This window comes from Micromys minutus (assembly GCF_963924665.1).
Source record: "Micromys minutus genome assembly, chromosome: 26".
In the NCBI taxonomy this organism is placed as follows: Eukaryota; Metazoa; Chordata; class Mammalia; order Rodentia; family Muridae; genus Micromys; species Micromys minutus.
Window position 1 is genome coordinate 6,046,897 of NC_137961.1, and position 71,882 is coordinate 6,118,778.

At 45.0% G+C, this 71,882-nt stretch overlaps 2 protein-coding genes across 4 annotated transcripts; both read right to left on the bottom strand.

Annotated features, from left to right (window-relative positions):
* Nucleotides 1-13,693: 13,693 nt before the first annotated feature.
* Nucleotides 13,694-37,412, bottom strand: ADHFE1 (alcohol dehydrogenase iron containing 1). Of its 3 annotated transcripts, none has more exons than XR_013975561.1 (15): nt 37,308-37,412; nt 35,560-35,597; nt 33,080-33,126; nt 31,861-31,914; nt 31,356-31,510; nt 30,985-31,181; nt 29,310-29,387; nt 27,614-27,719; nt 26,475-26,627; nt 24,495-24,593; nt 21,529-21,607; nt 21,261-21,357; nt 18,666-18,823; nt 15,879-16,051; nt 13,694-14,218 (listed from the first exon to the last, which is right to left on the bottom strand). XR_013975561.1 is itself a non-coding variant. In XM_080938610.1 (14 exons), the coding sequence occupies exons 1-14, from the start codon at nt 37,364-37,366 to the stop codon at nt 14,135-14,137; spliced, it is 1,404 nt and encodes a 467-aa protein (XP_080794736.1). In that variant the 5' UTR covers nt 37,367-37,412; the 3' UTR covers nt 13,694-14,134. The 3 variants fall into 3 exon arrangements, 1 of the variants encoding a protein (XP_080794736.1); XR_013975562.1 differs by lacking the exon at nt 37,308-37,412 and adding an exon at nt 36,937-36,982; XM_080938610.1 differs by lacking the exon at nt 15,879-16,051.
* A 598-nt stretch (nt 37,413-38,010) lies between these two features.
* On the bottom strand, nt 38,011-40,059 carry RRS1 (ribosome biogenesis regulator 1 homolog). The gene has a single exon (XM_080938550.1). The coding sequence runs from the start codon at nt 39,986-39,988 to the stop codon at nt 38,930-38,932; it is 1,059 nt and encodes a 352-aa protein (XP_080794676.1). The 5' UTR covers nt 39,989-40,059; the 3' UTR covers nt 38,011-38,929.
* Between the last annotated feature and the right edge of the window lie 31,823 nt (nt 40,060-71,882).

The window sequence follows — 71,882 nt, forward strand, 5'->3', positions numbered from 1 at the left end:
TTTCCAACAAATATTTATTGAGCATGTGTTATGAATCAGGCCTTGGGGATAATGGGGTGTAAGCTTGTAGACTGTGTGTGCTATTGGGGATAATGGGGTGTAAGCTTGTGAACTGTGTGTGCTATTGGGGATAATGGGGTGTAAGCTTGTGGACTGTGTGTGCTATTGGGGATAATGGGGTGTAAGCTTGTGGACTGTGTGCTATGGAGTCAGACAAAGGGTAAGATAAGCAGCCTGTGAGGCACATTAGATAGTGACAGGCAGACAAAGAGAAAAACAGGGAAGAGAGGATGAAAAATTGAGATTTTAAACAGAAGCTAGGAGAAAACCGTATCAAAAAAGTGATCTCCTTGGGTTGGAGAGAAGGCTCAGTGGGTCAGAGTGCATGCCATACAAGCATGTGAAACTGAGCTGGAGCCATACCCCCACATAAAAACCAGGCATGACCGCATGTGTCTCCAGTCTCAGCACTGGAGGCAGAGAAAGGTAGACCGTAGGACTTCACTGGTTAGTCAGTGTAGCAGGGCTGATGGGCTTCAGGTTCAGTGAGAGACTGCCTCAAAGGATCCTTTACTGATTTTTATATGTACACGCTTACACATGGACATACACATCTGCACACACACCTGAACACAGACATGCACACATACATAGTGACACAGAGACAGACATATACATACATGCAGACAGACACACACATATACATACACAGACACACAGAGGCAAAGACAGAGAGACATACAGACAGACAAATAGACACAGAAACACACACACACACACACACACACACACACACACACACACATCTACATGGTCTGGGCAGTGTAGCATGGCCTCAATCTAAACATCAAAGCCAAGCATAAAACGAGCACAGAAAAAGATCTTGACAGACAGCTGAAGCAAATGAGGGAAGCTGCAAACATCTGGGGAAGAGCATCTGCTCGGACAGGGGAAATCCAATGCTAAACACACACCCGACTTCAGATGTTGTAGTGAAGGCTTGTTTTCCCAGTGTAGGGGAATGACAGGGTGCTGAGGTGGGAGAGGGAGGTTGGGAGTGGGAGCACCTTTATGGAGGCAATGGGAGAGGGAGGGGAGATGGGATGAGGGAGGAAGGGGATAACAGTTGAAATGTAAATACATACAATATGCAATAAAAATGATAAAAAACATGAGAATGCAAAAATGTAGTTAAGAGAAACAGGTAGCGTGAACTTTAATATTTGTATGTGATTTATTATGTGGGTGTGTGCATAACTTTAATAATATTTTATGCCATCCAGTGTGTATCTCTTTTATATTTAAACCAGTTTGTGTTGGATTTTCTATACTTGCAACTTAAGGGCTCTTCCATGAATGCAGTACAAGTAAATCTACCTTGTTTTGATCTTTTTACAATTTGAGATGAAAGGTCTTACTGTTTCACCAGCAGCTAGGGTGGGTAGCAGACATTTGGAGTCACACCCAGCTTCTAACTCACTCTCTTCAGGGGCTTTAGTTTGACCAAATCATAATATATTTAATGGAAGTTGAGATATTACTCTGGTCATTTCTAGTACTAACACACATTCAGCCTACCAGTACGATAAATTCTTGGAAATCAAATTGGAAATCTTTGGATGATATCTAGGGATGTATTTCTAATTATGAAGCTAAAAATGGTTGCCTCTAGGACAGGAAGATTGGTGAATTAAGAATGAATGTTCTCCATATATTAAAAAAAAAACCGAATGTATAAATTTTAATTGAAGAGGGAAAAGATAAAAATAGAAATATATGTGGAACATAGACTTCAAAGCTAAAAATATTATGTGTAGCTTTTTTTCTAAGTGTACAAAGTGGGCTGGGAAGTACTTCACTGGTAGAACTCTTGTCTAGATTAATTGGCATTCGGTTGGCGTCTTGCACTGTCAGAAGTTATCCAAACTCAGTAGTAAGGCAAGCTAGCTAAGTATGAACCAGAAAGCTATGAATTCTTGAGGCGAGGGTATAGTTTAGTGTTCGAAGACTTGGTTAGTATGTCTAAGGTACTAAGTTAGCTGCCTAGCATTGAGAAAAAGCCACAAAGAGGGAAAAAGGAAAAATTTAAAAAGCCACAAGTTCAGAGAAGGAAGAGCAGCAAAAAAAAAAAAAAAAAAAAAAAAAAAAAAAAAAAAAAAAAAAGTTATATTTAATTAAAAACACCAAGATATCATTAACCAGGTAGCCATTATTAAAAAAAATTAACCATTAATGAGGTAGTTGAATGACTTTACATCTCAATAAGGGAAAAGTTAGTTTTGATGCGCTGTGTATTTTTCATGCTGTCTTTGGAATCTGGTATGTATTTCTTATGGACAGCCTAGTTCCATAGCTCATGTAGCAGTTGGCCACCATATTGGACAAGGCTGATCCCTATTACCTCCTAGACTTTGTTCTTTCTTCAATTTTGTACTCTTTTTGATACACTCTTGGAGCCAGCATCAATCCTCAAGGCAGGCTGAGTGTTCTGCCCTAGTTCCTGTTGCTCTGATCAAACACCAGCTAAAAGCAACGTGGGGAGGAAGGCGTTTGTTTTTATTGGGCTTACAGGTTGCAGTCCGCCTCAAGGAAAGCCACGGCAGGCACTGGCTCACTGGCTTGTTCCTCTGGCGTGCTCACCTGTTTCCTTCCTGGTTGTTTTCCGTCCCTATTGTCAGTTGTACCCAGTCATGGGCCCCACCGCAACCTTCCATACATTAGACTTCGATCATCTCCAACACCCGATTCTCATTTCCTGCGGTTCACTCACTGTTCCCGCCCCCACCTCTACACCCTCCTGTTACTTTCACTTGTTATCTCCATTTCTTTTTCCTTTCATTGTTCTCGTTACATGTTTTCCTTTTTATTAAAAACAACTATATGAATACTAAACAATAGAAACTGGTGCTTTCCAGGGATCACCATTGTTTACATACTTTATTTTCCTTATACTAATTCAAAATATATGCAAGGAGGAGACTGCAGTATTATGAGCCCCCAGGACCTGTCATTCAGGTTTTTTTTTCTTAATTTTAAGTGATTTATTTATTTATGTATATCCATCACTCGGGTTTTAATGATGATCGTTTTGCTTTGTTTTAATTTATACTGCTACCTTTTCTCTCACAATAATTTTTATTGTGAAGCCACTTTTAAGTCAAGTATCTTTGTTAACAGCAATCCTGCCAGGGTGAAGCCAGGCAACTGCTCCACCGGTCTGCGAAACTTCTACAAATATTTGGATGTGTTATCAGAAAAACAGTCCTTTTCTGTTTCCTAGAGTTTCTTTTCTTTTTCTTTCTTTCTTTTTTTCTTTTTTCTTTTCTTTTTTTCTTTTTAAGTGAGATCAGGTCACCAGTCCCAATGTCAAGGTAAATGCTTAGGCATTTAATCTGATGGCTTGTCCATGACATGGGCAGCCAGTATGACCATTAGTCCTTGATTTATGAAGCCACATGTTCAGCTGTATGACGGATGTCATTAACATCGGCGTGGTAGGTTCATTCATCCGTCTCTGCCCAGAACCCTTCAGTCATGAACGCACTCAACAGATGGGGGAATTCACGGCCACAAATGGAACTGTTTTCCGTCTCATTGTTCCCCTGTCAGCAATCAGACAAAATCCATTACCCACCAATAAAAAGATCAGCCTGCTGCCAGTTCAGCTGTGGAAGCATCGAAGCCCTGTGTTGAAGGGATTTAGAGTTTTAGAAGAGATAAAAGATGCAATGAGAAGCCACATAAAAATTAAGACCCCAGAGAAAACTTTGAGTCTCTCATTCTAAACCCGAAGGATTAGGGGATTTGAAAGAGAAGACCCGGTACGTCTTCATCTTCCTTACCATGGGTACTCTAGAGCCCCCTTTAGATAGGAACACTACACAGCCTCCACTGTGCTTTGCTATGTCATTGTAAATCCATTGTTGTTGCTTTGGTTGGTTGACTTGGTCTTTCGAAGGCTGTCTCTGTGTGGCCCTGGCTGTTCTGTGTCCTGGGAAAGACAGAGTTTGCTTTTCTTTGGTGTGTCTGCTGCCAGCAAATGGCTTTAGGAACTGAGGTGCCAATGCCAATCCCCAGACACCAGAAGAAAATTCCAAGGTAAAGCTACAGGGTCAGCAAGCTATCTGCCCTTGGTAAGAATGGCAGGCAGCCATCTGATCTGGCCTTGCGGGAACCTTGTAGAGCCAAGAGGAATGTGAGATTCCTACTCAGACACCTGGTGACTCATGGCTGGACATTCTCAAGGGTCTGCATGGTTAGTGGTGAACAAGGGTATTGAGCAAAGGAAATCCTGAAAATATCCAAACAGAAGGCTGTCGCTGCCTCTGCTGTTGCCTCCTCCTCCTCCTCCTCCTCCTCCTCCTCCTCCTCCTCCTCCACCTCCTCCTCCTCCTCCTCCTCCACCTCCTCCTCCTCCTCCTTCTTCTTCTCCCTCCTCCTCCTCCTCCACCTCCTCCTCCTCCTCCTTCTTCTTCTCCCTCCTCCTCCTCCTCTTCCTCTTCCTCCTTCTTCTCTTCTTCTTCTAAAAGGTTTATTTATTTATTGTGGGATGCCACTGCATTCGCCATTTCAAGATGGTGCCCAGCCCAAAGGGAGGATGGCCAGTTTTGAGATAAACAACCTAAGTGTGCATGCACATGTGCCTGTTTTGCTGACTCATGCTGACTCATTCTCTAGTCCCGAGTATGCTAATTAGGGCGCACAGAATGCACCAATCAGGTAGCGATACAGTCCTCCTAAGCATATATTAGGAGGGTTGATTTCTGGGCTCGGGGTCTTTCGCAACTGCAATCAAACCCGCAATAAACGCCTGTAGAAGGATCCTGTTGTGGCGCGTCTTTCTTGCTGGCAAGATAGGTGATCGCTACAATTTATTTTTGTCAGTACACTGTTACTGTCTTCAGACACACCAGAAGAGGGCATCAGATGTCATTACAGATGGTTGTGAGCCATCATGTGGTTGCTGGGAATTGAACTCAGGACCTCTGGAAGAACGGTCAGTGCTCTTAACCACTGAGTCATCTCTCCAGCCCCCAGGAGGCTTCTTATAATGGAATAATCAACATGTCAGATATTATATAGAGTCTACCCAGCATTAAATTTAATATCTAATGCACTGCTATCAACTAATACTCCACTATGGATTACTTGGTCTACTGTATTTCCCCATTTTATCTGTGGTTAGAATGACAAGATGCTTGTGTTTCTGTCAAGGAAAGTAAGCATGCTTTATCAGTCAGGTTCAGCGAGGGAGAAACCCTCTATTATGTTAGCTTCTGGGTCTCAGGAACCACCCATGACTTTTCCTCCGTATAGGTACCAGCAATGTAAATATATCCAAACCTATACATATGATATATACTTCAATTCACTTAGAGAGAAATTAGCATAAATAAAGCACCATAAAAATGCTTAAATAAATAAACACTTAAACTTGGCTCTGAAGACAGATGAGGAGGAGGAGGGAAGGTCACTTTTGTAGCAGGAGGCCTGCTGAGATGGGCACTTATCAGCACTGTTGGGAGGCTTTATGTCAATCACTGCTCTTTACACAGTTCTTATCCTGGCTTTGCTTGCAGGCTCTGGGCACATCTGTCTGCACATTTGTCTGGTTCTCTGGATCCTCCTGGCTGACCTCCTAGCACCTGAAGTGGACTATGGAGCCCTGTTTCCAAGGATGTGAATTCTACACTTCTTACTGTCTGTTCTGATACGGTGTTAGAGGACAGAGGTATTGCTTCCAGCACCCATCGCAGCAGCTGAGGATCTGGGCATGAAGCCTTTCTCACTCCGGATGTGAGACTGCTCCACAAAAAATAGTCTGAGAAAATAGTCCGTTTCATTCTATACTATATCTCTTCTTCAAATACATATTGCCAGCTCACTGCTATGGTTGCTGGCTATGACGGAAGAGAATGGATATCTTTGATAAAGACAAGGTCTTTTGCCCCTAATTAATGTATTAGAAGGAGAAATAGAGCAGATAATAAATGACAGACAGATACACAGACAGGTACACAGACAGATACACAGACAGGTACACAGACAGATACACAGACAGGTACACAGACAGATACACAGACAGGTACACAGACAGATACACAGACAGGTACACAGACAGATGCATATACAGGTACACAGACAGATGCATATACAGGTACACAGACAGATACACAGACAGATGCATAGACAGATACACAGACAGGTACACAGACAGATGCACAGACAGGTACACAGACAGGTACACAGACAGATGCATAGACAGATACACAGACAGGTACACAGACAGATGCACAGACAGGTACACAGACAGATGCACAGACAGGTACACAGACAGGTACACAGACAGATGCATAGACAGATACACAGACAGGTACACAGACAGATGCACAGACAGATACACAGACAGGTACACAGACAGATGCATAGACAGGTACACAGACAGATACACAGACAGGTACACAGACAGATGCATAGACAGGTACACAGACAGATACACAGACAGGTACACAGACAGTTCAGAGGGCATTTCAAATCAATGTTCCTTGATTTCTCTAGGGAGAAAGCTAGCCAATGAGATTTGATTTTTCTTCTTCCTTCCTTCCTTCTTTCCTTCCTTCCTTCTTTCCTTCCTTCCTTCTTTCCTTCCTTCCTTCCTTTCTTCCTTCTTCTCTTCCTTCCTTCCTTCCTTTCTTCCGTCCCTTGTTCTTTCCTTCCTTCCTTTTTCTTTTCTCTTCTTCCTTCTTTTTGCTGTTGGCACAAACCCAGGGGCTCACATCTGTGCTCAGATTCTCTGTCACTGGGCAATGTTCCCATTCTCTACGGAGAGATTTAGATGAATATGTATTTTATGAAGACCATTCTGGGCACAGGAAAGGGAATGGCTTATAAGATGTAGAGATAGTGGCAGTTAGAATAGTGCTTGTGTAAAGCAGCCTTAATGCACACTCATATATTTCTCGTTGGGAATGCCTTTTCCAGCATAAACTACATCTCTATAGCCTGAGGCCAAACATCCATTTCTTATGGCTCCGGAGGCTGGGAAAGCCAACATGCATTTTCTACCTGGAGTCATTTCTGGTGAGAGGCGTCTTCTTGAATGGAAGGTGTCCTGCTTCTTACTGTGTGTTCATGTGTAGTGACCGAGAGCTCTGCCCTGTTCCTATTATCTTAAGGAGACCACACCCTGGTGATTTCAATTAAACTTAATCGTTACCCAAAGATCTCGAAACACTTAGAGTCCTAGATTCAGCATTGAGAGCTGGGAAAATACGTATAGAAAGTCCACAGGAAATCCTGGTGGACACAGCAGACGAGAATGGAAAACCAGGGATAATGAAAGGAGGTGGATTGTTATGAACATCTCTAGGAGTCTGCTCTGACCTGTCCTTGCTGTTGGAGGCCTAATGAGATGGTAGGAATATAGGATAGAGAGGTCACAGATGCTGGAGAGAAAAATCTCTCTGTTTACTGTCTGGCCCTGAGCCTAGATATTGTGTGGAAGTAAAAGTTTGCTCCTCTTTATGGGTGACAGGGCTCTCCATCATCTCTTTTGTCTTGATAACAGTCTTTCTTCACCTTTGTCAGCAGTTTAACCTTCTCAGGGGGCTAATCTTATCATTCATAAGATGGAGATAATTGTAAGCATTTCTTTATCATTTATTATTCTCTATTGTTTTAATCAGCAAACGATATAATACATATAATGTATGGCCAGTGCCCAATGTGTAGAAACGCAAGCATATGACCAGCATTAGGTTTACAGTTAACATTACTGAGCTAATATCCTGGGGCCTGGGCTGACAAAGCTGATTTAGGGGTGAAATTTGGCATTTTATCTTTAGGAACCTCTCTTTTCTTTTCTTTTCCTTTCCTTTCTTTCCTTCTCTTCTCTTCTCTTTTTTAAAATTACCATCTTCATTTATCAAGCCAGGAAGAGGTATTCGTCTCTAAGAGTTTTAACTCCCAAGGCTGTCTTTTGGTCACTGGCCCTGCATAGCTTGTTAGGAATTCACAAGGGGGAATATTTCAAGAGACTCTTCACCCAGAAGGACAGCGAGATAGTCAATCAACACGTGACAGGATGCTCACTATCATAACATGAATCAAATCCATGGACTCCTTACTTAGCAGAGGGCTCCTAAAATGCCCGGTGTTAAATAAATAGATAGAGAGGGATTTTCTTTTTGTTTGTTTGTGAGCTTTAGAGTAGCTACTGGTGTTCTGCAGCAGAAAGTCAAATTAAATTGGCCCAAGAGGGTCTCAGACTCTCCCTCCCTTCCTCCCTCCCTTCCTCCCTTCTTTCCTTCCTCCCTCCTTTTCTCCCTCCCTCCTTCCCTCTCCCCCACCCCTACTTACACAGAGACACCTGTATTGGACACATATAGACTTTCCTCATTCTTGACTTTCCCTAAGCAGCGCAAAGCAACTTTTTATACTCTGTCAGACAATAAATAGGTCATCCCCAGGTGATTTCAATTATATGGAGCTATAAGTAATGTCTATATAATTTTATACAAAAGACCTGGACATCTTAAGAAGTTTGGTATCCAAGGAATGTCCTCGAAGCTCCATGGATTCCAAGGTTAGACTGTACTGATGAAAGAAAAATCTCAGATTTGTGTGTGTGTGTGTGTGTGTGTGTGTGTGTGTGTGTGTTCATCCATGTGAATGAACTGGGCCGAATTTATTATGGTGCTAGGGTTTGTTCTGAAGAGAGAAACAAGGAAAGAGGTGAGAAAGTATTGCTAAGGTGAGGTGTACATTTCAAAAGGTCACGCTTAAAATGTAAAAATTCAATGTGTAAAAATTCCGTTGCTCAAGAAAAGTAACTGAGCACGTGAGAACTCCACACACGCCCATCCTCTGTGTCCTGCTGCCTCCCTAGTGACAGTGAAAACTTGAAGTCATCCCAGTTGCCCGTCTTCTGGATGAATTGCTAAAATCCCACTCTGAACTCTTGTGTGCCACTCAAAGAAGTGGCCATGAAGATTATGTTGAGTGTTCTTTTGTGACTGGGTTACCTCACTTAGGATGAGCACACATGGTATGCACTCACTGAAAAGCGGATACTAGCCTCAAAAGCTCGGAATACCCAAGAAACAATTCACAGAAATTATGAAGCTCAAAGAGAAGAAAGGTCAGGAGGTGGATGCCTCCATCCTTCTCAGAAGGAAGAACAAAACATTTACGGGAGGAAATAAAGGGACAAATAGAAGAGCAGAAATTGGATAAAAGATCATCCAGAGACTGCCTCACCTGGGAATCCACCCCATATGCAGCCACTAAACCCACACACTGTTGCTGAAGTAGTGTTTACTGGCAGGAAACTAATATCAATTGATTCCTCCTTAGAGACTCTGCCAGAGCCACACTGATATGTGGAGGATGCTTGTAGCTAACCATCGGAGTGAACACAGGGATCTCAATGCTAGAGAAAGGGCTGAAGGAGCTGACAGGGTCTGCAACCCCATGAGAAGAGCAAAATTATCAACTAACCAAACCCACCACAGCTCCCAGGAACTAAAACACCAACCAATGAGTTTTCATGAAGAGACCCATGGCTCCAGGTGCATATGCAGCAGAGGATAGCATTGTCTGCCATCAATGAGATCAGAGGCCTTTGGTCCAGTGAAGGACTTTCCCAGTGTAGGGGAATGCCAGATCACTGAGGTGGGAGAGGATGGTTGGGAGAGGGAGCACCTTCATGGAGGCACGGGGGGGGGGGGAGATAGGATTGGGGGAAAGGGGATAACATCTGAAATGTAAATACAGAGAATGTCCCAAAAAAAAAAAAAAAAAAAGATTATGTTGAAACATGAGAAAGGTTGAAGCATCATATCTCCTGAGAAAAGAGATGAAGAATATACCTTCTATATGGGGAAAGCTATGGAAAGAGATCACATGACTATGGCCACTCTTGGGTAATGGGATTCTAGGCCGTTTTTCTTTTCTTTTCTCTTGAGTATTTCAATAGGTTTTCAAACAAAACAAAACAAACAAACAAAACAAAACAAACAAACAAAAAAACCCCAAACCAAACCAAACAAAACCCCCAAACTCTACAGATTGGAAAGTGATTAAAGTCACCCAGTTAAAAACCCAATATTTAAAGCCATAAAGACTAGAGGATTAAAGTCAGTTGTCCTTGGTGTAGCCTCATGAGGGTCTCTGAAAGGGCCATCTCAAGCACTGATTGCTGTTTGAAGGGCTGTTGCCTTTAATCTGAGAGTGAGTCCAGCTGAAAAGCAGAGGGATAATAGCAGAGGAAACCAGGTCCTCGCAAAGCAGCTGCCGTCAGTTCAGCTGGGGCTTCAAGAACGAATTGCCATCCATTCACTGTGGCCGTGCATAGAGATCTACTGCCCCGGGCCATTTCAATGGGAATGGCCTTGTGTGCCAATGGCTCCCAGAGGACCAGGCGTTTAATGGCAGCTGTCTGGGTTGGGGTGCAAGCATCAGGAACCACAGCTTATGCCGTGCTGACCTGGAGGTGAACAGTTCTCCTACCCAGACCCCTTCCCCAGGGCTGACAGGCCTCATTAGTGTACAGCGTCTAATCCAAACAACCATTAATCTTTTTTATTTTCGGGGTTAAAGGGGCCAGGAAAGCAGTTTTTGTGCACACGCTTTCTGTTTTGATACTGTACTTGTCTGAGTTTTTTAAGAGAAGAATCACTTCATTGAACGAATAAAAACACCCTGCAGCTGTGTCCGGAGCTATACAAACAATGTCCACCTCAGCACAGACCTTCCCGGAGAGGTCGAGGGAGCGAAACCGGCTTGTTGTGGCGTGTGTCAATAAGCCACGGTGACACGGCTTAGCTTAGAATGAATTAGTGTTTACCTCATGAGTGACTTAAGGGAAAACATTGTCATATCTGATGACTCTATGAACAGGACATCATACAGACTCTTGGATGTCATCCTTTTTATTTTCCCTCTCTTGCCAGGAAAACCAAGTCTATGAACCCATAACTCTATAAATAGTTTTAAAAAGAAAACCAATAGAAAAAAATTAAAATCTGAAATGAGGAAGACGTACTTGCTGCCTCTAATGTGAAAGTGTTTGATTTACAGGCACTGGCCTTGTTCTCTCTCTCATATTTAAAATAGCGGGCAATTTATGGAACACTTCTCTTCCCGTGCTTTCAAATCATAAAGAGCAAAATGGTGAGTTTCAAGATTAAAAAAAAAAAAAAAAAAGGCTTCCAAAATCTGTTTCCTAATGCATGGCCTTTACATTCTTCCTTTGCAGAGTCATTGTCAAGACGAATGCCAGAAATGTCTGGTGAGTCACATCTAGACATCTGTCTACTGTTAGGAAAACCATCAAATACTTGAAGGATAAAAAATTCATTTATTTTATATCTCAAATTGTTCTTCATTAAATTTCTTGAATTACAAAGAATCTCAACATCCACGATCCAATAACGTATAAAACATAACATTTTCAAGCTAAAGAGGCTTTGACTAAATAAAGATTCAGATGACAGGAGCTAAGACCCAGCACCCCAGCATCTCTGGGTAACACCATGGAGCAGGAGGGAAAAGACATTACTCGTGGGCTCCATATCTGCAAGTCTACCAATTCCAAAGTGAAAACATTGAAGGAAAAGTTTTCACAAATTTCCAGCGAGCAACCCCGAAGTTCACAAGTCAGCCCAATGTATGCAATAATGGAGAAGAAGACACCCAAGATTGTCCTCTGATCTCAGACAGACAGACAGACAGACAGACAGACACACACACACACACACACACACACACGCACACACACGCACACACACACATTTGTATCACATTCTTCCTCTCAAGGTTCTGAAATCTATGTAGATGGAGCACGAAGATTGTAAGAGCCAGAGGCTGTGGGGAACTTAGTGTTTTCCAGACACTGGGCACATACACACTGTGCACTGATGACCGTGCAGGAAGGAAGTGTGTGGCCACAGCTGGAGCCTCTCCTGCCCTCCCCAGCTCTCCCACACTCACTTTGTTCGCCTTGAGTCTTGTGAAGTAAGACCTGCAGTAACACATTCAGGTTGCCTTCCCCTCCACTCCCCACATGGCTCAGCAAGCAATTGCATGGTGTTACTTTGTGTTAGATAGAAGGATACAGTTTAAGGAACTAGAGGGCTGTTCATAGGTTACATGGAGATATGGCTCACACGCCAGTGGGATTGGGGACGGCACACACACGGAGTGGTACTGAGGGTCACACCATTTTACCATTTTGTGTGTAGGAAGGAATTGGGTACTCTCAGATTTCAGTATCTGCATGAAGTCCCGGAACCTTCCATCTAAGAACACAGACGAACCAGTGTGTCATGAGAGCTTAATTTGAACGTTGATTTTAGAGAGATGTTGGCAGTGAGAGAGTCCCCATCTTTTGCTACGCTGAATGTATTTGCATTGGTTGGCATATTTTACAGAATGTTGGATTAGCAGAGCTGATCCATTCTCTGCCTCATTCACATTAGCGTCTACTATGTATTATTTACAGAAAGCAGAAAGGGACTTTGACTAGACACGGTCACTTCAGCTAGCATACTGTTAGTGTCATCTGATGCTTGTCGTTGGGTGCTGAGTATAATGAAGAAGAGTGCTTTGTAGGAATTATCTTTGTGTGTGCGCACACACGCATTTGTGCATATGAGTGTGTGTGATGTGCTAAGCATGCATTCTATCACTTAATTATATCCTCAGCCCTTGCTATGGGCGTGGTGCATGTGTGTGCATTTGTGCATGTGTACTTGGAAGACAAATGTCAACAATGGGTATCTTCATTTCGGACTCCACCTTATTTTTGGGAAAAGGGTCTCTCAGTAAACCTGGAGCTCAACAATTAGCTAGGTGGCTGGCCAGGGAGCTGCTGTTGCTTGTGTGTGTGTACATGTGTGTGTGGTGTTGTGTGTGCGTGTGTAGAGGTCAGAGGTAGGCATTAGGTGTCTTCCTGTTACTTTCTACCTTATATTCTGAGACCGAGTCTCTTGATGAATCTGGACTGGCGACCAGTGAGTCCTGAGGTTCTGTGTGTCTGTCTGCCACCACAGTGCCAAGTTTACAGATGTATGAAGCTGTGGCTGGCATTTACATGGACGTGAGGGGAGGATCTGAACTCAGGTCTTCATGTATGGATGGGACACACTTTACCTACTAAGCCGCCTTCCCAGCCCTGCCTTCCCTCTTAAGACTAGAAAACCGCTTTCCTTAACAAACCCAGACAATAAGTATGTATAAAACATGAAATGAGAGAACAGGCCAGGTATGGGGCACATTTATAATCCCAGCGCTAAGAAGACAGGCAGAAGGACCCCAGATTCAAGACCAGCTTTGACTTTGTGAAGAGCTTAAGGCCAGCCTTATACTGAAGATATATAGTGTGACTCCACATTAAAACCTAAGAGCAGAGGATGTGACTCAATGACAGACCAGTTGCCTAATGTGTGCAAGATCCTGGGTTCTAATTTCAGCACCTTAAACTAACCTGGAAGTATAAAATATTCGGTGCACATTTCCCCTTAATTATCCCTGATTTCACTTCTGCAGTATCTTTTAATATTTTGATGTGCACCTTTTTCTCTTTAAAGACACACTGGATATAGTTGAAAAGTTAAGTCAGACTCTTCTTTCTATGACATTCCTGCCACATGTTTCCTGGCATCATCTTTTATAAAACAGACACATTTTCAAGAGTTTAACTTCATCTTTATTGATAACACCACAGTATTCGATCATTTACTATATTAGAATTCATTTAGTGATGGATAGATTGTTTCTGTTTTTACCACCCAGAACATACAGTCAGAAACCCCCTTGTGTTTTTTTTTTTTTTGCACACTAATGCTAGAGTATTTCTTCAGGGTAAATTTCTAGACATGCATTGTCTGGACATAGGCATATTTATGTATTTGATGGAGGTGGTTGCAGAAACACTGACCCCTGGGGTATGGCCCCTGGGTTTTTCATAATGAACACCAAGGAATCCCCCAAAGGATAAAATCACATCACACTCAAGCCAGTAACAGGTGATTTAAGTGTGGAAACGAGATGACAAAGGCCAGCCCCGATCAACTTCTGGGTCTGTAACGTCCGTTGTCAGGGCCAATGGCGACTCTTTTCGCTAACATGTTAATCAGTACAGTTTCATGGATGCTTCAAACAAGGCAGACAAATCCTCTTCTGACTGGGCACGGGGTGCCAGCTTTGTGACCCTTTCCTGAAACAGTAAATAAAAGGAGTTACCCGTGAGTTTGTCAACGCTACGTGGTTATATGAATTAGTATCGGTGACTAGATATCTAGATATCCTATAGAAATAGCTCGGTGTCTTGGCACATCCTTATCAGCACTTGAGAGGCAGGGTGATGGGAATCACGAACTCAAGGCCAGCCTGGGATGTATAGAAAGATTCTGGCTCAAAAAACCAGACGAGCAGGGGAACTCTCCACCCCAGGTCCCAAGCAATATTCCTTGAGTGGTTTGGCCTAACTCCCAATTCAGGTTTATCAAGAACTACTTATTTCTGGTAAGGCTTTAGAAAGACATCAGCTCTGGCTTTCTGCCCAAATGTATAGACACAAACCAGCCCATACATTTATCAAGCTGGGCCAGTCCACAGCCTCTGCTAACTGTCCCTGTACAGAGTCTTGTACCCGGTCAGGACACCGCAGTGCTACTAAGAAAAATGACTCAAAACTCCATTCTTCACAGCTTGGTCTTCGGACCCATCCAAAACGACTTTCTGTGGGACATAACTGTCCAGGCCATATGCAACAAGGACTCTGTTTTCCCGGTTTAATTTCTCCAGCGATCTCTATGGGCGGCCATATGTTCGATCAGCGGCTCCATGAGCCTTCTGGGACAAGGGACTAAAGGACGATGGTTATCTGCCACCCAGATGAAAGGAAGAAACGTGACATCTTGTGGGTTCCATTTTCATGGGTCATTTGGTCTAGTTTCTTGTGATAAACAGGCTCTTGGCGTCTACCCCATTAGCAGGCGAGCACGTGTGGCGAGGGGCCCTGCTGTGTCTAGGGCTCTGGAGAGGTTCATCGCAGTGTTTAACGTACGGTAAATGCATTGTCAACAGTTGGCTGTTGAGTTAATGAAGGTGGTGGGGAGAGCGGACAACAGCGCCTGAGAAGTCACAAATACAGGACGGACTGCTGACTGCCCAGCGTTTCCAGTTTCTTCATTTCGGAAATGACACCCAGTAGTTCTGACAAAACACATCTCAAGGATCTTTGCGTAAGAGGTTCCTTTGATCTCCAGTTCCGTCTATCAGCCTTCGGACCCACCTTCAAGACGATTTACAACCCTTTGCTGCAATGAGCTGTTTCCATTTTTGCTCCACTATCGCCCCCTAGTGGTTATTCTCTTGAATAACTCTTTGCGATAAGTTGGCAGAGCGCTTCCCGGGTATGCAAGAAGCCCCAGCTTCTGTCTCCAGTACAACAGAAACTAGGTGTGGTGGCTCCCATAGCACGGGAGACAGAGGCAATTGGGTCATCAATTCATGACCAGCCTCAGTTACATATGACATCTGAAGCCATCTTTGGCATACATGAGATTCAGTCCTCCCTGCTCCCCCAAATATCATGACATCAGATGTCTTCCCCATTTGGCTGTTTCTCAGCACCCCATCTCCCACTGGTTCACATTCCCTATTAGTTCTATAGAGAAGGCGTCTGTGTAGTCCTGACTGGCTTCGAACGCACCGTTCAGCACAGGCTCATACGACTGATGTTTCTGTCCCTACTTCCTAAGTGCTGAGGTTCACACTACCACACCCAGAGGCACCATCCCTTTTAAATTTTAGCCAATCTCTTCATCCTTGTCTAGCTGGCCTGTCTGGGTTGGGAATGTCACACACACCACCTGTCTATTGTCACTGGAGTTCCCTCCACAGCATCCCCACAGGATTTCTCTCCGTCTCCTCAGGCTTCCCATTCCACCAGTGGTCACAGATAAACTTCTTGTGTCTTCCTTGCAGATGCCTGTTGTCTGCCTGTCCTCAAAGACGTCAAGTTCCAGGCATAAGCCCCCAAGCCCTTGGAGGAACATGCAAACAGTGTCTGTGATAATGTCCAAAATATATAAACTATTCTTTGAGCACAACAGCAAAATACCAAACGATCAACCCCGAATCAGCCAAAGACTTGGAAAAAACATTTCTCTAAAGAAAAATACATAAATGGCCAATAAGCACAGGACAAGATGGTCAGTATTCTTAGCCTTTGGTGTGTGTGTGTGTGTGTGTGTGTGTGTGTGTGCAAATCTAATCCACTCCACACCACTGGGATGGCCATTATAAAAATGACGAAGACTAACAAGTGTTGGAGAAGATAAGAGGATAGGAGGGTTGGAACCCTCTGAGTTGTTAATAGAAACATAAACCATGAGGGCACTGTGGAAAAGTTTACCAGTGCACTAGGAAGTTAAACACTGGGCTGGAAATCCCAGCACCTGAGGAGTCAAAGTGGGGCTCATCAAGGCAAGCCTGGGCTACACAGTGAGATCCTGTCTCAGACACATCCAGAGGAACAAAACCATCACCGTGCAAATGAACCGTTCTAAGCCCACCTCCTCCAGAAACTGAATGAACGGAGGGGCACAAGCACAAACTCGCACACCGGTGCTCAGAGCAGCCAGAGGGGGAAACAACCCGACACGTGCATGAAATGGGTAAATAAAATGTGGTCTGTTCATGTGAAGAAATGTTACTTATCCTTAGGCAGGAACAGAAGTCTGACACATGCTACGAACTGGCCAGCACATTAAGATAAAACAAGCCAGCCACGGAAGCACTCGCCGACAGCGCATGATTCCTCATACGTGAGGCACCCAGCCTAGGCACTTTCGGAGATCTACAGGCTGAGAGAAAGACAACGGGGCAGCTGCTGTTTGGCGGATGTAGAGCTATTTGGGGTGCTAAAACAAGTTCTGCAGTGGGTGACGGTTAGTGTATAGTGTTGTGGATGTGCCAAATAACATTGTGTTATACACACAAAAGTTATTAAAATGACGAATGTTACTTTACTACAATTAGAAAATAAAGAAGGAGGGTAACATCTTGGAGGAAGTGGGGAGAAATGACAAAGAGGAGTCCTCTGATGAGCTCCGAGTCTTTGAATGTGATCTGTTTATCTTTGGAGAGGCAGCGCTGGACTTTCAGGAGCTGAGGCCAAGCCTTCCTTACTCTTTTTTTTTTTTACATTTCTAACACAGATGATTGGACAAACACAGATGGAGACAAGGTATCTGATCCTAAGAATGCAGATGTGTGAGCCATGGGCTACTATTTACAGAGAAGAAGACAAAGGACAACTGATTAATATGTAATATGGGCACATAAATAAATGCTTCTACTTTTAGCACATTCATAAAATAACACCATTCAGCTGGTCTGTCTACCAAGCGTGGGAGTGCTCACTTGGGCAGACAGCTCTCCCCAGTGATGAAATGTTTTGATTTGAAATGTAAGATGGTTGTTTCCAGAGGTTTCAGGAATCTAGCTCTGAAGATGAGTTTGTTCTTCATGCCCACTCCCTCTGCAGCTGGGCCTTGAGTTGGAGGCCTCTGTGTGCAGGGCTGCCATTATCCAACACTGGTGTAGACTGTGGCATTTAGTTAGGGACACTAGCCTGCTGGTTCCTTCTAGAGAAAACTAACCCCTGACTGCTGAGTATAACAGAGCCTTTAATTAAAGAATATATAACTAACTTTTTGGCAAGGCTCTTTGCAGGGACCAGTATATCAGAATCTTACCAAATTAAATCTGGTGTTATTAATGAGTGAAGATCGGCCTACAGTATGTGTAAATTCTGAGGTTGCCATGGCATTCCCATAAAGTGTTCAGCGCTGCCCCAAACCAAACCAAACCAAACCAAACCAAACCAAACCAAACCAAACCCAAAACACACCCCATGCCAGTTTTTCATCTGCAGGTTACTTCTGTTCTAGTAAGGGGTCTCTGGGATAAAACAGTGACCAAACCCCACCAGGTGTGGTCCACGGACTCAGGGCTCAAGGATCTGAGGTCCCTCCTTTATAGTAAATTGCAATATCAGTGTCCTGGTCCATTATGATCTGGTGTCCGAGCTCCAGAAGGGACCAAACAGATCACATCTCCATGAGGTTCTTTGGAAAGGGAGTTTTATATCTGTAATAATTCTACTTTACAAGTGGGGGTAATTCAGTTCACACTCTTTAGCAAAATTTAAATAAATAAGGCACACAGATGTGTGTGTGACATACACAGCGTCTCCCTCAAATGATTCACACGCACATAGTTGCAACTTAAAGGCTATGCCGCACTCCAGAGAACAGCAGGAACCTCTGGTGTTTTATAGTGGAAAATTACATCAGCGCTCCTTCTGAAATGGCTTCCCACCCCCTGACAGGGGGACTCCTTCAACAGCAGGAATGTGGGAGAGGGGGAGGTCGCCATAGCTCAAGTCGCTTTGGCAGTTTACGTCTCGAAGTTCTCATAAAGGATCCTTTCAGTTTTGCCACACTTTTATGGATGATCATAAAGGCACAGGGGCCAGGCTGCTTCTGTACTGTGGTCCTCTGGCTAGCTGTGAGGGGTACTGCAAGCAGACTGGGTGTTGTCCCCTCTGGCTCTGTGTTTAGCAGGCAGGAAGGCCGTACTGTGAGTCTTACCTGGGGCAGTGTTCCTTTCACCAGTGAAGGAATGTCATCCTTGGAGTAACCAAGGGCAGAGAGACCGTCATCAACATTTAGGTCAAACAGGAACTTTCGGAGGGCATCTGCCAGCACAGGCCCAGCGTCTTGGATCCTGGCGGTGCGGATGTTGGCTCCTGGAAGAAAAGTTTAGACCACAGGAAGAGAGGGAGGCAGCTTCCAGGTACAGCTCGGTGACAATATCAGCTGAACATGTCATTTGTACCCACTGCCGCCTCGGAACACTGAGGTTTCCTGAGAGGTCTCTGTGGTTAGTGGCCCACAGATGACAGGCTCCGTGGCCAACAGCTCTTTAGGACAAGCTGGCTGGGGGCTGACTTCTGATTCCTCCCTGTTCACCCTTACTGTGGTGGTGGGGGCAGAATGACAGAGCCAAGAAAGAAGGTGCTGAATGGAGTGCAGGGAAGATGCTGGTACTGGGGTGCAGGGAGGCATAGCATCGTTTTTTCAAGGCTTGGCATCTACTGACCCCTAGAGGTGTGTGCATTTAATGCCTTTTCTAACAGCAACGGAAAAACACAAGGCTTCTGCAAACAGCTTGAAGCAAGGGTATAAAACTACAAATAGCACACGTTGACCGACAACTGGGGAGAAAACAACATGACAAAACTTTGTTATCCTTGACTAGGGAAGGAAAGGGTTTCTCTTTCTTTAAAAAAAAAAAAAAGTCCATGTTGCCTAAGGGCAGGGCATGTTCTTTTTAATAAGTGTGTCAGTGGTAGCTGGGTACAACCTAGACCACGGACTCAGGGAATAGTGCTTCCTGTGAAGAAGGTTGCCGGGGTTTGGAGCTTTGTAAGGACAGAAGTTCAAAGGTTCACAGCACAGGCAATAACAAGATGGCAGTCCGGAGGGGGCATGGAGTTCTGTTCTTAGGCAGGGTAACGTGCAAATGCCCGGGGCGGGGGGAAGGAACAGTTTTTCCAGCTTGCACTTAGCATTTGGCCTGTCCATCGTCTGTCTAAGTGGACCTGTGCTGTTCACAAGGCTAGCATTCTGCAGATGAAGAACGAGGCGTAAAAACGCCTAGGAGGGAGAGGAGCCCCCTCCTCACTGCAGCACACAGTCAGTCAGCTCTGCGCCTCTTCCTTCTGTGAGGTTTAAGTTCCAGGAAAAGCTAACCAGAGCCAGAGACAGGCCAGGCAGAGAGCAATAGGATGGAAGGTACGCCAGACCTGGCAGATCCTGTCTGCAACACCCAGCAGCAGCTAAGAGTGGATTAGGAGAGAGGCGTGGCAGGATATGGGGTTACGGGTTTTATGTTCCTGGGATGGCTGCCATTGAACACACAGTGTAGACATCTAGGCTTTCCTAGGAAGCATTTTTAGAAGCAACAACAACAACAAAAAGAGGTGACATGAAGGAAAATAAACTGGTGTAGCTAAGAGAAAGCTAAGATTTCACAGAGAATTAACATATTTAACCAGCAATCTGGGCACTGCTGGAACTCCTAAGCAGTCGGAAGAACTTTCTCCCAGCTTTATCCTTATCTGCCTTCTTGTGATGGCGGTGCTTCCTGAACACGGCCGGTAAATTCACTAAGATTTTTTTCCCCATTCACAGTAGATCCAGTCTACCGTTTAGGACCCCTTCTCCTAATTTGTACCATTCGAATATTTACAAAGGCCAGAGCATGGGTACAGTTCCCCTCCCTAGAGGGAGAAGGGACACAGGCCCCCTGACATCGCTGCCAATGTGTCCACACAGTACTCACTGAAACTGAAACCTGGGCTGGGCTCCAAGTCCCCGGCTTCTGACATTAACATTCCCCACACGGCACCTGGAGCCCCGGGCACACAAAGGGCTGGTGTGTGAGGGAGGGCCAGGGCAGGAGCCCCTTGGGAGAATGTCTGCGGTCGTCCCTGCCTCCTTGGGAATAATCTTTCTAACGGCTCAAGACCATAATGAAGTGTTTGCGTTACTGCCTCTTTCCCACCCTAAACACAAGTAGAGGGATAAGATGTTCTACAAGTAAATCAAGTTCTCCAAGTCACTTAAATAAAAGGAGTTCTTGTTTCAGAAAAATACTAAGGGTGTTTTTTTTTTTTTTTTGCCTCCTACTATAGCTATCCAGAATATAATTTTATATAATATTTTTTTATCTTGACCTTTTGGCTAAGACCAAGTGCAGAATATAATTTTATTTCTGAAAGAGTCAAAAGGCACAGCGGGCGTCTTATTAGAGAGATTACTTATGCGACAGTATGCCAAGCAGGTCGCTCATTTGCAATTGCTTCCGTTTCTTGTTTGGCTTCTCTCTGTGATTGCAAGGTCACTGTTGCTCTCTTGATTTTCATTTCATCAGTGACTCAGTGTAGCAGAAGCCAGAGAGGACATCAGTTGTGGGCTAAACAGCACTTTCTCAAGAGGTAGGGGCAGAGCAAACAGTACCGGGACAAACTTAATAGGGTCAACATTAGGTCCTATCTCCTGATGGAGCCTACGAAGGCTAAATTATGGCATTTACGCGCTGCCTGGGGCTTCGGGCCAGTCACTGTCACTTTATCACCGAGTTACTCCAAAGTGCAAGCGTTCGTGAGTAAAGGTTCATACCTAATATCTCTGCCGTCTCCAGGTGCCGCTCTGGAAACATCTGTGCCGTGAAGGTGAACACCGCAGGAGAGGTGAGCACCACAGAAAGGCCGTGGGGCTGGGGAGAGACGCACATAACATCGTTCTTCCTCAGCACGTGAGCACGTGAGCAGTCAGGAGCTTTTGGTGTGGGCTGGGGTGCAGCTCGGTGGTTCCATCCCCACTCCCACCGGGGCAATAAGAGCTAGTGAGTAATTTATTAGTACTTTTTTTTTTTTTTTTTTTTTACCACCAGAGGGTGATCCACACTGTATTCCTTGGCTTTATATGTCTTCACTAAACCTGAAATTGGGTAAGACATGCCATGGCTGGAAAAGAAAAAAACAAAACAAAACAAAACAAAACAAAAAAACAAACCTTTGTTGATACACAGATGCTAGAATTCAGTAACATGGCCATTGTTGCAAGAGCGCCCCCTAGTGTCTATGGACCGTATTGTTACTCACAGGGTTCTACACAACATGCTTCTCTGACGCAGGGAATGTGACTCACTCCACGTTTACTAGATTCACTAACAAAACCTCTGAAATGATCAGATCCCAGTGATCAAAGAGCTGTATGCGTTGGATAATATGCAAGCTGGACCTACTAGTGCTTCATTCAGCAAGTAACTAACAGGATGTTTCAAGTGGTGCTGAATCATAAAGGACTAGTCTACCCTAAGGAGCTAGGTTAATCAGTCCTATTTAACTAACTTTTATTTGCCTTCCTTTTACCTTTGCAAATCTGTGTGCAAGCACAGGGCGGGAGAGGATCCTGGGAATCCTGCTCTTTATTTGCTTTTGAATAGAGAGCTATGCTGGCGGCATTCAGCCCCAGAGACTGCACCTCATAGAGCTGGGCTGTAGGTAACGGCACCCATCCATGCCCAGCTTCAGATTGTTAAGTGAGTGCTGGGATTCAAACTCAGGTCTTCACACTTGCTCAGAAACACTCTACCCATTGAACCATTCTCCAGCCCACAGTGGGTTTTGTTTACCAGCAAATAGAAACTTTATATCCTCTTGAACTTTCAGTGAACAAACAGGAAAACATTGTAGTTTAATACAAGGTTTGCAATATTGTAACAAGTTAATATACAATACTCACATAAGCAAAAATGGTTCTTATAATCAAAATTATTCTTATAATATGGACTATTGGAAGATGGCATGCTTATTTAGCAAAAGATTTCACAAAAGGAAGTATTTTGATGAATTACATGATTATTTATCCAGAAGTTTTCCGACACCTTGTGTGACCTAAATTAGAAAGAAGCTCCTGAGTCCCTAAATACTTTAGAATGTACTCTATCTCTCTTGAAATCAGAAAATTATTGATTAGTATGCTTTCAAGAAGGATTAGGATTCATGAAGCTTTCAAAGGCAACTCTACAATACTTAAAATTTCAATTAAAAGTTTTTAAAAAATGTATTCATGTATGAGTGTTCTGTCTGTATACACGTATATAGATCCCATTATAGGTGGCTGTGAGCCACCATGTGGTTGCTGGGTATTGAACTTATGACCTTTGGAAGAGCAGCCAGGGCTCTTAAGTGCTGCCCCACCTCTCTAGCCCCCAAGATTTTCAATTGTTTTTAAATAGTTGTCCACGTTCTTTGTACAAAATAAAAATTACTCATAGTCCCTTTCCTTCTGGCCACTTTATGCATATATTTTATTTATGATCATATTGAATGTATTTTCAAGATTTCCTTTTTTCCTTTTTTAGTTTTATGTGTCTCTGTGTGTTTTGCCTGAATGTATGTCTGTGTGCCCCATGTCTGCAGTGCCCAGGGAGGTCAGAACTGGGCATTTTATCACCTGGAACTTGAGTTACAAGGGCAGTAGACACCACATGGGTCACTTGAACCCGGGTTACTTGTAAGAGCAGCTGTTGGTCTCCAAAGTGCTGAGCCATCTCTCCTGCCCTTGTTACACTACTTTTCATAGTCTAATGTTCTTTCTTTGTTTTGAGACTGAGTCTCATGTAGGCCACGGTGACCTCAACCTGTCTATATAGCGGATCCTTCTGCCTCCACATCATAAGTGCTGAGGTTGCAAGTGTGAGCTACTGTGTCTGGTACTGCAAACACGTTTCTATATACATCTGCCCTAAACATGACTTTATTGTATTCTTTAATCACTATGGTTGAGTATTAACTATTGAAAAATCAAACATGCTTCTAGAATTTTCAATTGCAAATTACACGTAGGTGAACATTTTTATAAGGAAACCAATTGCGGATACCATAAATACTACTTAGGCTAGATTTCTAAGAGTGAACTAGTGGGCTGGGGGGTGGGGGGAATGGACATTTTCAGGCTCTAGTGTGCTCTGTCTCCTTGCTTTTGGTAAAATAAACTCCTGCTCCTGTGCCACAGAATGTGACACTCGCCGCTGCCTTAAACCCCATCCATCCCTGCTCTCAATTCTCAATCTTATTATTTTTTTATTTTAAGGCACTACACAATAAAGTCACAGTCAAAGATTAATTTGGGGATATAAACAATGATACTGATCCCTCCTTTCTCTGTTGTATATGAGAGACCAAGGTGAGATCCTGCGCTTGAGATTTTACAAATAACAATATGTAGCAAGACACAGAGAAATGGAGACCCTCGTCCAGTGCTGGTGTGAACGAAAAAATGTTGTGAGCACTAAAGAAGAGTGGTAGTTTCTAAATAATAATAATAATATTAATAATAATAATAATACAAAATTACCACAGATCCTGAAGTTCCATTCATTTGTATCAAGTGAGAGAAATAAAAATGTACGTACAAATACTTTGTACGGAACATTAATTATTTAGAGCCACAGATGTCCACCAACTGATAATAGGTCAAATAAAACGTGTTATCTCCGTACAATAGAATATTAATTGGCACTGAAAAGATCTGAGGTGTTCCTGCATAAGTGAACTGAAGGTTCTAACAGTATCCAGAGGATCATGTGACTTCATGTCTATGCCATGTGTGTGACACGCCCCTAATGGAAAATTCCAAAGAGATGAGTTGTTGTTCAGTGGTCTCTGAGCATGGAGGGCGGTGTGGGCGTGGCCAAGTAGTTGCTGTGGACATAATCCACGACCCAATAAACTCATCCAAGTTAAGAAAACGTTCGGGGAATCTTCTTTGTGTAACATGTCTGAAGTTTTCCACTTGTCCCGAGATGTATATACGGAAGCCCAGAAGCAGAGCGTGCTCACTTACCACAGATGAACACCAGCGTTTCCGAAGCCGATGCCAGCGAAGGCGCTTGCCAAGTGCATACTGGACCTTGCTTCCAGATCCTCAGGGTCTCTGACAGCCCTGTGGATTAGATAAGTTTCCTTCTCAATATGAGCTAGCTGCCTTAGGAAAAGGGGAGGTGGGAGAACGTCCCTCGGTAGGAAGAAAAATTAGGCAGGTTTCTCAAACAACCCCTTGTCTTCTCAATGAAAACGGAAGGCAAACATATTTTTCTCATCAACGGTTTCACTGAGGGCATAATACTCTGTCAGCTGCTTGACTGGCAGGAAGCTGCCAGGGAAGCAGGGCCCTGACCTTGCACCGTGAGCTCCGCTCTGGGGAGGTGACCTGGGGCTTGCTCAGTCTTCATTTGTCAATGGCTCTGACGGCCATGAATGGATGGACTGGGGTGAACACATTTCCAGAGCGCACCCAGAGCCCTGTCACCCGAGGCCACCTGTAGGCTAAGCCAGCCACGACGTCTTCCTCTCTGTGATGCTGACCCAAACTGAACTGGATGTTTTTGCTGTTTTGGGAGCCTGTTCCTATTTGGTCTCTCATAAATAATGGCCATAAATGTGTATACTTATGTACTTGTATTCTTTAAAACAATCAAAGGTTAGTCAACTTCTAAAACACTTAGCTAGAGAGACGGCTGAGTGGTTAAGAGAACTGGCAACTCTTCCAGAGGAACTAGGTTCAATTCCCAGCATCCCCATTGTAGCTCACAACTGTCTGTAACTCCAGTTTTATGGGGCCCTGACACCCTCACACAGATACACATGGAGGCAAAACACCAATGCACATAAAATAAAAATATAAATAAATAATCAATTAAAAAAGAAAGGAAGCAAAAAGAATCCCGTCTCAAAAAAACCCAAAATAAAGATATATTACACACACACACAAACATACATATATGTATATCATATGTATATATATGAAGAGAGAGAGGGAGAGGGAGAGAGGGATAGAGAAAGAGAGATGGAAAGGGAGATGTAAAGGTTAAAAAAAGAAAAAAAAAAAAAAAAGAAATGTATGCTGGGCAGTGGTGTGCACATTTTTAACCCCTGAACTTGGGAGACAGAGGCAGGCTGATCTCTGTTAGTTTGAGACCAGCCTGGTCTACAAAGTAAGTTCCAGGACAGCCAGGACTTACACAGAGAAACCCCGTCTCAAAATACCAGAAATAAATAAATAAACAAATACATAAATACATAAAATAAATACATACATACATAAATAAATAAATACATAAATAAATAAAGATAAAATAGTTCATTAAAATTTTTGTCTTTAGATTTGAGGTCTTGTTACGCTGCTCAGGTTGGTCTCAAATTCCCATACCATGCCTCGGCCTCCCTGGTGGTCGGAACTCCTTGTATGTTGCTACCCCCAGTTTGTTTTTGTTCTTGAATCTTTCAAAACCTCCCAGGAACTGCTTTACATGATCTGTTTCCTGAGTATCTACATTTTCCCCCCTTGACTTGAATTCACGGGCGTTTTCTCACTGGGTGGCTTCTGCGTGCTTTCAGGATACAGATGAGCCAGCCAGTATCTGTCCGTGTGGTTCTCATTTCTGCTCAGTCTCACAGATCTCTTCCTCATACCAGCTTCACCAGTGGACCTGTGGCTTTCGAAAGAGTCTTGCTTTGTAGCTCTGGCTGGTCTAGTACTAACGATGTAGCACAGGCTGGCCCTCAAATGCATGGCGATCCTCCTGGATCAGACTCCCAAGTTCTGGAATTACAGGTGTTCACCACCATGTCTGGCTAATTTGGTTTTTTTTTTTTTTAATTATCTATATATCCTTTATGCATTAGGATATTCAGTTGTCTTCTGAAACTCTTGCCTTTTTGAACCGAGGGGGTCCAGTTTTCTCCTGCCTGTCCTCGGATCCCTTAGAGGTCACGGGTTTTGCGTGAGAGCATGTCCCATCTCCCTGTTCTTGGGCTGACATACCTCTTCAGATATTTGGCCACAATCCGCAGTGCCTGGACTGCCCAGATGTCGCTGATGGGGTTGCTACCCTGGTATGCTGGTCGTTGGATGGGATTGGAAGGGCGGGGGCTCCGCATGCTGTAGGGGATGGCGGTGTATGACTCCAGGGCATGGCTGAAGAGACATGTTTAAAATACACAGAATGAGCTTTGCTTTGCTCCTCCCCTTGAGAAGCTTATCCTTGTAACTATTCTTATGATATTTTTACAACTACAACTTATCCTTATAAGGAAGGACTGAGGGACCTGAAGAGGACAGGGACTCCACAGGAAGACCATCAGAGTCAACTAACCTAGACCCTTGGAGACCTAATCACCCACCAACCAAAGAGTGAGCACGGAGGCCCTTGGTACCTATGTAGTGATGAGCAGCTTGGACTTCATATGGGTCCCCCAACAACTGGAGCAGGGGCATCCCAAACGCTGTTGACTACCCATCTATGAATCATGCTCCCCTAAGTGACCTTGTCTGGCCTCACAAAAATGTGACAAAATATGCTTTCGCCAGTGGACGAGCTACAGTGGTCTGAGACTTGATGAACGTGAAAAGAACCTGTGTAGCCGTCAAAGGAGATTAGCACTCGTGGCTGGCTCAGGAACAGGGTGTGTAAATACACACACCACAACTGAAACCACCAGAGCCTATGTGAGCCCGGTCAAATTACTAAGCACTGGACTCCTGCTCTCTGAGAGCGTCCCGCTGCACAGTGCTTCAGAGAGGCGAAGTGTGTGAGGTGTTAGGACAACACATGGTGGATACCTAGCCCTTTGACTGATCTTCCCTGGGGTGCAACCCTGAGCCTTCCCTAGCTTCTGTGGCCATAGAGAGGGTGGTGTGGAACAGAGATGCTTCCCATCATTTTACACTAACCCTTTGTCTGTGTCCCACCGCCATGGGGCTATCTAGGGTGCTCTGTCCGGAGACAGGCTTGACTATATCCTACCAGCAACATTTCCCACCTTCACATCGTCACACAGTGACAGCCAACAGGAGTGTGTTAATCAGTGAAGGCTTATCAGGACTGTATACGGGCAGTCCAGTGGAGAAACACTGTTCCCAGACAGTCTTGAGAAGCCCCTTCATGAGGCACCAGAGCTTACCAAAGGACGTCGAAGCCACTGTTGGCAACCACCTGGCCAGGCATGTGCAGCGTGTGCAGGGGGTCGACCAGTCCCAGGGTGGGCTTGATGGCTCTCGAAGCAATGCCTAAAACACAAATCTGAGCAGGTTAAAGGTGTGGGCACTGTTAAAAGTTGGGTAACCTTAGGACGATACATTTAAAAACAAAAGTATGAGAAAAGATTCAATTTTCAAGTAGCAATGCAAAAAAAAAAAAAAAAAAAAAAAAAGAAAAAAAAAAAACAGTGGAAGGCGACTTGGGACCAGAACCTGTGTATCGGTGGTGTGCTGGGCTGCTTCCCCCACCCCGTGGGCCAGCTCATGTGGCACCTTCAGCTGCATGGAGGAGTGACTGACCCAGCTGGCAGTGTTAACCACACAGACCCACAAGAACTACAAACCCGGGCTTATTTCTTATTCAGTTCCAAAATGTGTTTACTAGCAGGTCACTGGTCATTGCTCTGCACCTTGTTATGTTATAAGTCACTTAACCACTGGGAGTTAGGCCCTACACACACACACATACACACACACACACACACACACACACACACACACACACACACACACACACACATAGGTGCTCACTGCACATATAACAACGCCCATCTCAGGAGCTATAAAGATAACATGATAATATATATGTCTATAAAACACAATAAAGCAGAATTTAAGAGATGCTTGTTCTTGCTCTTGTTAACAATGTCAAGGGACCATACAATTTAACAAAAATAAAGAAGTTACTCAGGGGCTGGAGAGACGGCTCAGTGGTTAAGATCACCGACTGCTCTTCCAGAGGTCCTGAGTTCAATTCCAGCAACCACATGGTGGCTCACAACCATCTGTAATGGGATCTGATGCCCTCTCCTGGTGTGTCTGAAGACAGCTACAGTGTACTCACATACATGAAATAAATAAATAAATCTTAAAAAGAAGTTACTGAGGATGTGTAGCTGAATGTCAACAAAGGCTGGAAGCAGTCTATCGAACCACAGCAGCCAAGAGTGGAGAAGGTTAGGCCGAAAATGCCTAAGAGGGCGGAAAACGGAACAGAAGTGGTCTGAGGATGGGCCTGGAGGGACTGTCTGGGGTGGAACATGACGCAACTTGGTGGAGTTATGGACTGTTTACAAATGTTGATTTCTCACAGGTATTTGTTAAAGCCTATCTCACTGACTCTTTGAAAAGTTGGATACAAGGATGTTTGACAAACTTGATTGAAAATGTTTAAAAAAAATGTCAAAGAGAGGGAACACTGGTTTACCATTGATCCAACCGCTGATATGGGCAGGAGAACGGCCTATTAAGCGAGACTCCTGGCATTGGGGTGCTGGAAGGTGGCTCTGTGACTAAGTGCACTGTTGTTTGTTCAAAGAACCCAATTTGTTTCCAGCACCCTAGTGAAGGGACTACTGTTCACTAATCCAGCTCCAGGGGACCTGACAGCTTCTTCTGGCCTCCACAGGCGTCCCCTCAGCCTGGGAATGCATTTATACTCGCTGATAAGTACAAATGTATATGAAAAAGAACAAGACACCTACCAGCCTATTTTCATATGTACTTGGGGAGACAAACGTGTGCTTGAGTTCTCTTAGCTCCTTGGTTTCTAAACAACAGGGGAGTGAGGTAGAAGTGTGTGAGAGAGGATTTCAAAAGAGTTAGGGATAAAATTCTTACCGGTTTTTGCTTTCATTTCTTCATAGTCGAAAATGGCAACCCCCGTGGTCTCGCTGCCGGTCCCTGAGGTAGTTGGAACTTGAACAAAACAATATTAATATTAGAAGGACTCTGAACAGATGTCAGTAGAGATACTTAATTCCACTTCGAAATCAAGGAGCAAACTCTGACAACTGTATCTGTGTAACACATATGTGAAGGTATCATGTGATGTCCATGCTGTGTTAACATACTTGTGCGTGTTCCCATCAGCATGTTATGTCTGTGACTATATCAGAATGCATATATGCAATATATATGTGCTAGTATGTAAATATATATATGTTTAATTATGACGTTTGAATTCACATGCATGCTTAAAATGTATCATATCTGTCTATATTAACATGAGTTCTATTGGTCTACTTAACATTTACCTGGCTTCTATATCTGTATAACAAAATATACATGCTACATCAACATGGCTGTATACTATACATGGCTGCATTAACATGTGTAGCCAACTTGCATGGGTATTTAATATGACTGTATATGTAAAATGCAATTTGTGAGTTTACATGGAATATATGATAAAATATCATACATGCACGGTGAGCATGTATGTTGAACTCACATGCTGCCAGCAAACAGGTCTTATACTTATTGTCTGTGTCTGCGCTAACACCAATCTGTGTTGAATATATGAACTGTGTTGTAATTGATATCTGTGTCAGTATTAATATGCATGTGTTAATCATAACCGGTGTGGGAAGTCTGCCGTATTTATGGTGATGACCTGAGGGAACCTTGGCTCCAGAGCCAGAGCTCAAGTCGCCCAGCACCTCGGGTAGGGAGGCTTGCACATCCTCTCTCTAAAAGACATCTTTATTCCCCCTTGGCAGCAGGCATAGGAGTGCGCTGCTTCGGCTGGGCCCTGTGGTTTGTAGCTCTGTCAAGTTTTGAAACTTTCCTAATCGCCTCTCTGTGTGGTGCTGACACACTTTCCCCAGAGGGCTCCATTTGCCAGACTCCAATTATGCCTCCTTCATGTCAGCACGGTTCATCTGGCACAGACTCCCTCAAGTGCCTATCCTGTGCGTTTATGGTGGAGCAGGGGTGGGGGGAGCAGGGATACCTAAACTGTTTCCTTACCCCTAAGAGGTCAGTTTTAACAACAGAACTTTAGTGAGTAGTGAGCTAACAGCCTTAGAGATGAAAGGGAGGGAAAGGCTAGAACACCTCAAGTGCCTCTGTGGGACATTCAGGCTACTTTTTTTAAAATACGGATTTGTGCACTGGGCAGCCATGGAGCAGATGTCATCCAAAATAACATGTCCAGGCTGGCCACATGTCCCGGAAGATGCAAAACTCCAGGTAAGCCGAAGAGCCGTTATATGGAAGAAAGGGTTGAGTCACTGAGAGAACACAGAAAATGTTCTCTGTAGGGGTCTCCCAAATGTCAGTGAGGACCCTTGCCTCTTCCACACAGTGGCATAGTGGCCTAAAATTCCAAGCTTCCACTAACAGACACAAACGGTTGTCTGTGCAGTGAAGGTCAGGGTTTTTAAATGAGGTAACTGTTGTCTGTTCTGGTCTCTAAACATGCACTGACTGAAGATGAACACATCAGACGTTCTGGAAATGCAGACTCTGACACTAGTAGCCGGCATGACACCTAGGGACTTCGTGTGTTTACCCGCGATCAGAGGTTTAAGGGGCACAGTAACTGGCTTCGCCTTCCCAATGGGGGCATTGACATAGTCAAGGAACTCAGCGTGCGGGCTGCAGGCATACAGATTAGCAGCTTTGCAGGTGTCCATGGTGGAACCTCCACCCACAGCAACATAGGCATCAAAGGCTCCCTTTTTGGCAAATTCAATCGCGTCCATGAAGCTTAGAGAACAGAAAACAAAGGTTATATTATGCTATATTAAAAAAAAAAAAAAGAAACCAAAAACCAAAAACCACACTGTCATGCTGTTAAACAAGGTCTGGGATGAATTTTCAACGGCGGCCATTTTTGTTGTATTCTGCTTCAGTAACTAAGAAGCACATGGCGTCTTTTACCTGCTATCTGTGGGTTCCACCCTCACGCCATCATAGACCTGAAAACCGATGCCATTCTTCGACAGGGAATCCATAACTATCTGTACAGGAGGGAGCTGGGAGAGGTTCTTGTCTGTCATCAAACAAACATTCTTAGCTCCCATGTTCTGTAGATCCTATAATAAAAGTTAACTCATAAGTTGGGCTTGAATACAGTAGCACCTTTAAGCAACTTTGAGAACAAAGGACTTGGGGCTGGAGAGTTGGCTCAGCGGTTAAGAGCACTGACTACTCTTCCAGAGGTCCTGAGTTCAATTCCCAGCAATGACACGGTGGCTCACAACCATCTATGATGGGGTCCGATGCCCTTTTCCGGCACATAGATATACAGATAGAGCACACATACATTAGATGAATAAATACTGACCAACCAACCAAAAACAAACAAAGGGCTCGGTTAATGTCCCTTCACACGTGTGTTTACATGATATAACCTGTAGAAGCTGCAGACATCTCAAACACTTACCATGCCCACTTCCTTTGTAACCCCTGCTCCATATCTAATGTTTGAGACAGCCATCTGAAACAGGAAGTCAATTTCTGTGCATTAGAGCTGGCCAATGTATTTCTAAGCCATGAGATGACTCCTCCCTAGCACGACCTTCCGCGTGCTTCACCTTATGGCCTCCCCTCTCCTTTAAGCAGATCTTGGCTCCAGTAATACTGAAATTTTGCATTTGTCTTTCCCCAAAGGCACTATATTCTCACTTGTTCCTTCCGCTTCAAGTGTCTGCAATCCCTAATTCCAACATCAAAATTAAACAGTTTTTTTTTTTTTTTTTTTTTTTTTTTTTTTTTTTTACTTTCCAATTCACATGTCTCATCTGTGGTTTTGCCCCTTCATCTATCCAGTCCTTGTGCCCCTTCATCTATCTAGTCCTTGTGTTCGCATCCTTCTAGAATCCTGTTTACCGAGGAGGGCGCTCTGCTGAAGGCCATTGTGCTGCCTCAGATAACACAAGAAACTAAAACACAGATGCATGGCCTTCAGGGGTTTATATACAAACGCAGGGCTTTTACACTAACGCAGATCGGCTGCTTTCCAATTAAAGGCAAACCAAAAGCAATCACAATGTGTTTGACTCCTCTTTCTTTCTTCCTTAAATGGTTAATAGCTCCTTAAATGAGCAATTCCAACAGGGTCACCGGGATCTCTGCTACTCTCCAGTGACCCTGCAACTGCGAGGGTTATAATTCTCACCTGCCAGCTACCTGCAGGCTGAGCGCCATCAGGTGGGGTTTGGGCTAGCAGAAGGCTCCTGGCGACCTAATTTATGACTCCTAAATGAGGAGGTGGCAAGGGGCTGAACGAATCATTACACGTCATATATAATGAGTATAGCAAATTGCACCAGAATTGGCTGGCAATGTACTCTGGCTTCGAAACACTACTTTGGCTTCTTTGGTTAGATAATTTCAGAGACTAGATATATGGCACATATAATTTGGGAGTATATAGAGCTGGGAGTCTGTCATATTTTAATAGCCATATAAAAGATGGTGTTTTAAACATTATTATTGTTTTCTGACTATCTCTCCCCTATTTTCACAACGCACACTGCTGCACAGAGCCGGATGAAAACGGCTGACAACATATTTCCAACGGAACACTAATGCTTCAGCAAACACTGTATGTTTTTTCTTTTCATGTCATCCCGAAGAAAGAACGGATCAACGAAATCTACCTCAAAGGCGTAATCTGTTGTTTTTCCAGCGGGTGAGAGTCCAGGGGCTAGAAGCACAGAGAGTTCCATCAGATCATGTATCAAAAAATAAACCTAAATATTATTTTTGAAAATAAAACCCAACAGCGAACATAAACATTTTCCTTGAAACGTTACCTAAAAGTATGTTTTTTTCTTTTCTTTTCTTTTCTTTCTTTTTTTTTTTTTTTTTTTCCAATTCACGGTTGTATACCACATGGAGGTCAATATTTACAAAAAAAGTCCTAAAACCTGATTTTTTCCCCTTTCTATTGTTATATCTGGGCAATAGGGGACCACCAATAAACTTCATATTTTAAAAAGTTATTATTGTTGTGTGCCCATGCATATGGAGGTCAGAGGATAGCTTTATGGAGCTGGTCCACCTTCATGCAAATTCTGGGATCCAACTCAATCACCAGGCTTGCATAGTTAAGTGCCCTTGTGGGCGGATGTTAAGGTGATACGTGATTGGACAGTGGAGAGGTAGGCGGGGAAAAGGTAGGAAAATGGAAGAGAAGCAGAGATTGGGAGGAGAAATGAAGATGGAGCTCAAGAAGGGTGATCTGGACCCAGGTGGACTTAATTGACGTTAGTTAGACTCTATAGGCCTTTTATCTCATATAGAAGGGCAGTTTGTGTCTTTGTCCATTGGATATAATCTTATTACGTAGAGGGTTTGTGGACTGAGAATTTAATATATAAACCTAACATGAAAAGCTATCGGGCTTTGGAGTCGTTTCTGCTGGGCAGTAGTGGAAAGGAACACGTGGGCGGGGGGTGGTCGCATCCATCCGGGACAGAAACAGCAGGGTGGTGGAGTGGCCCGCCTGGGAAGGGGATCCCCAGGAGAGGGCGGCTTGTGGACCGAGTGACAGAGTCTGTGCGTTCGGCTCCACATTAGAGTGGCGTCTGTGGAGTGAGACCGCGGGGGCCAATAAAGAGATAAGCCTTCCATTTTAATATTTACTGCCACATGCTCTTACCCGGTGAACCACCTCCTTGGACCTTTATCTTTCTTTAAAAAAATAATTTGTTTTTATTTTATGTACTTGGTGTTCAGCCTGAATGTAGGTCTGTGAGGGTGTCAGATCACAGACAACTGGGAGTTGCCATCCGGGTGCTGGGAATCGAACCTAGCTCCTTGGGAAGAACAGCCAGTGCTCTTAAGCACTAAGCTGTTTCTCCATCTTCCCCCCTTTCCCACCTTATCTTTTTTCTAATCTACTTCTATATAACCAGTTCTGGTCGGCCACAGATAAGAGAAACTCAACAGAATAATTTGTGCCACCATTTCTTTTTTTTCTTTTTTTGCTATTAAAAAAAAAGGAGACCAGAACTAGCCAACAAAATAATAATAATAATGATGATAAATAATAATAATAACATGTTCTCTGAGGGTAAAAGCATCTTATCAAAATTCACATATCTGTGATTCCTCTGTAGACAAGCTTGCTCCTCCTCCTGCTGTTTCCACAGCTAAAGCTTAGGTCAACCAGGAAGCTGGAGCTACAATCTTTCTCTGTGTCACTCCCCAAGTAGAAAAAAAAAAAAGCCACAAAAAAGATTAGAGCCAAATGGGTGAAAACAAAATCGTGCCTGTTTTCCTAGGGGGTGTAAAGGTTGGCTCCACCTCACAGCTGGTAACCACCGCTCCCTCTGACCTCTTCCTCCTCCTCCACTGCTCAGGAGCACTACTTGGCTGACCTTCCCTTTCCTGCCTCTCTGTTCACAGCTCACCTTTCCCGGAAGACAATCAGTTTTTACATCAGTCACGTGACATCCCTAGAACGTGCCGAAGCTACATTGAGCTTTATGGATCTCGGAGTCCGGCAAGGAACAAGATGGTGAGCGCTGGGGACTTGTAATCATTTTTAATTATAAAAAGATAGAATATTTTAAAAATGAATATGGACAAATTTTTTTTTCTTCTAGCTATCACCTTACTTTAGCTTTTAGAGTTTTTCTTTTAAACCCCCCAAAAAGACTTGTTCCTGAAGAACCTAAACATTCTTAAGATATCATGTGTGTTTTCAGTTTTGGAAAATATGGGGCTGGAAAAGACGGCTCAGTAGTTGAGAGCACTTACCATTCCTCCAGAGGACCTGGGTTCAATTCCCAGCACCTAAATGGTAACTCACAACTGTCTGCAATTCCAGTTCCAGGGGATCTGGAACACTCAGACACGTATGTACATAAAATATATGTACAGAAAACCAATGTACACAAAATAAAATTATATATAAAAAAAGAAAAATTGAAAGGACAAATAGCATCAGATATCATCGGGGACTCAATTGATCTGTCACAGTTGGAGCTGTGTCTGAGTAGTTTCCCCGCAGAGGCAGCTGTTCTCGTCAGCCGGCCTCACACATGCCTCGACTTCCCTTTTCACACTTTACCCACATGCCAGGGGTTGTAGCAAAACAGAAGCTGACGGAAAAACTCAGAATGTGCGTTACCTTGGGAGTAAGTCTGGGAATGAGTTGGGCACTGGCATCTAGGGGAAAAGAAAAAGGCAAATAGAAACAGAATCAGGAAACCCAAAGCGAGAAGTCTTAAAGTAACTCTTAACATGACCTTCTGGCCCCGAGACTAAGCTGGGTGGCACCTCGCAGAGTGTAGGAGAGAAAGCAACCGAAATCCAAACCCAGGAGGATGCCCAGGACAAAAACCCAACCCATCGCTGTCTTTTTCAGCACCTCAGGGGCTCCCTTTGCTGGAGGTCCAAGCTCTACTGGGCCAAGGCCTGCAGGCAGCTATGAGGAGCGCGCTGAGGGCACACACTGATGGGGGCCTCTGGACTGTGAGGCTCTACTCCTCACAGCTTTGACTCAACCAGCGGCCTGAAACCCGGAGGACATTCTACACACTTCTCCCGCACCATCAAGGTTTATCTTCAGACTGGTTCTGCACCGGAGCCTCTAGAAACGCTCAGCTTCCAGGTCAGCTCCACCACTCCATCCTCTACGGACCTCAGCCCTGGGCTGGTCTCTACACCACGCACAATCTCCTCCACCTATGCACGTCCCACGGCTTTTCTCTTTTTGGAATCTTTCTTCCCTCCCTTCCCTACCACGTCGGCTAGCTTTTGGACAGTCCCTCCCTCCGGCTTCAGTTTCTCCTTCTCCTTTGTTTCTCTTTATGGCTCAGAAGACCTCGCCGTAGCGGGAAATACTGGACTGCAAAAGCCTTCTCCTGACCGCGCCAAAACTCAAATTTGGAATTAAAGCACCCAGGGAGGGAAAAGTCAAAGGGGGGAAGAGGTGGTTACTCAGTGGTTCTCTGGAACAGTGTGGATTTTAGAGTGTCCTGAGATCAAGAGACACAAAGCGAGGCTGCCACCTAGTGGCCGTCTGCTTCCACGAGGAACGCAGGCAAGACCCAGGCCTAGTTCACAGATTTTTCTTTCTCGAACCTGCCCTGCACTATGCTTCTAAGGACAAGAGAAGCAAAGGGAAGACAGACACCTGAGATCATTGTCGGGATATGGGTGCCTCTCCCCACCCATTAACGTTACTGTAAATCTCAGCGATTCATGTCTGAGTCACTGTGCTCATCTTTTGGCCCCTTGGCTTACACTTACTGCTACCCACAGCCCACGTGCAGCGGATACTACCAGGCTTCCCCTCCCTTCCCCGTCTTTACTGGAAGGCGGGCCCAGCGTCTGCTGGGTCCTGGGACTCCAGCCCTCCCTCTCCTTCCCTAGCTCATGGCAGCTTCCATTCCCCTGGCCGACTCCGTAACTTCACGTTTTCTTACTCATGCGCTCAGCCTTTCTGGAAGGAACCAGGTCAGGGAGGGCAACTCCTTGTGGCCTTTCCCCCTTTGCGACCCACCTGCTGGGACCTGCGACAGGTGCCTATCCCGACTGGATCCTTAAGCAGCCCCTGCTCTTCAGCCTCTCACGGTTTCTGCCCATAGACCCACAAGCATGTTACTTCGGTATGTTAATTGTCTTAGCAAGAACACCAGGGTCTACACTACTTGTCCCACTGTGGGAGCAGGCCAGCTTCTCTGAGACCATCTTCCTTAACGGTAGCTGGGCCACATCGTCCCTACCATGGTATCAGGCTCTGCACAGCCCAGTGCATACTGTGGCGCCCGCTTTTCTGAACCCTGAAGTATCCCGATTATGATGGCCTGCCCAGCTGGGTGCACGCAGGGCTTGCCACGGACTGAGGCGTCGTTGGTGCAGCCCTGTACTCACGCTGTGCTTTGCAGGTGCCTCAGCAAGTGTGTGACGCGGGCGCGTGCAGCTGCGGCCATGACAGCTCCCCTAGTTCGCCGGCTACTCCACCCCCACTGCCAGCCAATCCGGTGGCGGCTGGACTCGAGGACAGCTCTCTGAGATCACCTGACCCAGCCTTAGCTCACTTTTCAGGCTACTCCGATAGGTCTCAAAGGCAAAGAACTTCACAGGGTCTTGCGTAAACTTAAAAAAAAAAAAAAAAAAAAAAAAAAAAAAAAAAAAAAAAAAAAGCCCCAAACTCCCCAAAGCAAATCTTTGAAAGTTAAGTCCTGTTGCTAGCTAGCAGTTGGGAACTGGGCTGGAGGTTACTTTTTAGTCGTCAACAGCTTGGTTTTGATAACGTTCTCACGGATACTTAGCAATATAAACTGGCAGGGCTGCCCAGCGGAAGATGGCCAAGCCCTATGAACCTAATTAGAACTTTATCCAAAGCCATCAAAAGCCCAGTGTTTCCACTGGTTGTGAAGCAAGCTGAGCGGTCCTTGCAGCTTCTAAAAAGTAACCTTATAAAATGAGACACTAAACGTGGCCTCCAGCCCAACTCCCAATTGCTAGCAACTGACAGACCCACCTGCTTTACAGAAGACTCCCCTCCCTCAATTCTAGACTTGCTATTAGTAATTTACAAAAATAACGCAAATATCAATTATGAAAAGGTAAGTTTATTAGGATCAAAATAAGACAATGAACAGGAAAAAACATCCAGGACCAAAATAAACATGAAATCTGCGAATGCAGCTAGAATCTCAGCACTTGGCCTGAGTTCCAGATCTGCCCTGGCTCCACGGTGAATTCCATCCTAGCACTTGCTAAAAACTAAAACCCAAGCCAATTAAACAAAAGCCACTGGTTACAAACAAACTGACAACCATTCTTCTGGAGTAACAAGGTTAATTACCATTATTTAGCGTGGTTCCAGTTTATCACTTAAAGCAATTAATTGGCCAAATGCACCATCTGAACCAAAGTCAAAAAGCACTACACTTTTAATATTATACTTAGTGCCAAAGAATTTGAGTTTTCCTAATACAAGGGGTCTTCTTTATAACCACTGTAATTTTTTTGCAAGCACACTCCATATTGGCACCCGGGTCACTGGCTTCATATACAACCTCTACCGACAGTGAATGTTAAGAGCAAAACCTGGTACCCGCACACCTTTACAATACTTGTAAATCATAGGTAGACGTGATTTCACTCCCATTCTCCCTGCTTTGATAAATATACAAGCTTTGTTACAAAAATAATGCAAGAATGTTGGGACCAATCTACTACAACTCAGAAATCTGATCAACCCTTACCCAGTGTCCAGCGTCGAGATAAAAAGGCAGGCCTTAACTTACTCCTGGTTCTGACCATATCATTTCTACAATTCTCATGTTCTCAAAAATACAACAATTTCCCGTCAGTGTCTCAGGCATTAATTCGTAGTCCGGGACTGACTCGAGGGGAGGCAAGCCTGTCCCTTCAATGTCAACTCATCGAGGACAGCGGCCACCTCCTGAACCAGCCAGTTGCTCGCACAACTTAACCTTTAACACAGCACAGTCTAGTACAGAACAGGTCCAGTGGGGAGAAAGCTATTTCCTCTTCCCACCTTGGCGCGGCACGCCTTTCTTCTTGCCTCCCAAGCCTCCTTTCCTCTCTCCCTGGCCCAGCGGGCCGCCCTTCCTCCTGCCCGGCGGTCCTTGCCGGCCCCCTTTTCTCTTGCCTTTCTGGCTCATTTTCCTCCTCTTAGCGGCCTCCTCTTGGTCCTCTTCCCTCATCTGCTTGTTGGTGGCCCTCGTCACGTCCAGCTGAGGTTTCTTGCTGTTCATGACTCGAAGTAGCTCCAACTGGTTCTTTTTCTCGGCTGCGAAGTCCCCAAAGAGGGGCTGAAACTTCCTCTTCTTGCCGGAGCCGCGGGGCGCTTTCTCCTTGGGGAGGCGCTCCTGGAAGCGTCCCACGGAAGCTGTGGAGACCTTGGCCACTTGCATGGCGCGTCCCAGCTCCTCCTTACTCTGGTGTCCCGTAGGGTGCAGGCCGGCTGAGCTGGGCATCTGCATCTTGTGTGCGCGGGCCAGGTTCCGCAGCCGGTTCAGCTCGTTCTTGGCCACGCGTTCTTTCTTGGCCTGAATCCTCTTGGCGAACTGGTCTTCCATGGGGTCGGCGCTGCCAGGCACCTCGATCAGCCATTCCTTGGTGTCATCCCGGGCGCGCTTGTAACCCCAACGGCGCCGCCACTGGCCACTCACCTCGTCCCACACGAGGTTGGTCTTCTTCTTGGGACGGATGCCTTTCAGGCGCGCGAACTGCTGCCAGCGCGTGAGCGGCCGTGGCCGTGGCAGCGGCTTCTCGCGGGGCAGGCGCGTGGCGGGCTCCGGCAAGCGCGCCACCACCGCCTCCTCCACGCGCTCGGTGGGCAGCTGCCACAGCTGGTTGATGAGAAGCTGCGTGTTGTCCCGCGCCAGGGCCCGCAGCTCGGCCTCCGGCGAGGGCCCGGCCTGGCGCAGCACCGTCGGGGGGTTGCGGTCCGAAGCCAGCAGGTTGCCCAGATCGAACTCCAGCTCTAGCTCCTTGTGCACCGTGATGCGCTGCAGCTTCTCCGCCTCCTCCTGCTCTGCCTTGGCCAGCAGCTCCTCCACGCTCTGCCCCTCCATGGCTCTCGCTGCGGTTCGGTTCCCTCACTTTCCGGGGGTCTGCAGCGGGATGTACCTCCCAAGAACCGGCAACCACGTGCGGACGTCCGGACTCGTGATCCGGAAGAGAAAAGATCACTTCCGGGTTACCTGGAACCTGCCCACAGCTGGGTGGCGAGGGAATGATCGGCAGAGGGCGGCATTGGAGAGCAGATGAGCTCAGAAGCGGGCGCTGAGGGTACGAAGACTAACAAGCGCAGGGGCTGGATGGGACTACGTTTCCCAGCATGCTGCGGGGCAGGGGGCGGTCGCGATAGGACGCGGGCCGCTCAAACTCTTGGAACTGCGGGCATAAAGCTTGTGAGTAAATCTATTAGAGAGGTGTCTGGGCGAGACAGATTGTTTCCCCAGAGTTATAGTCCGTTCTCTGTGCCCTGGTTGTGAGCGGAGACAGATCCCACAGATCACTGGTATAGAAGATTGTTTTGCGACTTAGTAGGGCTGGCAGTTCGACTGCGCATGGCCTGGGCTCCCAATTCTAGCTATGCCACTGTTTGATCCTGGAGTATTTATATAGCCCTGAAAAATCGTGGAAGGCGGAGACTCTAATAGTACTCCGTCTCCAGGAGTGTTTTAAAGGTAACTGTGTTAATATGCTTGAAGGAAAGCTAAGATATTGTGAAAACCAAATAGTTTTTATCCAGTCGTCACGGTGGCTTGGGGACTTAAAGCAGTATTGTTATTTTTGCCCAGATCACACGAACCTGACTGAGGCTGAGCTTGAACTCCGCATGCAGCCGTAGAGACCTTGACTTCTCCATTTTCCTCCCTCTTTTCCAGGCACTAGCGTTACGGGCAGCATCGTATCCAGCTTCATTTCTAAGACCCAGTGTTCGCCTAGAACACAAAGCAATAGTTTTCCGTATGGTGCTTTCATACAGGCATCTTTGTTGTCTTGTTCCGTCACCGTCTTCCCCGTACCCCCTTAAATAGACATTTTAAAATGCAGACTAAACTGAGTATGGCGTATGCCTTTAATCCCAGCACTCTAGAGATAGAGGCAGGAGGGCCAGGTGTTCAAGGCTAGCCTTAGTTGCATAGGGAGTCATCCAAATTACTTTTTGTTTTTAATGTGGCTCAGCATGCTATATAGCTAAGGGTGGTATTGGAATCGATCCTCCCGCGTCTGCCCTCCCGAATTCTGGGATTACGGGCAGCCACTCTATTCCCTTAACTGCTTTCCTCTAAGTTTAAAACTATACAACACACACTTCCCTCAGAGTTGCTCCTCCTTCCTCTCGTCCTCTTCCCCGTGGTCCTTGCTGCCTAGGAACCCTGCCGTTGGGAACGCAGAAGAGACAATGGTCCCAGGGGATGTCCTGACCATTGTAGTCTAGTAACTTGCTTTGATGATGGCAAATTCATCTTTGACTTTTCCTATCTGTAAATCTAACCAGTTCATAGCCTTGGGAGGTCGTCTCTGTGTATTGTGACCTTTCCAACCCCCCACTGCCGCGGCCTTACCTGATCCTAGCCTGGTGTCTCCTCTGCTTCTCTAGATCACTCCTCTACTCTGCAAGTCACACTACATTCCAGCTGATCTTGATCAGTAGGAAACTGTGATAGAAGATCAAAAGAGATGAAGAGAGTGGGGTCGGGACACTTATGCCCCCATTCCTCTGTGACTAAATGACAACCAGCCTAGTGGACCCATCTTCTGTCTCTAGAAGCTCCCTTGGTTCTATTTAGGACCTCGAAGATTTTTCCTGAAGCTGTACCCATGGCTTTGTAAATACTGTTGTTTATTTTTCTGTTTGCTGCCAGGTCTCTTACTAATATCCCGAGGCTATTGTGGGAATTCTGAAAATTTAACCTCTATGAATGTGGCCAAAGCAGATGCTTTTCGCATATAACAGACTGTACTGGCTGGTTTTGTGTCAACTTGACACAAGCTGGGGTTATCCCAGAGAAAGGAGCCTCAGCTGAGGAAATGCCTCTGTAAGTAAGAGTAGCCTTCCTCACACTTGTTCTGGTCCACCACATTTCATTTTAGCTATCTCTGGAGCTCCAAAGGCAAAACTGAGATGCAGGGCAGAAAAACAGCTAGTATAACTTTGTGTCAACTTTTTCATCAATGAGATTTTCTGTTTCTGTTCCCACCTCACCCTAAAGAGGGACAAAAGGCTTAAAGACATCAAATTAATACTTTTCACCATCTTTCAATACATGGTTACTTTGATCGGTGCAACCAGTTCTTAAAGCAATTTCATTAGTGTTTAAAAAGCATACTAACTCAGATTCACTTAAAAATGTTTAGTTTTTTAGTAACACATAATTTCCTCTTTTTCTCTCATTTATGAATTAGTCTCCTTCTAGAAGTAACATCTCACAGTTAACACAAATTGCATTCTCTTGGGATATGGTACATGCTTCAGCCAGGGATGTGGCCTTGTTGAAGTACATGTGTCACTGTGGGCTTGGACTTTAATACCCTAGTCCTAGTTGCCTGGAAGTCAGTATTCTGCCAGAAGCCTTCAGATGAAGATGTAGAACTCTCAGCTCCTCCTGCACCATGCCTGCCTGGATGCTGCCATGTTCTCGCCTTGATGATAATGGACTGAACCACTGAACCTGTAAGCCAACCCCAATGAAATGTTGTCTTTTATAAGACTTGCCTTGGTCATGGTGTCTCTTCACAGCAGTAAAACCCTGAGGCAGAGCCCCTAGCTAATATTTTATCAAATTAACTGATATTCTGGATTTCTTGGACAGAAATGTTCAGAGTGAAAAAAAAAAAAAACTGATAAGTGTGGATTTTAAAGCTGGCTGGATCATTCTTAATAATGCCCACCATAATTCCCAAAAAGAGAGAAAACTGAGCACTTGGCACCAATGAGAAATCAAGGGCCAACAAGGGGGCTCACTGGTTAAAGCACTTGCTTCCAAACCTGACAACCTGAGTTCAGTTCCCAAAACCGTCCTCCCAAAAATTGACCACTGACCTCCATATCTGTGCAGTTGCACAGATATGCCATATATACAACAGATGAATTACTTAGTTTCATGTTTTAAAAATTAAGTAAATCTAGGGGGCTGGAGAGATGGCTCAGAGGTTAAGAGCACTGACTGCTCTTCCAGAGGTCCTGAGTTCAATTCCCGGCAACCACATGGTGGCTCACAACCATCTGTAACGGGATCCGATGCCCTCTTCTGGTGTGTCTGAAGACAGCTACAGTGGACTTCTGAGTGCTGCAGCTGATGAGCGTCAGGGATAGCTAGCTCTTCCCCTCTCCTAATTGCTGGAGGTGTCAAGGCCCTGGGGTACGGTGAGGCATTACCCCGTGGCAGATTCAACTCTTCCACACTCAAGCCCTCAGTGCCGGTTCACCCACGACCTCACCAGGGCCTCTGTGCTGTCTGGTTGAGCCTCAGGTTCTGTTCTCAGTGCGGGTGCCAGTGAGAGGTTGGGCCAGCTCTCCAGCAGGTAATTAGGGGCGGGGCCAGTTCTGCACAGCCTCTGGACACCCACATGTTCCCCGGAGGCTGCCCCAACCAGTGATAAGTTCATGCTCTCTAGGGGTAACACTGACACAGACCCCTGCTCTGGCTAGGTTCTCACTCATAGCAGGCTCCTCCTTCCGTTCCTTCTCTCTTCATAATACCCAGGCTGCTCCACTCCTCTTTCTATCCCATCTGTCTACCACACATGCGCAGTGTGGTGGCTGCTGCTGCAGTGTTGTCCCGTGACTGGTGGGACCCTGGGTGACATCCTCTTGCAAGCGAGTGTGTATGGCTGTGTTGTGCACTGGAGAACAGATCTGTGGGAAGCCTGTCTGTCTTCTCCCGCGCTGCACCACGTGGGGACAGGCTGGGCTCAGGGCTCTGTGTGTGGAGGGCGGAGGGCAGGTCTGTGGGTATCGTTCCCCACGTGCACCACGTGGCACGGAAGAATGCAGCTCTCTGACTTCTTCCTCCTGTACTGTGCTGCCTGGATTTGCGTTGCTTTGCTTTTTTTTGTATCCTAGGCATAAGACACCTTTGGCCACCAAGTCAGGCATCAAGCTAGGATGAACAAAGTTCTGCCATCTGCCCTGCTCCCAACTGATGTAAGACGACGACATTGACAAGGTGTCTCTTTGACCATTGCCACCACACAATTGTTTTTTGTTTTTAATGAAAACTTTTATATGTTCAATTTAATCTCACAATTTCAGACTTTGACTACGTATGTGTATGAGTGTTTGTATATAGTTAGAGCTGTGTGTTCTCTGCTACAACATTTGTGTTTCCTGAATTTATACTTTATTGTTGTGCACGTCCCTGTATTTTCCTGAAATTAATCTTCTTTTAAAATTTCTATGACTTTGTGTGTGTTTGTGGCGAGTAACTAGATTTTGTCGCAGGTCATGTTAGTTTATTGTTGTGACATTCTGCTCTGACATTAACCACAACACTAAAAAGAGAAGCCGTTCAGCTGAGAGCACTGTCCCGATATTTGCAGTTAATTTCTGACAGCTTAAACCTTTTTAGTGACACCACTCTCCAACAATGAACACATCATCAACTAAAAGAATTGTTTATTAAAAGAACAAAGTTTTCCCTGCCTTCAAATCAGCAACGGAGAGAGCTTACGTGTAGAAAGTACATTTATTTTAACAAGTTGAAAAGTAAACTCAGCATGCTCTAAAGCAGTGGTTCCTAATCCCAGCCCTTTAATACATTTTCATATGCTGTGGCGACCCCCCCAAACATACAAGTATCCTTTAAATACACCATAACTCAGTGCAAATACCTGTGTTTTCTGATGGTCTTAGGTGATCCCTGTAAAAGGTCATTGGATCCCCAAATGGATCGACCCACAATCGAAACTAGAGGATGGGAAACAAGGCTTCCCAGAGTATGTACACACAGACACACACACACAGACACACACACACAGTATGGTACCAGAGACTGGGGTGTTGCTGTGATAGGCCTGACTATGCCTTTGTTAGGAGTAATGTTGACTTTGGGATTTTGGATTTGGAAAGCAGTTGAATGCTTTAAGTAGGGCATAGTGGGACATACCAGTAGGAGCATGGAAAGGCAATGGTGCCAAGAGTGATCTGAACTGTGGAGGTCTGACCCCAGTGGCTTTAGAGGAGAAGAAATGGCCTAGAGACTGTTTTTGTGACATTTCAACTAAGAATGTGGCTGCCTTTTGCCCTTGTCCGAAGTCTGCCTGAGACTAAATTGAAGAGTTTTAGATGAATTGTATTGGCAGAGGAGATTTCAAAACAGGGTCGTGTTGACTGTCACACGGTTGTTAGTGGCCAGTCTTATGCAGGTCTATAATGAGGAGGAGCAAGCTGAGCAACCCTAACCCTAACATGAAATGTTAGAGCAGAAAGGAAGTACCAAGTGAGAAAGGGGAAAAGGTAAGCCAGCTGATAAGTAGACAGAGGACTGGTGGCCTCAGAGCAAGACCCCACCCAGCCAAGCTTCCAGCTTGTGTGAAAGAATGAAAAAGCAAAGCTTAGGGCCAGTCGTGATGGTGCATGTCTCTCATCCCAGCACTTAGAAGGCATAGGCTGGTGAGTCCAGCAGGTTTACAGAGTGAGTTCCAGGACGGCCAAGCTTAGGCTTTAAAGGAAACCATCAAAAGCAGAAAGGTGGTGAAGATGTATTTGAACTGAGGGGACCCCAGCAAGCAGCAGAACTTGGCAGCTTCACCACACGGTTCTGGCTTCAGAGTCAAGGATACAAGAAAGGGGTTACAGAATCTCCATTCACAACTAAGTAGAGCCACTGAGGCCAGGGTGTCACTACATGGAGGTCCAGAGATGCCATTTGTGAAGCTCTGAACATGAAGCCTGGATTGCCTTGGAGACCCCAAAATGTTGGAGATGCCAGAGTCACATGATTCCTGCCAAGGAGAGCTGCTAACAGGGCTCTCGTCAGCCGAAGAGAAAAGGTGGGTGTTTAGTCAACAAAGCTGACAGGAGTTAGAAATCTAAAGAGCATGCTGACATCAGACACGGAGATGCGGAGCCTGGAGCCTCCCCAGCTGACTTTTGCTCTTGCTTTGACCCAGCGTTTCCTCACTATGCCCCCATTTGGGGTGCTGATGCCCATCCCATGCCACCATATGTTGGAAGTGTGTGATCTCGTTCTCAGGAGAGACTTTGAACTTTGGACTTTTAAGCAGAATTGAGGCTGTTCTAGACTCTGGGGACTTTGGAAGTTGGACTAGATGCATTATGATATAGCTACAAGCCTATGGGAATCAGAGGTGGTCTGTGGGGGTTTGAGGAGGGATGGCTGACCCCCATAAGCTCATAGACTTGAATGCTTGGCCACCAGGCGGTGGCACTATTAGGAGATATTGTAGCTGTGGTCCTGTGGGAGGAAGTGTGTCACTGGGGGGTGGGATTTGAGGTTTCAGAAGCTTAAGTCAGACTCCATGTCTCTCTCTTCCTGCTGCCTGATGATCTGGAAGCAGAATTCACAGCTTTTTCTCCGGCACCATGTCTGCCCGTGTGCTGCTGTGCTTCCTGCCATGACGATAACAGACTACGCCTCTGAGCCTGTGAGCCAGCCCCAACCAACTGCTCTCCTTTATAAGAGTTGCTGTGGTCACGGTGTCTCTCCAACCAACTGCTCTCCTTTATAAGAGTTGCTGTGGTCATGGTGTCTCTCCAACCAACTGCTCTCCTTTATAAGAGTTGCTGTGGTCATGGTGTCTCTCCAACCAACTGCTCTCCTTTATAAGAGTTGCTGTGGTCATGGTGTCTCTCCAACCAACTGCTCTCCTTTATAAGAGTTGCTGTGGTCACGGTGTCTTTCCTCAGCTATAGAAACTGAGACAACCAAGAGGTAAAACTCTCTACAAGAATCCCCCCCCCCCCCACCCCACATCAGTTTGCAGAAGAAAAAAATTCCTAACCATTTCTTCTTGTAAAGATCTTGCTGCTTTTTCCAGAACACTTTGCAGGCTCCACAGAGAAATGGACCAACCAGTTCGTGCTTTCCAGTCACGGATGTAGCTAGGTTTTGAAATGCCTATTGACAGTCTCTGTTCTTTTATCTTTCTTTTCTTTCTTTTCTTTTTTTTTTTTTTTAGATTTATTTATGTATGTGAGTACACTGTTGCTGTCTTCAGACACACCAGAAGAGGGCACCAGATCCCATTACAGATGGTTATGAACCACCATGTGGTTGCTGGGACTTGAACTCAGGACCTCTGGAAGAGCAGTCAGTGTGCTTAACCACTGAGCCATCTCCCCAGCCCTGACAGTCTCTGTCTACCCGGATAGTTTAGTCATTAGTAGTCCCTGGATTTAGGGCCTGTGTGAATTTAACTGTCGTTAACACTTTTGTCTGGTTCTCATTTCCTATCTTCCTCCATATTTATTTGGAATGAGAATTTATTTCCCATTATTTATTTCTTCTAGTTGTTTGAGGTCAGACACTCTTTTCAAGTTCTCTTTTATTGCATTTAGTGCGTATAAGGTTAGTGCCTTAAATGTGCTCCACAGAACGGTCATCCCATCATCCAGCTAGTAACTGTTATTAGCTAGCATTTTACTTTTATCTTTGGAAAAAACCCCACAAAGTAAGGCTGAGCTTCATTGTACTATCTGTTATCCCAGTGTTTAGGGGCTGAGGCAAATGTGAGTTCAAGGTCAGGCTCAGTTACCAGGTGAGAATCTGTCTCAAAAATAAAACAAAGCAAAGTGACCCAAAGTAGACATAATTACCATTATAGATAATGAACGTCAATCATCAGGTTAGATGTTAACAGTTCTCACTCTTTGAAGACTGTATTTGTTTTGTCTTTTGTTTCTGTTCCCATTTTTGAGAAATATGCTCCTTTTTTCTTCTTTTAAGTCTATAAAATAATATCACTATGAACTTACTTGTTTTAGTCATTGATCTCCTTCCATTATTTCTTACATACTTCATCTTGTTCACGGGTACTTAGATTACATTTACTTCTGACTGAAGTGTTTCCATCGCAAATTATTTCCAGAGGTGGAGAATGTATGTGTGGTAAATCATTATAATTCTTTTATGCTTCCAAAGCCTCTCTTGAGGCAGTAGAGAAGTTAGTAGTTTGTGTACTAACTCTCAGGGAGGTCTCAAATTCTGTTCTATGCATCCAGGTTGGATGCTTCACAACTTCCTATAACTCTAGTTCCCTAGGCCCCAACATCCTTTTCTGTCTTCTTCTGCCCGTTAAGGCACCTGCACAGATGTGTCATATGCTCACAGAGACACACAAAACAGTGTTTTAAAATCTTAACATTATCTTTGACTTCTTTTTGTGGTCTGGGTCATAAGCACAAGGCAATCAGTGGCTCAAGTCAAGTGGGGGTTTCTCTGGAGGGGTTTCAGGTTCTTGTGTCCTGGAGTAAGAAACTGGACAGAGATGGGTGGGTGGTAGTGGAAGCTGGAATAGATCATTAGAACAAGATTCACGTCCGAGGCGAGAAGCAGGCTGGAGCAGTTCACAGGGCAAAACTGTGCAAAGGATCACACTTCCTGAGCCATGTCCACATGCAGGCTTTCTTGTACATGTATGGATTTGAACAGTATGTGCTGTGTGCATTGTTAATCTTCCACCTTCCCCAAGGTACATACATTAAAACCCGCTTTTGCCGTAGCTGGTAGGTACCACCATTAAGTGCTGTGCTGTTTCCTTGGGAACTGTCTTGGGTTTAACTAGCATTGCCTCTATCTTAACAGTGAGCCCCTCCCTTTCTCCCTCCTCCATCACCCCCTTTCTTCCGAGCTATTTATTTGATAAGTGACAGAGAAACACAATACTTGATAACTCATAGTTTATCTCATATGTTTATCTCTGCTCCACACAAGAGCATTTCATGACTTCTGTCCTGTTCCTGAATGCACGTCATATTTTCTCATTTCTGTGTTTCAGAAGATGAGAAAATGAGAAAAAGCTGTAAGAATATTAGAAATGCAGAGCCAACATCCTTTGCTCACCCGTTTTGCTTGGTTGTTTTTTGAGACAGGGTCTCTCCATGCACTCCTGGGCCTTGTTACGCAGAACTCACAAAGATCCTGCCTGTCCCGATTTAGTGCTAGGATTAAAGGCACACACCACTGTGCAGGGTAATATTAGGTTTTCATGTAACGTAAGTGTCAGCATGAAGAAATGAGCCTGGAAATTTGCTGATGGGGTGTTGCAGTAAATATTAAATTGGATGACTTATCTCTTTATCGGCCCCGAGGTCTCACTCCGTGGGCACTGCTTTAGTATGGAGCCGAATGCATGGACTCTGTCACTCAGTCCAAGCCACCCTTTCCACACGATTCCCTTCCCTGCCCCAGGTAGATACAACTGCCCCGGAGTGTCTCTTTCCACTACTGTCCAGCACAAACATTACTCCAAAGCCCGGTTGCTTTTTATTATAGGTTTATATATTAAATTCCCAATCCACAACCCTCTACACAATAAGATTATATCCAGTAGACAAAGATACAAACTGCCCTTCTACATGAGATAAAAGACCCATAGAATTCCTATATTTATATCTAACTAGCGCCAATTAAGTTCACCCGGGACAAGATCACCCATCTCAAGCTCCACCTTCATTTTTTCTGAACCTCCTCCTCTTCCGTTTTCCTAGCTTTTTCTCCGCCTACCTTTCCACGGTCCAATCACGTATCGACTTAACATAAATCTACAATGGGGGGGGGGGCGGGTCTGGCTAAGGTGATGTAGGAATAGAGGCAGGAGCTTAGGAGAACTGGAGGCATATTTTCACTCATTCATTCACTAGATAGCTATAGCTGAACACAAATATCCGAGGTTCAGAAGATATTTCATTTTAGATGACGTGAATGTACGTGTGCATGCGAGTGCAGGTGCACCAGAGGTCATCATAGCCACTGGAACATGAGTTACAGGCTGTTGTACCCTGACTGCTGTGAGTGCTAGAAACAAACTAGCGTCCTCTGCAAAAGTAGCAAGTGTTCTGAGCTGTCTCTCCAGCCTCCGGGGCGAAGAATGTTTTAAACGCAAAGCAGTTCATCCAAGATCAGAGTGTAAAAATGTATCATGTATTTGGGACACAGAACATTCCAGAGCTGCAGGTTCACTTGGAGGGACAGTGGGGAACGAGACCGCACAGAGCAGGTTGGGGCCGGATTGCTAACGGATTTCATGGCACTTTTTGTTTCAAAGATTTTCAACTGGGTGGCAGAAATGGTGCCGAGTTGTAAGGATGCAAGTTGCAAAAGACAGCATTCCTGCCTTCCAGAAACTAGACGTTGAGGGGCTGGCGGGGTGGGAAAAATCATGCCTATAGATTGGTTGGTAGTACAGCCTGGGGCCATTGAAGTAGAGGAGACTCAGAGAGGAGATGGTTGCAGGAGTTCAGGGGACAAAGCACGGAGTCTTGACGGTGAAGGGGACTGGAGAAGGTGGAGTTGGCTGGGCCTGGAGAGAGGTGAACCAGACACGTCTGGCTGCATCCTTTCTTGGGTGGCCTACAGAAGATTTGTGTTGGGATGCTTGTTTCTGGAGACAGAAGGAGGAAGGGAAGGAGGAGGGGCACGGTACTCATTCCTACTCTCCAGTGTGTCAGGCTCAGGCAGGTTAGATGAGTTCTGTATCATAACTGACTGGTTGGAAATGCTCCTGTGGAGGGATAATTTTCTAGGCTTTTACTGAAACAGTTTTTTTGAGGGCAGTTTAGTAAATTGTTCTGTTTGAGTGCTGTGAAAATAAGATTCCAGTGCATCCTTCAATTAAAAATTATATAATGTGAACTATTTAGGAATTATTAATTCTTGTTGCCTTTCGGTAAGGGAAATGGCAGTGGCTGTTTTAACAAAGGGCATTTTATTAATGTCCTTTATTTCTCTACTCTCAGCATCTTGTTAAAAGCCGTTTCTTACACTGCGGAACAGAAGGGTTTAGTCCCTTGGCAATATATTTAATAACAGACAATTTAGCAGACACTATCAATATCAGCTTCTCAAGTTTTCCTGAGCAAATAAATGTTAAGAACATTTTCGTACATTGTATTTTTCTTAGCTCATAGCTCCCAGGTTAGCCATAGAAGTAAACAGTGCACTGCCGCTGTTCTTTGTGAGACTTTGTGGCAGCGTCTTGTGCTTCCGCTGCCTCGAAAAAATGGACACGTAGTAGAATATTTACCTCCCCACTTTCTGGGTTGTATTGATCATGATTCAATAAATACTTAGTGAATGTGTAATGCGGTGGAACACCAGATGTCACAGACAGACAAGATGGCTGTAGAGCAGAGGCTCTTAGTTTAATTAAAAAGACAACATTCAGAGAGAGAGAGAGGAGAGAGAGAGAGAGAGAGAGAGAGAGAGAGAGAGAGAGAGAGAGAGAGAGGGAGAGAGAGGGAGAGAGAGAGGGAGAGAGAGGATTTATTGGAGTGGCTTTAAGGTTATGGTGCAATTAGTACATCAGTAGCTCTCTGCCAGTGTACCAATAGAAGGTCTAACAATCTTGAGCTTGCTCAGTCCATGATGCTGAATGTCCCAGTTGGTGTTTAGTATAATCCAGAATCCTGAAGACAAGGTCCTAATGCTAGTGGAGGAATGGACTTGTGAGAGTGAGAGCAAGCATGCAAAGGTAAAGCTTTCTCTTTCTATGTTCTTCATACAGGTGACCAACTATGTCCTTCATATAGCTGTCCAACTATGTCCTTCATTATGTGGCCAACAGAAGGTATGGCCCAGATCAAAGGTGTGTCTTCCTACCTCAAAGATCCTGATTAGAAGTGAGTCTTCCTACTTTAAGATTTCTCAACATGAAACCAAATACACTGAATCTAATAGAAGAGAAAGTGGGAAAGAGCCTTGAACTCATTGGCAAGGAGGCAGGCGTGTGTGTGCAGATTTACTAAGCAGAACTCCAATGGCTCAGGCTCTAAGATCAAGAATTGATAGGACCTCATGAAACTGAAAAGCTTCTGCAAGGCAAAGGACATAGTCAATAGAACAAATCAGCAACCTACAGACTGGGAAAATAACCTTCACTAACCCCACATCTAATAGAGGGCTAATAACCAAAATATATAAAGAATTCAAGAAGTTAACCACCAAAAAAACTAAACAACCCAATTAAAAGAATGTGGTATAGAACTAAACAGAGAATTCACAACAGAGGAATCTGGCATGGCCAAGAAACACCTAAAGAAATGTTCAAAGTCTTTAGTGATCAGAGAAATGCAAATCAAAATGACCCTGAGATTCCACCTCACAACAGTCAGAATGGCTAAGATCAGAGACTCAGGTGACAGCACATGTAGGTGAGGAATGTGGAGAAAGAGGAACACTCCTCCATTGCTGGTGGGATTGCAAACTGGTAAACCACTCCCACTCTGGAAATCAATCTGGAGGTTCCTCAGAAAATTGGGACTAGATCCACCTGAAGACCCAGCTATACTACTCTTGGACATACACCCAAAAGATGCCCCACCGTGCCACAGGGGCACGTGCTCTGTTATGTTCACAGCAGCCTTATCGGTTATAGCCAGAAGCTGGAAATAACCCACATGTCCCACAACAGAAGAATGGCTACAGAAAATGTGATTAATTTACACATCAGAATGCAATAACAGGGAGGCAGAGGGAGAGAGGAACTTGGGTAAGAGAGGGAAGGGGGAGAAGAAAAGGGAAACATGGTTAGGTATGGGGGTGGGGAACAGGAGAGAAGCCTGAGGGCCAGCAGAATGAACGGAAATATGCAACCTGCAATATGGGGTGCAGTGGGGTGAGGAGGTAGGGTGGGGTGAGATGTGGGGTGGGGTGAGAGGTGGGGTGGGGTGAGGAGGTGGGGTACGGCTGGTGGTTGAGGGGGGGGAATTCTAGAAAGTTCCAGAGACCTAGGAGGTAAGAGTCTCTCAGGACTCAAAGGGAAGGGCCTTAGATGAAATGTCCTACAGTGAGGAGAGGGAACTTGTAGAGCCCACCTCCAGCAGAAAGACAGGGCATCAAGTGAAGGATGGGTTACCATCCACCTAACCCTGGAGAGACATGAGTCCCCAGGGATGGGGGAGGCCTGCAGGGGATGAAGAATAGTGAAAGGGGTGGGAACATCCTATTGGAGACAGAAGGGAGGAGGAATGGAATGAGTGACTGGGAGTGGGGTAAATGACTGGACCGCAAAATAAATAAATAAAAAGCAATAATAATAAAAACCTCCTTAGGTCATAAGCTTTGACCCATTTCCTGAAAAACAAAACTCAAAATACAACAAACCAAAGTAAAAACAACAAAAACCAAAACAAAAACTCCACAAACAAACAAACAAAAAACTCTTGGGGGGTATCTTTAAAAGAAAAAGATTTAATTAAGGAAAAAAAATTCCCACACAGGTGTGCCAAGCTATTTTAGGTTTTAGTTAATTCCAGATGTCAAGTTGACAAGAATTACAGTCATATATAATATTTGAAAAACTTACGAAAACACAATTTTTCAGATCAGAGAAAAGCAGCCTCATGCATCTTTGAAACAGTGACTACATAACTCATGTTTTGGTGGACTAATACATCCATGGTTCCTAAATAAACCTGAAAATATAGTACGTGTAGAAATGTAAAGATGACCGTATTATAAAATATCTCTTACACGATGCTTGCACATGGGTTCATCTGCATCCAGATAGACCTTGGCCAACAGTGCTGTTTGCCGTATTCTTTGCCATTCAGGCCAGATTTTGATAGTGACTTGTTAAAAGATATGTTGAAGATTTCTATAAAGTATCCTTCATTTCTTCACCACACAGTGTTTTCTGAGCTGTTCAATAAAAACACAAAGCAAAGCCCTTTGGTGGGGACAGACATACTGGGGCATCTGCCCGGACAGACAAGATTCACAAGGCAGCATTCAGTTAGGGCACAGATTCAGGCTCAGACAATGGACAGACAAGGAACAATGGGAGACACAGGGAGAGACAGAAAATTAAAACCTGGGCTCACTTTTATTTTAAATTACAGGGAGATTAAATGGTTTATTAGTTTTGTTTCCTTAATATGACACTGATACATTTTGTATACTCTGGAGTTAATTCATTCAAACCGGCATGATGTATAACAGACTGCCATCAAAAGATCTTATAAATATGACATGCTTTCGATTTCTAGAAGAAATCAAGGGCTTAGTGGTTTTTTTTTATTACTTTAAATGAAATACAGTCTAAGCAATCTCAAAAGAAGTCAGCCCCATTTGCTGAATTCATTTCACTTGGGTGATTCCAACCCTGTGTGTACGAGACCAGGAAAAAGGAAGGCTTCCTGAATTTCTGCCCAGTGACGGCCATTATAAAACCGTCTGCCCCATGAATACATTGATATTTTCTTCATGGGTTTACACTACTCCCACAACATGGAGCGTTTAAATAGAACAATACTATTTGTCAAATGCAGTATATTCTAAGAAGACGTATTTAAGGGTTACCTTGACAATGCTTGGTAAGAACAAATGAGCATAGAGAAAAGATCATCAAAGGTTTATGTTGACAAACTACAAGCTTCATTTTGATCTGTAGCCGCTGCCATTTCATAGGCCAAGCTGGGACATGCCCACTCCTCACATCTAGATTATGTTTTCTGTCTGATGGCTGATGTGGACTATGATCATGACACAGACTTTAATATTACCTAAGAGAAGGTTTCAAGGGACAGGGCTAACCTTTGGAAATATCACCGGGTTAGTAAATCTTAAGATGTTTTATTCTTATGAGCTTGTTCGGATGTACAGGGACCACCAGAACAAAAGCACCACCAGTCTGCTTCCGTGACTAGTGTGCCAAGACCTGTGGTATGCAAACTGATGTCAGCTAGATTGCCTGTCTAAATAGTGTCAAGCCTTAATTCTTAAGCATTCAAAGCTTTAATACTTAATTATGAGATGGCTTTAATTGCTTTGAGTGATGTTTAATTGTTGAAGACATGTCCATGTTCCCTGGTGCACCAGTGACTTCTTACTGAATTCAAGAACGTATCTATTGTTTTAGAATATTTTGCCCCAACAATTAAAAAGCTCATGGTTCTTTTCTAGACATTGTTAATTTGCAACAACAGTGTTAATGCACACGAAAGCACAGTTTTCATCAGTGTTGCTCACTGTTACCATTCAGTGAAATACTTTTTTAACACGTTGAAGAAAACATCCACATGGCAAACTAGTAACACTACCTTAGTGTTAGATGATAAAGTGGAGTTTCTCAGTCAAGTTCTTTTTCTAGAAATGTGCAGGCAGTCAAACTCTTAAGCCACAGCAGAGAGCATCTAAGCACCAGGAGTATGTGTTCTCACGAGCCATCCGGGGGTGACCATCACCAGTCTAAGTGATTTTAATGTGTGCTAATGTTTGAGGACAAAGAGACATACATGCCTTCAGTCCACAACAGTGGCAACCACCTGTCCAGTTGATCTAACGGTCCTGTTAGATCCACAAGGCTAGGGACTATTGGAGATGCAAGGTATCAAACCCATGGGCTACTGTTCATCCTCAGAACATGTCCCTCATCAGTGCCGATTTCTTCAATATAGACCTTAGGACTTCCAATAAATTCATGAGTTTTCAGTTATGTTAAAAAGCTTCTATATCTCAAGGCAACCCTTTCTAAAACTAAAAGTTGGACATAGTTCTTATAATCTCCTAAGGTGCTTGACTCTAAACAACACATTAGTACATCTAGTTAAATGATCATACTTAACTCACTGTTTTGGAAAAATTACTTTTCTTCTAAAAGTCATCTTATACTCAAAATATCCTTCTAAAATGTGTTAGAAATTCACTTTCTTAATTTACAACTAAATCCTGCTTCTCACCATTAACACCAACATGAACATTGTTTGAAAATTAATTATGGGGCAGGACAGAATTTTGAAAGGTCTTCCAGGGGCTGAATGAAAGGACAAGTTGACAATGTACTGTATATTTGAGTATATCATCAAAAGGAAATGACAAGTGACAGCTGCTCAGATTTGACCATGACACATGGTCAAATACACATGGTCATATACACATGGTCCTATACACATGGTCCTATACACATGGTCCTATACACAAGGTCATATACACATGGTCATATACACACAGTCATATACACATGGTCATACACATGGTCATATACACACAGTCATATACACACAGTTATATACACATGGTCATATACACACAGTCATATACACATGGTCATACACATGGTAATATACACATGGTCATATACACATGGTCATACACATGGCCAGTTCACACTGCGCTCTCTTACAATGTGAGATGAACAGACACTAGCAAGCCAAGGAGAGGCCTGCTTCGTAAGCGAGGGTGGTGTTGATGCCTTACAGCATCACTTGGTCACACTGCTTCAGACTTGACATTAGACACATGCTATTTTCCAATGTCCACTTTCCATCACTTTCTTTCCATTATAAATATTTTTGACAGCATAAGACAATTAAGAACAGTTTATCTTTTTTATTGGATATTTTATTTAGTTATTTCAAATGTTATTCCCTTTCCTGGTTTCCCATCTGGAACCCCTCTATCCCATCCCCCATCTCCCTTCTTCTATGAGGGTGCTCCCACACCCACCAACCCACTCCTGCTTCCCTGCCCTGGCATTCCCCTACACAGGGAACCACAGGACCAAGGGCCTCTCCTCCCTTTGATGTTTCTCAAGGAACCTCTGCTATATATGCACTCAATGTGTATTCCATGTGTACACCTGGGAGCTCTGGGGTGTCTGGTTGGTAGATATTGTTGTTCTTCCTACGGGGTTGCAAACCCTTCAGCTCCTTCAGTCCTTTCTCTAACTCCTCCATTATGGACCCCAGTGCTCAGTCCAATGATTGGCTCTGGGCATCCACCTCTGTATTTGTCAGGCTCTGGCAGAGCCTCTCAGGAGACAGTTGTATCAGGCTCCTGTCAGCATGCATTTCTTGGCATCCGAAATAGTGTCTGTGTTTGGTGTCTGTATATGGGATGGATCCCCAGGTGGGGCAGTCCCTGGATGGCCTTTCCTTCAGTCTCTGCTCCACACTTTGTCTCATTAATTCTTCCCTTGAGTATTTTGTTTCACTGCAAAATGAAATTTGCCTAAGCTATATCACACTAGCGTTCTTACACGAGGAACCTAGAAAGATGGAATTCCTGGAGGCAGAGAGTAGGACAGGACAGAACAGGAGGAACTGGTTGGGCAGAGTATGTTACAGAGAGGGTCATTCTGGTGTGTCTGGTCTGCACACTGAAAAATTAGTTTGTACTTCACTGCAATTAATTTTAAAAAACAAAACAGGCCTCACTTATTTACAGTGGATGTCCATCCTTCAGTATTGCCTCTTTACAGTGGATGTCCATCCTTCAGTATTGCCTCTTTACGGTGGATGTCCATCCTTCAGTATTGCCTCTTTACAGTGGATGTCCATCCTTCAGTATTGCCTCTTTACAGTGGATGTCCATCCTTCAGTATTGCCTCTTTACAGTGGATGTCCATCCTTCAGTATTGCCTCTTTACAATGGATGTCCATCCTTCAGTATTGCCTCTTTACAATGGATGTCCATCCTTCAGTATTGCCCTCTTTATAGTGGATGTCCATCCTTCAGTATTGCCTCTTTACAGTGGATGTTTATCCTTCAGTATTGCCTCTTGGACTCTGAGTTGTTGGTCAGCTCACAATTAGAGAGATGATGGTTACCACCATGCTAACCACTTAGGATTGGAAAGCCTTTCAGGACCTTGGTTCTCACTGTTGTATGGTGCTGTCTCTTGTCATGAAAGGCAGCCTTGAGGGAAGAGACTTCCAGGTTAGATCCAGGCCAGGCCCTTCAGTTTCACTGTCCCAAGTGCAAGGTGTCTTAGCAATAGGGCCCTTTGAGGGACAACCAAAAGCAATAGCAATAACCTATAATGTTTGGGGAGCCTCTTGGACAGACCTGACCAACGACTCAAATGAGGACATCTCATGACGGATGTTGGGGTTTTTGGTCAGATGGGCTGTGATTCTTGAGTAGATCAGAGTCATCTAAGATGGGGGACATTTTGTTTAACCCACACATGTATTTGTTTAAACTGACTTAAGTCTGTTGTAGACACTTTTAGGTAGATAGTTAATAGTCCTTATTACAGTCAGATATGTTATGCTACATCCTTCTGTATTTATTTCCTTTCCCTACAACTTAGAGGCCCCTCATTTCCCCATTCAGGTCACTCGTACCCCGCTCTTCCTTCCTCTTGTGCCATCTCACATTGGTTCTTTTTCTAACTCACTGGTTTATGCCTTTATTTCGGGTTGTAAACGTAATCTGAAGATTTGGAGCTGGGAACCCCAGATGAGAGAGAACATGCAACATTTATAGTTGTGGACCCCGTGTTAACTCATTCAATAGGACATTTTATAGTTCCGCCCAGCTGCCAGCAAAGTTCATGATTTCATTTTTATTGACAGCTGAGTAGCATTCCGTACTGTGTATGTTCCACCTTTTAAATTACTTTTTTTATTAGCTGATGGACAAGTAGGTTATTCCGATTAACTAGCTATTGTGAACAGAGCAGCAACCACCATGTCTGAACAAGTGCCCAGCAAGGATTCTTTGTAATAAAGGACATGGAGCCTGAATAGGCCATCGTCACTTCCAGGCCACTTCCAGGGGTGAGACTGGAACACCAACCAAGCCACAAAACCTTTGACCTACAATCTAGCCTGTCTGCAAGGTGTGCAGGGGCAATGGAGGTAAAGAATGTATGATAACGTCCAACCAATGGCTGGTCCAGTTTGAGGCTCACATCACTAAAGGGAGCGTCCATGCCTAACACTGCCTGGATGACCAAGAGCTAGAGGCTAGATGGATAGAGGCATAGAATAGAAAAAAAAACCAACCACTTATAGTCTGAGTCACTGTTCTATTGCTATGAATTACCTCTGAATGGCTTGCTTTTTCTACCCTGATAATATTTGTGCTTAATATTATTGTAACATGTTATACCATATTTTGTTGATACTTCTGGAAGGCCTGCTGTCTGAGTCAGGGTTTCTAGTCCTGCACAAAACATCATGACCAAGAAGCAAGTTGGGGAGGGAAGGATTTATTCAGTTTACACTTCCACATTGCTGTTCATCACCAGAGGAAGTCAGGACTGGAACTTAAGCGGGTCAGGAAGCAGGAGCTGATGCAGAGGCCATGGAGGGATGTTACTTACTGGCTTGCTTCCCCTGGCTTGCTCAGCCTGCTTTCTTATAGAACCCAGGTCTACCAGCCCAGGGATGGCTCCACCCACAATGGGCGGGGCCCTCCCCCCTTGATCACTAGTTGAGAAAATGCTGGTTCTCATGGAGGCATTTCCTCAACTGAGGCTCCTTTCTCTGTGATAATTCCAGCTTGTGTCAAGTTGACACAAAACCAGGCAGTGCACCTGCTCTTTTCTGAAGAGAAATGGAGGAAAGTGGATCTGGATGGGGAGATGAGGGTGGAGACTGAGAGGTGCGGAGGGAGGGGAATCTGCAGTTGGGACATACTGTATGGGAGAAGAGTTAAAAAATAAAACAAAATACAAATGAAGAAAAGAAATTCATTCTGAATGTAGACGTCTTTCCCACACTCTATTAAAATGGGAGTAAATCTAAAGCAATGAGAGGGAAGGTGAAGGGGCTCCTACTGCTCTCTGAAGATAATTTTCTGCCGAGGGGGAAAGATTTGGGAGTGCTGTCATTTTAATTGAGGCATAGTCTTTCAAAGCATCAATGTACCACTGTTTAATGATAAGTTTTGAAAAATAAAGGACTGAATTATTTCTACTTTTTTTTTTTTTTTTGTAAAAGGACAATTCTCAGCTTAAGGGAGCTCTTCCTCTCTTGAGAAATTTAAGAGCATCCAAGAAGCCCTTCTTCACAGGGTTTTATTCTTCCTTATCCTATCTTAACTGTTCACTCCTTCCCTTCCCTCTCCCTCCCTCCTGCCTCCCTCCCTCTCCTAAACTATACTTCAAAACTAATTTAGAGAAAGGCAAACCACTTTTTAATGGAAGAAATATTTGAATGGGCAATTTATCAAAGGAGATGTTTAAATGATCGATAAGTATAGGCAATGGTGTTCTCGTGGTAATAACCTCATGAGGGAATAAAACACACCAACCAGAATTATTAAAGCTCACACTACCGTCAACACCAAGAGTCGACAAACATGCAGGGATTCATACATACTTGGCAATGTGTAAATTGATTCTGCTATTTTAGAAAAATCTTCCACTAAAGGTCAGAGTGGCCTGCCCAGTAAGCAAGAATTTTTGCTCCCGGATTTACGCCTAAAAGGAATAGATAATAACTTTAAAATGCATACATAAAAATGTTCACGGCGGCTTCATTGACCATATACCTGCTGTGGTCTGAATATAAAATATCTCTGTTTCCTGTGTTTGAAAACCTGTCTCCGGCTCACAGCACTTTTGGGAAATGTTGTAGAACTTTCAGTAGGTACAGCCCTGGTGGACAAAGGAACAATGCAGGTGTGGTGCCGAAGCCCAGTTCCTGTCTGTGCTCTACGACGCTGGCTGCATATTGCGAGTCAGTTCCCGTCTGTGCTCTACGAATTGCGAGTAAGCCGTCCTTGCTCCTGCTTCCATGATACCTGATAAACCACAACCCCTTTACACCATGAATCAAAAATCACAGTTCCTCTCGTAATTTATTTGGTGGAGGTGCAGAACTGTTTGAAACTTTGGTCTGGGAAAGGCCTTAGAATGTTGGAATCAGAGCTTAATGGGGCGTTCTTGTGGGAGTTTGGAAGCCCAGAATGTCAACAGAGATGCCGAGGGTAGAAGTCCAGCTTGTGAATTTCCAGAGAACAAGGACTCAATCAGAAACTGGACTATGTGCCATTCCTCTTACATCCTGAAGAGAATCTGGCTGCATTCAGTGGGATCCTTAGACCTCGGGTGAAGCAGAGTTCTAGTGTGATTGACCAATTGATCTGGCTGGACAAAGTTCAACACAGAACACATTAGGTTATGTCATGGTTACTGCATTACTGTTCCTGCTCGATCTACAATTAGACCAACAAAAAGATAAAAAGTATACCACTGGGTACTTAAGGAATGTATTTAAAATTGTGTACCAGGTGGATGCTGACAAAAACAGGTGTAATTTTTAAAGAAATCTTGTTCTTGCATTGGGACAAGAGATATGCTCCGATGACGTACCTGTGGCAGGAAATAACAAATATGAATCCTACGCTACTGCCGACAAGGTACCAGCAGACAGACAGACAGGCCTGTTGTCACTGGCACAGACTCTCTGACCTGGAGCTCCGAAATCTCTTCACCTGGCTCACTGAGTTCCCACGGTGGGTTGCTGCCACGCCAGCCCCACACTTCCAAATTCCCACGGTTCTTTGGGGCGCACTTCTCGCAAACCCACGTGTTGCTGCCATACCTTTCTCTCTGGAACCCGGTTACATGACCGTATGAAGGAAAACATCACACAAGCTTAATTTAGAATCCGCAGGTAAGACACTCGCTGGGTGCAGCAGTTAGCATCCTAAATTGTTAGCTCTTCTAAGTTATAAGTCTTCCGGTGTGGAACCTGGTGGATCTGCCACCTGAACTGGGGGCCTCGCCTACCTATATTGTGTCCTCCAACAACTCTCCCATCCAAAAGACCCACCTTTTCTCCTGCTTCCCCGTTCCCTCTCTGACCCAGAAGCCCCGCCTACTTGTCCAGTGATTGGCTCCTTTATTCATTAGGGAAAGGCTCCTCCACACACGTCAACATGAGCCGCCATGTTATAAAAATGCAAACATTAAACGAAGTAGTACGAAGGAAAAAATGGGAGACTCCAATTAGGTAGAGTCGAGGTAGATGAAGATCAAATAACACTCAGAGTATCTGAAAATGTCATTTTGCGCCCTGCACTGAGTTTAAATCCTATTATATGGCTTTAAATTGTGCTCTTTCTTTTCTTTCTTCCTTCCTTCCTTCCTTCCTTCCTTCCTTCCTTCCTTCCTTCCTTCCTTCCTTCCTTCCTTCCTTCCTTCCTTTTTTTAGAAGAATCCCTCTCTCTCCCTCTCGCCCCCCTGTCAATCTCTCTCTGTCCTTCTCCTTACCCCACCCCTCTTCTTGGTTTTTCTGAGAGCCTGTTTCTCTGTGTAGCTCCCTCTGGCTGGACTGAAACATCTGGTTGCTTCTGCTTCCCAAGTGCTGGGATTAATGGTGTGTGTTACCAGGGTGACCAGCTGTGTTAGCTCTATTGTCTTTATTCTCTGTCTGTTCAGTAAATGGAGACTTTGTTAAAATAAAATAAAATGCCTCTAACCTAAGCAGTTATATCGATTTGATTAGTATTTAAATGATATTGTTTATCCTTTTCCAGTAAGTCTGAGAAAATGATGGAAAACAAATGGAATGCAAGACATAGAAATAAGTAACAGGTTGTGCTGTGCTTAACTGGAAGAAAGGAAATTAAAAGCAGAGAAACCGTGGGAACTACCGTCGGAAGGAAAGAACAGAACATTGACTTGAAGGAGCAACTGCAGCAACCTTCATAGACTGAGGTCTAGAGACGCCAGAGGCCGCTCTATAGACGGCAGTACTAGAGGCCAGCACACTGCCTCCTCTTTCAGGAACCTCGGAGCAACGAGACAGGCCCTATCTCCTCAGGAGCAAAGACGAGGGTGAAAATAACAAGCATTAAAATAGAAAAAAATGCATAAAAGCCATCTGATGTTAGGACTTACATATTAATAAAATGAAAATGTCATATTTGAGTATAAACTGCTGAGGACCAAATTATTAAACTTGACTATCTCAGAAAGGCAGTTTTTATTATTTCAGAAGATTCAGTAAATGGGTGTGTTAGAGAAATGTTAATGATTATTGAAAATAAAAAGAGAAACCCAAAATTCACAGTAGTGTTTTGAGAATGAAATAATGAATAGAATAGAGAAAATAAACTAGTGAATAGAAAAATAAAAAAAGTCAGAATCAAGTAACTCCAAAAGAAAAAAAAATACTATAATCAGTGTTTTATTTTTAATGCTTTGCACATGCTTATAACACATAAATATATTATTATATAATATAATATATTGTCTTTTACAATATAATTTAAAAACTATACAATCCAACCCTGTTGTGAAATTCTATGTTTATAAATATATTTGAAAAGTCACTCGGCAATCACAATTCATTTCGTACATCTTTGTCACCCGTGGGATAGCACCAAGCCCATTAAAATTTATGATTAGCAACCTTGTCATATCTCGACAGCAACAAATATACTTTCTATCTTCACAACTTCACTCATGTGGAAATCTGAAAAGATGGAATTATATGGCAGAGCTTGTAATTTATTTATTTTTTCACATCTAGTGCAATCTTTTGGGTCTTTCACGATGTAACATGTACCACCACTTGCTTCTCTCACGGCTCGATCCACTACATGATTGGATCTAATGTGACTCATCTACCTCCCGGGGGATGAACTTGTGCTGGTTCTTCTTGGTTGCGGGCAGGTGCTTGTCTAACCATGTTCTCCATTCTCCTGAGTATCTGATGCTGAGGGTGAAGAGCTGAAAGACAGGCACTGCAGGCTGAAGCCTGGGCATCCTGGCTTCTTCTCAGTGTGTGTGTGATTGCCAGCCCCCCACACACTCACCAAAGCTAGTGATCAGTATGAACTAGCATTTTCGTGGGTGTGGCTGTGGACTGTACTTTCCTGATATTTGATCTTTGTCATTATCCTTTCGGGTATTATATATATTATATACTCTTATTTCTGGGTTATTTTTTTCCTTTGCATTAGTCAGTTGTGGGAACTAGTAATAAGAATAGGTTGATCACTGTCCACAAAAAAAAGTCCTCAATATCAGAAGAAAAGATCACAACACAAAACAAAGACATTTAGAGGTCTAATCTATAACCGGTGAATTTTGTAAGAGGTTTGTGTTGTAAAACCTAAAACAGCAAAAAGTCAAAACCATCCAGAACCACTTTTCCTATGTATGTTCCTAAGGAAGGCTGAACTCCACGTTCACCATAGTAATTTCCTTATGTGTTGGATTCTGTGATGCCCAAGGCACCCTGCCTTTTTATTCCCATTTCTCTCAGTGAATTTTCTCCTGTCTCTACAAACCTACTCTCTGTTACTTTGAACTATTTATTTATTTATTTATTTATTTATTTATTTATTTATTTATTTATACACTCCAGATTTTATTCCCCTCCCAGTCTACTCTCAGACTGTCCCACATCCCATACATCCCCTCCCCTGTCTCCACGAGGGTGTCCCCACCCCACCCACCCCACCAGATCTCCAAACTCCCTGGGGCCTTCCCTCTCTTGAGGGTTAGGTGCATCTTCTCTGACTGAACCCAGACCCAGCAGTCCTCTGCTGTATATGTGTTGGGGGCCTCATATCAGCTGGTATTCCTACCCCTCCTTCATGTCTCTCCTTCAAGATGGAGACAGCTATGATCCTGTAACTGCAGCTGAAGTGTCAATGGGAGTAATCTGGTTCAGTTTAGGACCTCAAATAGAACTTACCTTCCATTGCACTTTTAACATCTATTTAGTCTTTTTCTACTCTGGTGGCAAGGTTCCATTGTTCACCTCAAGTGTCTACACCATCCATTGGTACAGGAAAACTTCCAAAGCAAGGTTACAATATGGTTTCCAATCTTTTTCAGAAACACAATATGAGAGTAGGCCTGTGTCAGATCCCGAGATTATACTTCCAGCAGTGGAAGACAAGCCATTCACAACAACAAAGGGGCCAGCCTGGGACCAGCCATATCTCCCTCTATTGCCTCTCCTATGAGGAGTCAACCATCGAAAGCTTGGAAACCTTCAACAAGAACCTCCAATTCCAATTTGTAGCTGATCAAATGGACTTTCATTTTGCTGAGCATAAACAAAATCACCAGAGTGAAGACCTGAAAAAGTGGAGAAAGATTTATTACCCACAGCAAGTGTGAAGGCCACAGACATCGTTCACAAAAAGGTCCCATAAATGAAGTATAGGGATTGCATTCAGAGAGCCTAGAAGGTTAGTCCATTCCACAGCACCCACCGACCACCGAAAGGTGCAGAGAAGGATATGCTTAGCTTAAGGTCATGGTTTAAAAAGTGAAAATAGTGGACAAGCCCTAATGTTTCTAATCTCAGAGTTATGAAGCATGTGTTAAAAAGACGAGAGGGATGGGCAGGAGGAAGGTGTTGGGACAAGCTCAGCTTGTACCATGAAAATTCAGATGACAATAAAGGAAAGGCAGTGCGAAGGAACATTTACAGAGGACCCTTCCTCTGCAGGTACCTGCTTCCCTGAAATGCCGTCAGTGCTTTGTGGTCTCAGCATTTATGCTTCCTCCAGCCTTCGTTCTTAGATCTTCCACAACAAAAAGCAGCTGGGTAACTTGCTCCGAAGGGTAACTTTAAACCATGTTCCTGCGGGGCATGCAGTCTTTGCACACTGCTGTTACTGGCCGCACAGATCTCAGTGTTTGAACTATTCACTATTACCCTTAGTTATAGCCTTCCCGTACATCTTCTCCATTTATTAAATGTGATACAATTTAATTTCATCTTTGGGGATTATACCTTAAGGCTGTCCATCTATATGCAATCATATTGCTTTCTCTTCTGCCCTCTCCTTCCTCAACAGAACTAAATGTTCATTGAAAGACCCCTACGGGTGGTAGTCTTTCGACCGAGGGAGACCCTCCCAAGGATCAGCGAGACCGGGCTTCGGATGCAAACGGCAAGAGGCTTTATTCAGATACACAGGTACCTGGGGCGTCCAAGTCGCTCGAAAGACTGGCGCGCCGACAGGTCGGGGCAGTGGGTTTTTATAGGGCTAGAGAGCGGTAAGCGTGGTTACAGAAGCGGGAAGCATGGTTACAGGGTTCTCATTGGTGCATTTAAATGAGGACAGGTTCAAACAGGGGCCAACCCACCCTGTTCTCGGAATTTTCCACTGAGTGTTGGCTTGTTTTTCTTATCTTAAGGTCAGGCTGTCTTAGTTCCCTATTTTCTCGCCAGATGGCTGACCACAGATATCTTGTTTGGCTTAGTTGTAACTTGTTTGTCCCAAACTGACCTTGCCCGGAACTCTAGTTTCTCTTGTATGCGTGCCTGGCAGGCCTTACAAAATGGCGTTACTGCTGTTTAGTAGAAACTGGTGGGTTTCTTCATTCCCCCCTCTGTCTGTATACTGAATAAAATCTTTTATTCAGGGAGTGGATTCTATGACCTCCGGATCATACTGTTTGAGTCTGTGATATTGCTGGGTTAGGACTAAAGCCTGTATAACTGAGAGCCTGTCTTTTATGAATTGCACTAAGCGGTTGAGAATACACGGCCCAAAAAGCAGGATCAACAGTAATATGATTAAGGGTCCCATTATGGAGGAGATTAAAGTGGTGAGCCAAGGAGACCTATTAAAAATGCCTTCAAACCAACTTTGTTCAGACTCGAAGTATTTTTGTCTCTGCTTTAGCCTTTCCCTGAGTTTAGCCATGCTGTCTCGGACAAGTCCGGTATGGTCTGCATAGAAACAGCATTCTTCCTTTAGAGCTGCACACAATCCCCCTTCTTGCAGGAACAGTATGTCTAATCCTCTCCTGTTTTGCAAAACCACCTCGGACAAAGAAGTAAGTGATTTTTCAAGCGCACTAACAGATTCTTCTAGTGCCTTGATATCAGTGTGCATGGCCACCTGTAGCTGTTTGAACTGGTGAGTGGCTGCGAGAGCGGAAGCCCCCGTCCCTACTCCTGCCGCTATACCTCCCACTGTTAACCCGCCAAGTAGCAGGGCTAGAGATAAGGACACCGGTTCTCTTTTAAGTCTAACTATGCCTTCATAGTGCTCGTAGAGAAATTCTGGGATGTGGTAGGTGACCCTTGGCCATAGTTCAATCAAGACACAAAAATCAGAAGTCTCTTTTAGCATATTAGCTGAGATACAGGGGGTCAAGCCTGTATCGCACGCCCAATAAGCGCCATTAGATGCTGCCAAATAGTAGTCTCCTTTAACTACGGGAGAGGTGGTATTGCATACTGCTTGGTGAGTTTTAGGAACCTTACCGACACATAGGCCTTGACCAGAGACTTCGGATATAGTGAGCCTATGTTGTGGGGTGTCTAGACAATTGGAAGGGGCACTAGTATGGTTAGTGTAGTTGCCATGTATCGCTACGCCTTCATAGTATGGGGGCCTTGAGACCAGGCATAGCCAACATTCCCGGGTTTTTGCTGGGTCAGTAAGATTGAGGGCAAGGTAAGCTCCTTGTACCAGACTGAGCAACCTATCACCTGTTCCCGGGAGTACAGGAGACAAGGTAGGTTCTGGGGTCTGGTGGGCATGCACGGAGGTGGGCTCTTCTGTATTGTTGGGGAATAGTACTAGGGGCGGCACGTGGACAGGTTGAGAGGGGGGGAAGTGATGAGGGCCAGGAGTTTGCGTGCTAACCGGGCCCTTAGTTGAGTTAAGAAGGGTTCTTGGGGTTCCCCGGGGCAGTGGCGCCGCCGGAGGCAGTACAGATCGGGATGGGGGTTTCTGATCTGAGAGTACAGAGTTTGGCCCGATCGGCCTGGAGTTTTGAATGGGTCGAACTACCTGCTGGAGGGCGACTAAGATACCTGGGTCTGTCTTTCCAGGAGTATAAAGCCTGATTCCCCAGCGGGCTCCCACTGACCATCCGGTGTGCTTTTTACCTGATTCCGTGAAAGTCAGATTGATTTTGGAGTCCCCTTTGTCTGGAGCCGTGAACTTGACCAAATCCCCCCCTTGGGTGCTCCAATACCCTCGGGTATAGGTCACACAGCCCCAGGACCCACAGTAGAAGCTTTCTGGCCCCCCACATTTCCAAGTTCTGCGTTTGTGTCCTGGGCAGGCATACCAGTCGGAGTGCCTACACTCTGGATATGAGTCTCCCTTAACCCTTTGGGTGCTTTCCCAACTCCCGGTGGCCAATATGCAGAGATCGAATTGGAGGTTGGGCCACCAGGAGTTAAGGGCATGGTTTCCCGTGGCCAGTGTAATCATGCCCCCGGTGTCTAAGTTAGTAATGATCCAAGTAATGTTGTATATCTGGTGCGGGCTGCTCGCCCCTACGGTCTCTGCTTTCCAAACAAGGATAATGGCTAAGAGGACCCACGGGTGAGTCTTATCTTTAGGGGATTTTGAGTGCGCTGGGCTCTCCATGTCCCAGGACTGGTCTCTGCCTCTGTAACTGCTGCCTTGGCGTGGGAGGCGTGGATCCAGGCTGCAATCCCGTCTACCTTTAGGGCTGTTGGGGTGGTCAGCAGTACGGTGTAAGGGCCCTTCCAGCGTGGTTCTAGATTCTTAGTTTGATGTCTGCGAACCCAAACGGAGTCTCCAATCTGGAATTGGTGGGGTACCACTGGTTGGTCCAGCTGCTCCCTGTAGGCCGCCGCTAGAGGTCTCCAGACTTCGTTCTGTACAATCTGGAGAGCCTGTAAGTGAGCTTGGAGAGAGGGACTATTAGTGGAACTTGAAATGTCAGAGTTAAAGAAGTTTATGAACGGGGGCGGTGCCCCGTACATGATTTCAAAGGGAGTGAGCCCGTGGGCTCCTGGAGTGTTCCGGGCTCGGTATAAAGCTAGGGGCAGTAGGAGCACCCAATCTCTAGAGCCAGTTGCAAGCGTCAATTTGGTTAAAGTCTCCTTAATGGTTCTATTCATTCTCTCTACCTGCCCTGAACTCTGGGGTCTATAGGCACAATGAAGTTTCCAATCAATCCCCAGCAATTTGGCCACCAGCTGACTTACCTGGGAGACGAAGGCAGGCCCATTATCAGTCCCCAGTACCTGTGGCATCCCATATCTGGGGAAGATTTCTTCAAGCAGCTTCTTGGTCACCACTTTGGCTGTCTCAAGCTTGGTCGGGAAAGCCTCGACCCATCCAGAGAAGGTGTCCACAAAAACCAGTAAATACTTGTATCCATATAGGCCTGGTCTAACCTCAGTAAAGTCTATTTCCCAGTGTGTCCCTGGGCGGTGCCCTCGGACCCGCACTCCTTTGCTGAGTGGTGTTTTCCCTGCGTTGACTTGGGCACAAGCCTTACATTTGTCTGTGACGTCCTGTAGGATGGAGTCTCTCCCCAGCAAGTACTTGTCGTGCTCCTCTCGATCTAGCAGGATCTTTATCTTTCGTGGACTGAGATGGGTCAATTTATGTAAATAGTTTAACATTTCTCTGGTATAAGCCATTGGCGTGACAGTCTTCCCTTTCCAGGTCCATTTCTGAGTGGCAGGGTCATAAAGGGCCCCCATTTTGGTCAAGAGTTTCTGGTCTTCTTCTGAGTATCTCCGGGGGCTGTCGGGCTGTACCACTGGGAGGATGGCTGTGGGGGTTTCTAAGGCTACCTGCCTTGCCGTCTCGTCAGCCAGACGATTGCCCCGGGCTTGGGGAGCATCCCCTTTTTGATGCCCAGGACAATGCATGATGCTGAGCTTTTGTGGTAGGAACAGGGCCTTTAGCAGGGCCAGGATCTCAGTCTTGTTTTTGATTTCCTTTCCCTCCGAGGTTAGCAGCCCTCTTCTTCGGTAGATTTCTCCATGAATGTGGGCAGTAGCAAAAGCATATCGGCTGTCTGTGTAGACATTAAGCTTTTTACCTTCTGCCATCCGGAGGGCTTGGGTGAGAGCGATTAGCTCAGCTCGCTGGGCGGATGTCCCTGCAGGCAGGGCCTCTGCCCAAACCACCCCGTCCTCAGAGGTCACTGCTGCCCCTGCTTTACGTTCTCCGTCCTTGAGGAAGCTGCTTCCGTCCGTGAACCAGGTCACATCAGCATCTGGCAGAGGCTGGTCTGTTAGATCAGGTCTAGTTCCGTGTGTTTCTGCAAGAATCTCAAGACAGTCATGTCCTTCGGCAGTCTCTGGTAATGGAAGCAGGGTTGCGGGGTTCAGGGCCACTATGGGCCCGAACTGGACCCGTTCTGCGTCTAAGAGTAAGGCCTGGTAGTGGGTCATGCGAGCGTTCGAGAGCCATCGATCAGGTGGTTGTTTGATCAGGGCTTCTACTGCATGTGGTGCTCGTATGGTCAGGGGCTGTCCCAGAGTCAATTTTCTAGCGTCTTTGGTTAAGACGGCAATGGCTGCTATCATCCTGAGACACGGGGGCCACCCTGCAGCAACTGGATCAAGTTTCTTTGAGAGATAGGCCACGGGGCGGCGCCAAGGTCCCAAGGACTGAGTCAGTACCCCTTTAGCATGACCCTGTTTTTCATCAACGAACAGGTCAAAGGGTTTAGCTAGGTCTGGCAGCCCTAGGGCAGGGGCTGTTAGGAGGGCCCTTTTGATCTCTTGGAAAGCCCTTTGTTGGTCTGATCCCCAGACGAACAGGGTCCCTGTTTTAGTGAGTGGGTATAGGGGAGCAGCCATTTCCGCGAACCCTGGGATCCACAAGCGACAGAAGCCGGCAGTCCCCAGAAACTCTCTCAACTGCCGAGGAGTCTTGGGTGTGGGAAGCTGCATGACAGTCTTTTTCCTGGCCTCGGTTAGCCATCTCTGGCCTCCCTTGATCTGGTATCCCAGGTAGATAACCTGCTTTCTGCACAGTTGGGCCTTTTTAGCTGAGGCGCGGTACCCAAGATTTCCTAAGGTCTGTAATAGGGCGCGAGTCCCGCCTAGACACTCTTGTTGAGTGGCTGCTGCCAACAGGAGGTCATCTACATACTGTAACAGCATCAATTCGGGGTGTTGGATCCTGAAATCTGCTAGATCTCGGTGTAAAGCCTCATCAAACAAGGTGGGGCTATTTTTGAACCCCTGGGGGAGTCTCGTCCAGGTCAGCTGCCCTGAGATACCTATCTCTGGGTCTTTCCACTCAAAGGCAAATAGGGGCTGGCTATCAGGGTGCAGCCTTAAGCAGAAGAAGGCATCTTTTAGATCCAGCACAGTATACCAGGTATAGGAGGGCGATAGCCCGCTCAGGAGGTTATAAGGATTAGGCACGGTTGGGTGGATGTCTTCTACTCTCTTGTTTATTTCTCTAAGGTCCTGGACTGGCCTGTAGTCCCCTGTCCCCGGCTTCTTTACGGGGAGCAAAGGGGTGTTCCATGGAGACCGACAGGGCTTTAATATCCCCTGATCCAAGAGTCTTCTGATGTGAGGCTTAATTCCCTCTCGTGCCTCCTGGGGCATGGGGTATTGCTTAATTGAGACCGGAGTGGCTGATGCCTTCAAGGAGATAACCAGTGGGGCTTGTCGATGCGCTAGCCCCATTCCTCCGGTTTCGGCCCAGGCACTAGGGAAATCTACTAACCAGTTATCTGGAATTGGGGTCGGGGTGTCTGCCGATTTTTCTGATTCATGAAGTTTATACTCGTCTTCTAAACTTAAGGTTAGAATATGTAGAGGCTGTTCCTGGGGTCCTGTAACCCGTATTCCTGACTCTTCAAAATGTATGTGTGCTCTAAGTTTGGTCAACAGGTCTCTCCCCAGTAATGGATAGGGACATTCAGGCACGTGAAGGAAGGAGTGACTCACCTTCCCAGTGGCCAGGTGAACTTTGCGGTTTGTGGTCCAGCGATACCTTTTTCCTCCGGTGGCTCCCTGGACCCAGGCAGATTTGTCACTCAGCGGTCCGGGGTCATGTGTCAGGACCGAGTGCTGGGCTCCCGTGTCTACCAGAAAGGTAACGGGTTGCCCCCCCACATCAAGAGTTATCCGGGGTTCAGGGGGGGGCTCCTGACCCTGACCTCCCTAATCTTCGAGGGTCAGGAGGGAGACCGGTGGCTCGGATCTGCGAGGCCCACGGGGTCGCTTCGGACAATCCCGCAGCCAATGTCCCTTCTCTTTGCAGTATGCACACTGGTCCCGATCCACTGGGGGCCCTCGTCGTCCCCTTACCTGTCTATCCTGTCTCTGCCCTGACACTACGGTGGCCAACAACTTACTCATTTCCTTGT

Excerpts from the sequence above, each read along its gene's own strand:
- RRS1 (XM_080938550.1), bottom strand. The coding sequence starts at position 39,988 with ATGGAGGGGCAGAGCGTGGAGGAGCTGCTGGCCAAGGCAGAGCAGGAG.
- ADHFE1 (XM_080938610.1), bottom strand. The coding sequence starts at position 37,366 with ATGGCCGCAGCTGCACGCGCCCGCGTCACACACTTGCTGAGGCACCTG. Across the intron at positions 31,511-31,860 it reads TTACAAAGGAAGTGGGCATG|GATCTACAGAACATGGGAGC; the intron begins GTAAGTGTTTGA and ends CTTTTATTATAG. Across the intron at positions 18,824-21,260 it reads GGAGACGGCAGAGATATTAG|GAGCCAACATCCGCACCGCC; the intron begins GTATGAACCTTT and ends CTTTTCTTCCAG.